Source organism: Necator americanus, chromosome I (assembly GCF_031761385.1).
Source record: "Necator americanus strain Aroian chromosome I, whole genome shotgun sequence".
Classification (NCBI taxonomy): Eukaryota; Metazoa; Nematoda; class Chromadorea; order Rhabditida; family Ancylostomatidae; genus Necator; species Necator americanus.
Window position 1 is genome coordinate 29,486,055 of NC_087371.1, and position 54,327 is coordinate 29,540,381.

The 54,327-nt window shown below is 38.4% G+C and overlaps 3 protein-coding genes across 4 annotated transcripts; 2 read left to right on the forward strand and 1 right to left on the reverse strand.

Moving 5' to 3' along the window:
• Nucleotides 1–2,981: 2,981 nt before the first annotated feature.
• RB195_007256 (uncharacterized protein) lies at nucleotides 2,982–35,399 on the forward strand (the record flags this gene model as incomplete). Of its 2 annotated transcripts, XM_064180792.1 has the most annotated exons (28): nucleotides 2,982–3,053; nucleotides 10,551–10,601; nucleotides 17,955–18,079; nucleotides 18,736–18,835; nucleotides 19,423–19,510; nucleotides 19,755–19,822; nucleotides 19,906–20,000; nucleotides 20,097–20,255; nucleotides 23,052–23,271; nucleotides 23,340–23,462; nucleotides 24,424–24,575; nucleotides 24,722–24,899; nucleotides 25,314–25,516; nucleotides 25,583–25,793; nucleotides 25,858–25,947; nucleotides 26,006–26,087; nucleotides 26,288–26,406; nucleotides 26,467–26,606; nucleotides 27,515–27,849; nucleotides 28,913–28,965; nucleotides 29,021–29,152; nucleotides 29,276–29,475; nucleotides 29,587–29,718; nucleotides 30,289–30,424; nucleotides 30,521–30,658; nucleotides 31,318–31,402; nucleotides 31,464–31,620; nucleotides 35,021–35,399. In XM_064180792.1, the coding sequence occupies 28 exons, from the start codon at nucleotides 2,982–2,984 to the stop codon at nucleotides 35,397–35,399; spliced, it is 4,023 nt and encodes a 1,340-aa protein (XP_064037633.1). The 2 variants fall into 2 exon arrangements, with proteins under 2 accessions (XP_064037633.1, XP_064037634.1); XM_064180791.1 differs by lacking the exon at nucleotides 35,021–35,399 and having other exon boundaries at nucleotides 27,515–27,582; nucleotides 31,464–31,651.
• Nucleotides 35,080–35,292, reverse strand: RB195_007257 (uncharacterized protein; the record flags this gene model as incomplete). The annotated part of the gene is made up of 1 exon (XM_064180793.1): nucleotides 35,080–35,292. The coding sequence occupies one exon, from the start codon at nucleotides 35,290–35,292 to the stop codon at nucleotides 35,080–35,082; it is 213 nt and encodes a 70-aa protein (XP_064037635.1).
• Nucleotides 35,400–35,707: 308 nt separating the features above from the next.
• On the forward strand, nucleotides 35,708–35,959 carry RB195_007258 (uncharacterized protein; the record flags this gene model as incomplete). The annotated part of the gene is made up of 1 exon (XM_064180794.1): nucleotides 35,708–35,959. One exon carries the CDS (start codon nucleotides 35,708–35,710, stop codon nucleotides 35,957–35,959), a length of 252 nt encoding a protein of 83 aa, XP_064037636.1.
• Between the last annotated feature and the right edge of the window lie 18,368 nt (nucleotides 35,960–54,327).

Here is a 54,327-nt window from a genome sequence, read left to right on the forward strand (position 1 = left end):
CAGTATATAGAATGGACACGTCAACGGATGAGTCAAGAACGTGGAAAAATCACTGCTTCTGCAGTTTTTGAGCTTTGGAGATCTGTTTCGCAACCGAAATGCTTCATTGAATGCTGGGAATCTGAGGAAATTAATGATCTGGAGAATAAGGTACCGGAAAATGTTGGTGAACCTTTGTGTGGTGTTTGAACCGGGTTCGCTTTCGTTTGCACCTGTGGCCAAGCGTAGAGATGAGATTGATTTTACAGAACGCTTTAAAAAATTAACAGGAAAGATCTCTGAAATTTTGACTTTTAATTTTGACTATCAATTTCATTTTTTTTTAAATAATAAGTTCGCTGGTGCTGTAAGGATAAAACTGCACTATCTCTATTCAATGCCTTCTTCTCGTCTTTGATTAACATAGCTCACAGCTAAAAAATAAACATAGCTTAACATACCTTTCAGCTAAAAAGTAAAGTGTAAATTACGTAAAGAATTGGGTGATACTCTGATATTGGTGTTTAAACGTACATACACCGTACGTACAATAAGCCAGCTTCAAATTCCGCTAGAATTAAAACAAAACCTTTAATATTTTTAACAAGACTTTTAGGTGTCGAGTTATTTCTTTCATTCTCGATGTCCGTATTCGAAAACCAGTCCCAAAAGAGTGAAACAAAATAAGTGAGAATAGCGAAGAGATTCTGATGATGAAACACGTTTAGAGTACTTCTATCGAAGCAGTTCTAGTAAAGGGAGGAGAGTTGACCAACTACAATGCGTAGAACAAAGATGTTGCAGTAACGAGTTATTGAGATATGGTATTTATCGATATTTATATAGTTCCTTTGAAGCAATGACCACCAAGTATTTTTTTTTTTAATTCTTCAATAACTCTCCAAAGTTCAAAGTAAAACTAGCGAGTAAACACGAAAAACGTATTCATGGATAAGCTAAGTAAGTTTTTGAGAATAGAGGTGATACTGTTTCATACTGACGTGGAAAAAAAAGACAGAACAATTCGACAGCTTGCAGTGAAGGATGAAATAATTTCGTATATTCTCTCCCAGTAACCATAAAGTGCTAGGATAAGTAGATAATGTTGCTTGCACTATAATTGCTGTAAAGTTTGTTCTTCAGTGGAATGATTATCTTTGAAACACAACTTAGGTTTGAGTTTTTGTCTTGTTGAGCACAAAACACACAACCCTGCCATATATAAATCTATTATTAACACTCTAAAAGCTCTTCTCAAATCAGAAAATCTTGTGATATGTAATTCATTTGAATTTCTGACTAGTCTACAAATTCACAAACATAACCCCTCTAGAAGTGCGAAAGCTCGACTTTCCTTGAATCTTGGCATAGAGATTGCAACTTGTTGATAGTCGAATTTAAGCAACAGCCAAGATTGTTAACAAAATTTATTACGGCTAACGTTTCGGCGTTGTCGCCTTCGGAGCGATAGCACCACGCGGATATCCGCTAACATCACGCCAACGCGGCTACTAAGGCTCTGGCGAAGGCGACAACGCCGAAACGTTAGCCGTAATAAATTTTGTTAACAATCTTGGCTGTTGCTTAAATTCGACTATCAACAAGTTGCAATCTCTATGCCAAGATTCAAGGAAAGTCGAACTTTCGCACTTCTGGAAGATGTACCAGCAAATTGTGTTCGACTTGTAAGAGAAGCCCTTTCTTCGTAACCCTTCTCTCCCCTATTTTGTTTGGATCATCCACTCATAAACATCAACTTTTTTGAGCAACATAGTATACGTTTTCTATCTGCACAATCAAATCCAGTTCCAATTTTTTTTTCATTTTGTATGGAGATAACTTATAATTTTATGAAGGAAACCTATAATTTCAGAGAATAACCACCAAAATGTTATCTCATAAAAGAGGAATTGACCAATTCAATCAATGTTGAGAAGTGCTTCTTTTTTCGAACTAATAATAGGTATTTCGAAGTAACCCTGCACCTTTCTTTTATCACAGTCTTCTTCATAGACTTCTATTCACCTTTTATTTACAAATACAAAAGAAGCCACAGTGAGCTAGTTCTTCTAAGAGGCAAAAATACGTCATAAATAAAATAAGTCTGTTTAAAAAAAAGTAGGAGAGACCAGGATTTTTGGCTGTTCATTTCCATGGAATCATAAAAAAATAACTTCAGGATTTATTGTGGTGACATTTTAGCCTGTCAAGTAATAGAAGAAAATTGTTTGCCATATTTTATAAATATAGTTTTTTTTTTTTCATTCGTATTTTTGCCGGGTATTTTTGCTTTGACGATCATTTCTTAAATGGGAGACATTTTTCTGATACATTTCACACGCCTTACACATATGTTCTATTGCACAGTACCGTATTTTCTCCAGATTATTGGAAAAAGGCGACCTCAGAACTTTGGTTTTTTTTTTCTCAGTCGGTTTCAAACTCGGCAATTTAGCACCTAACCAGCGCCTATCCGCGGCATAATTTTCACATTTCCGTGCAAACGTCGCAACTTCCGTGTGCTGCGCGGGAATCTCTTATGAGACTTCTAAATTCAATGGAAACCTTCCCCCAAACAGCGAATAATGCTGTTCCAGAGAAATTTTCTTCAATTCGCGTTTCTTTAAAGATGTTGAAGTAATCCAACCGCTTCGTGTTTGAATATGAGAGTAGAGTCATTTTTTGTGATTTTTCCATTATCCTCTTTTCGCGAGACTCGTTTTATGTCAATTGAATACTGTGAAGAGAAGTTGCACAGCGGTCACAAACAGTCAGTAGTGTGCTGTGCTGTACAAAACTCAACTGATATTCGTTATGGTATTTTCCTCTTCACTTTTATTTTTCCCTTATCTATTACTTTGCAAAAAGAAAGCTACCATTCCTTTCGTCATGTGCACTTCCCTTTCCCTTCGTGCAAACGTAGTTTTTGTCGAATTGCGATCATGTTGTTCGATCCAGCATTTTGATTTATGATGGGCGTGGCCTAACTGGCAGCTTTCCAGATGCATGGCTCACTGCCGCCATCGGCTCCCGATGAAGTATTGGTGGCGCCTGTTTCCGACGAGTTAGATGAAGTGAGTTGATTTTCATCTCTTTTCAGCTGACCGCCAGTGTATTCTATTAATTTCTATCATCTTTCCGCCAGAGCCCTCAGCCAAAATTTGCATAAACGTTTTGTTGTTTTCTATCTAATCTCTATTGCCTTTAGAGCAGCGAAAATTTTTCCGGAAGGACGTTAGCTTGAAATAGGGCTTCCCAAAAGTAGAAAGATATTATTATAGGTAGACTCAGTAGCAAGAAGAAGAGTAGGTGTTTGAAATTTAGATGTGTATATTACAGTAAAGGTAGAACAAAGAATTGTGTAGAAGTGGAAGAGAGAAAACGATAAGAACAGAACGTGCCAAACTTTTTTAAAATTGTTTTTTTCTTTTGCTGCGAGTTTTTTTTCCGTCTATTTCAAAGAATGAGTGGGAGTGGAATCATCAAAGATTTTTTTCCTGTCTCAAATCTTTTGTTTGGCTTCGCATTCATTTTTTTTTCGTTCTTTTCGTTGCACGCGTTTTTCTTTTGCGTTGATATCAGCATTTTTTAAATGACGTTTTCCACAAATCTGCTACTTGGTGTCGAAGATTTAATTACGATTTAAGAGAACCTTTCAGCTGTTATGTTTGAGGATTAAATCTTCCACTTTTGAGACGTTCGTTCACATATTAGCTGCCTCGGCGAACAACTGTCTAGCACACTCAGATTACACTGAGAAAGCGCTTTCGGTTTTTCAATATTTTCTCACCTTTCAATATTCGCTTTTTGCTATGTAAATATTTAATAAGAAAGGTACACACGAGCAAGTCGTTGAATAGATGAAAGCTTGACTGTGAGTTGGACATTCAGCTTTACGTTACTTCCTGTTTAAACTTTATTTTGCTTATTAAAATTAATTCATGATGAATAATGGTAGCTTGTTAGTTTGTTTTTCCCGAGTGATGTATGTGCTTCCAGTCATATGCTGTTATTGTGAAGCCGAGAAACGTTTTACTACGATTTTAGGGTTCTTAATATGCATATGCGCTAGTTTTTTCATGGAACCATCTGCAAAGAATTAAACAAACAATCAGTGGAAAGTTTTTGACGTAGAGAAGGAATTCGTGTTTAATTTGCTTAGTTTGGAAGAAAAATGTACGTGAAAAGTGTTTGAGAGTTAGATCAGAGGCACTGAGGGGTTCTTTACTGGGTTTTTGCATAATTCTCTGTCATTTTCTATGTTGAAAAATCCATCCAGAAATTCGTGTCTATTTCACTGATCAATTTGTAAGCTGTTTGACGGAGATCATGATGAGATTCAAGGAAAGTCGAACTTTCGCACTTCTGGATTTAAGAGATTTCCGTCAAAGTCAGAAGTTCTTCCAAAGTTTTTGGCCTTAAGGACTAGTCTCAATTTGGGCCAAAAAGGCTATGCAAAGCTAAGAAATCGACCCGTTTTTTTCCACAAAAGGCGCCCTGTGAAAAAATTTGCAATTATTTTTGGCGTGTCTGCTAATTTTACACATCGATAAAACATGGAGGCAAGAATATGTATGTCTGGAAACTTGAAAACTTTTTCTCACTTGGTTATCCCGTAATTTTTAGCTCCTAAGCCTTCTATCTATACTTTAATATCATAATATTTCAAAAAAATTTAGATTGAGAAAACTAAGAGTGATAAAATTTCACTTTGTGAAACTGCAAGAAAGTTTAAGAGCCATTTCTATCTAAACAAAACGAAAAAAAAGTGATCAGTAATCTATGTTCCTATTTTTGCTCGAAGATAATCATTGTTCTTTTCCGACGAACGTTTTCGGCTTCCTTCAGCTTTTTTTTTTGATGTTGTGTTCGAAAAGTGTGAGAAATTTTGCTGCTCTCTTCCGCGCTGTGGTACTTCGCTATACCTACAAGATGGAGTCGGAAAAGTATAGTGATAAAGAGTCGAGAAAATGACAACATCGCGAGTATCTTTTAGTTGTAGGAAAATCTCGAACCAGCTTATTTTCGGATCTTTTTGTTGAGGGATGTTGTTTGAAAACTGTGGAAATCTTAGATAAAATATCTTATATTGAGCAGTCCGTATGATTCTTGTCCATAAATTCTATCGTTATTAATTTCAGATTTCTTGGTGGCTATGAGTTGAAAAAATCAAGTTAGATTTTTAAAAATGTGTGTTGCTTCAATGAAACAGGCGAAACTAATTGCCTTCACGGAATTCTAATCCAATTTCCTTCTTTCATAAAAACTTGAGCGCAATGGAAACAAAAAAGAACAGGTGCACTCAAGGTGGTATTTGTTCTTGAATATCCGTCTTCATTTTTTCTTTGTTCTCCGATGAAGCAGCTTCCTTCTTTTGTTTAAGTAACAAAATAAATAATAAAATAATAATAGCTAACAGTAGTATGGTAAAATAGCAACTAGCATCATCTATCGTCCTATGCGTGTAAATTTCACATTTCGTATGGGGGATTGGAAATTTTGAGATGAAAATGTTAATTGAGAGAGAATAAACAGAGTTTTTTTTTCGGACTTGAAAAACGACTTGTAATTAATTGTCTACATTTACTTATTGGAAAAATTGTTGATTTCATTGCTTCACTATTGAAAGGTTGCGAGCGCTTTTTACAAAACGCTTTCAGCGAACAATAATAGCCTTTTTGAAAGGTGTTCGAATGGGGCTTAGCTGGAGATGGGTGAAGCTTCACGCCTCATTCATGCACGCAACTACACAGACATAGTGAGTGGTTCATTCGAAGGGCAACTAAAAATGTTCGACGATGGTTCGACTGACTTTGACTAATTGTATCGCTTTCTTTCCCGTTACCGTGCCATCGATTTTGTTCTGCTTTTTGCTTGAGATTTTTCTGTAATCTGGCTTCTTTTTCTACAGTATTCAGTTTCTACAGTAGTACATTCGTTGGAAATTTCTTCCGGTTATGATTCTTCTCATAGTAGTACTTTGCTGCTGCCACTGGTTCTGTCATCGAACCCACCATCTACAAAGCATTGCTAGGGAAAAATTTGCTTCGTCGCTGCTTTTCTTTCACTTAGCAATGATTGTTGCACTTCTTTCACTGGTGTGGATGTCGTATGACTTTTCTTTTTGTCGTCCCAGTCCTTTTTTCTGGAACGTGTTCCAATGAGCGGAAAGATTATAAAAAGTATTGGGATCGCGATCTTGGGAAATGTTCTTTTCTATTTCATTGGAAGAAGTTCCAGCTACGTGTTTCACCACCGTTTTTTTCGCAATTCCTCTGCAAATAACATGAAAAAGTGTTACGATCCATATTCTGAGTAGTTGTTTCGAATACGTCCTTCTTTTTTTCAAAAAAAAAACACTGATCAGAGAGAACTACCATTCCGTACTTTCGCTTTTGTTAGAATGAGAGTGTTGCTTTATGCAGAAACCGTGTTCTATGCTTAATTTCTGCAACAGTGCTGAACTATTTTAGAAATAATTTTAATGAAATTAAAGCATGATTTATGGCACTGGTAATTTTCCACGGATGGTCATTAAGGTGATAAATAGTAGTGTTTCGAGAAAATTTCGGCGTTGGGTTATTTCAAGCGATAAGTGCGATTCGGGACGTTGTTTCTAAGATGAACAGTGAAAATGCGAAATACATTTACATTTCCAGAAACCAGGGACCTCTGTTTATCTGATGAAACGACTCCTTACACCCCATAAATAGTGATGAAATGAAAAAAAAAACATGAGGTGGATTACTGATAAAATTCCCAACTCTTTAAACCAGTTCGAGTAATTAACTGATGACTTCTCTGATGTCCTTGTTCAATCTGATTTCTGGATTCGTGAAGGTCGTTTTGCGTTTTCGTTGCGTAACTTACTTGCAAATTACTTCCCTAATCGCATCAGCTACTGGAGATAAGCGAGTATTGAAAATTTCCCTGAACACACTGCCTTGGAGTATTGTCAGAATTTTTCTCCTGCTGTCATTACTTTTATCTTGGAAATATTTGGCTTTGTTTATGATGATCTCTCTTTCTAGGGTCCCATCCTTCTGTCTCGCTCGAATTTTCAAATGATAGATAAAGGAAATGGCGATTTCTTAATTGCTGATTTGAGGAGATTTTTTTGTTTCAGTATCGAAATCAATTATTCATTCGCCTTATTCGCTCCTTAACTTGGTTATCACTAAAGTGGTCCAAGTTTCACTTTTAAGGGGTGTCTTTCTCGCCAAATGAATCGCGCCACTCTCCCTCTCTGAGAACTTCTGAAAATAATAATTTCTAATCACGCCTCATTCATCCGAAACGAGCCTTAAACGAGCTTCAATTACCAGCAGTGTTTGCATAAATATAAAACACGAAATAAAAAGAGCAGAACACGTTGTAATAGACACTTGTGCGCATATCACTTATATCGATGCATTTCACATTTCGAGAAAATATCTAGTCATAACGACAATTTCTTTTTTCCCGTACATTGCGATAGATTACTTTTTATTTTCTGTTCTTTTTTTCAATTCCTAGATTTTCAAATTGAGGAAGAAATTCAAAGAGAATCAAGAAGTTTCGAATTATTTACTAAGTACGGTTTCGAGATTTCCCTCTGAATATCACTAAAACTTGACATGTATTTAGCGTTCCTCGATTTTTGTTGCATTTGTCGATAGGCACGTGATGAAATCACAGTTTTTCTACTACTTTCTTACTCTCTAATTATGTCCGTCCCTTTCTTTTCATTAAAGGCATCACCCCACGAATCTGAGGTGGTGCAGATTTCAGGTGGAGTATTCGTATACGGGATGGGAGACTACGGAGGTGGAGGTGATTCCGTCCATTTCTTGCTAATTGCCGTAAAAACGGCCCGGAAGATGCGGCGCCGCACAAGACTGGCGCGCTCCAATCGAACCTCTTGTACAAAATGGTGCGCCAAAACGAATGAAGCCGTATCTTCCGGGCCGTTTTTTACGGCAATTAGGAAGAAATGGACGGAATCACCTCCCTCTCCGTAGTCTCCCATCCCGTATACGAATACTCCACCTGAAATCTGCACCACCTCAGATTCGTGGGGTGATGCCTTTAATTGGAAAATTCCATTAGAAAATCGACAAACCAGTCTAGTGTCAGCAGAAAAGTACCAGGTAGAGCATGTTTTTTACTTATAGGTATGGCAATTAGGATTTTCAGGGGCACACCTTTAAATACCTGGTTACAGTCCGATCGAAAAATCTTGATTTATAGCTGAACGTCGATTAGCAAGCAGCTACGTACAAGAATGCGCGATTTTCATCCGTTGGCAGGAAACTGCAAGAATTGTGATGCAGCCATTGGTTGGTTTACAGCCTGAAAGGCATCACCCCACGAATCTGAGGTGGTACGGATTTCAGGTGGAACATTCGTATACGGGATCGTAGATTATGGAGAGGGGGGTGATTCCATCCATTTCTTTCCAATTGCCGTAAAATCGGCCCTGAAGATGCGACTTCGAGCGTTCCGGGGCGCTATCTTCCACAACGAGTTCGATTGGAGCGCACCAGCCTTGTGCACGCGCTGCATCTTCCGTGCCGTTTTTTACGGCAATTAGGAAAAAAATGGACGGATTCATCCACCTCTCCACAATCCATGACCCCGTTAGGCATAACACACCTGAAACCCCGTACCCACCCAGATTCGTGGGGTGATGCTTTTAAGTCAGGATTAGGTGACGGTCCCAATCACAATGAGATGTAGTACGGAAATCTCGAATTCTTGACTAGCCTGGCACGGCTTTCTGAAGGTTATTGGCGCTTCTGCATCACACATTTATATTTGTATATTTATGTTATCATATTATTATATTTGTATTTATTTATATGAGTATTACACGTTCCAATAAAACTATGTTTAACCTATGCTAGAAGTTGCTAGTGTTTAACCTATGCTAGAAATTCGCGATAATTTTCCTTCACTTCATACAGCAAAATTTTATCTAACATTCTTTTCAATCATTTTCGAAACATTTTTGTCGAAAGTGTGTTCCTACATCAATGGAAATAGAGTGAAGGAAAACATTTACTACGTTTTTGGAGAGGAGAACGCAGAGATTAACACAACTTCTTCTTTTCTGTTTGTGTTTGTCGTATTTTCATATTCCTTCCTTCTTTTTCTTTCCATAGTTTTCTTCCAAAAGATCTTGGATATAGGCTGAGGGGCGCTTCCTTGCTTCCATAGAATCTTGTCGATGGCTGAGAGGAATAATTGAGGAGTAAAAAAAGTTTTTGTCTTTTTTCAATTTTATCGACGAGGAAAGCCAGATTCGTTTTTATAATTAATAAAACATGTTATTTTGAGGTATTCTTCAGGGATTTTCCAAATATATACATATATTTGAAAAAATGCTTTTTGAATGTATAAAGTATTACCTTGGCTTGATAGATTTTTAAGGTTATTATTCGATAAGTAGGTCGACATAAGATAAAGCCATGATTTACACTGTGTACATATAAAGAAGAAACAATACCTGAGAAAACTCCACCTACCTTTTGTTTCCACCCTCTCCAAAAATGGGAATTTTGATCACTAAGACGGATCACGCACTGTCCGACCAATTGTCGCAGGTAGAGGGAGAATTTATTTTTCCAGATTTTTTTTGAAGCAAAAACCTCTTGGAAATTAATCAGTATACTCTCCGTTGATTGCTCCTCCTATCGTTCACAACTTCGTCCACTTACACGCAATTCAATAGGTGTTTCCATGCCTTGTATTGTTTTTCATCACAATTGTTCATTCTTTTGGGGGTTTTAAAAAATCTCGAGTTTAGCTTTTATTTTCGTTAATTTTTTTTTCCATTTCCACCACAAATCCCACGAACAGTTTCAGCGCCACCAATTCATATCAAATATAGAAGCAACTGTCGAAATTGCTTTGTTTTATCCCAAAAAAAAAACCATCTCAATGATCTGAAAGAACACGAATAAATAAAATTTGTCTTGTAGAGAGAAGAATTCTGTACCAAGTGATACATGCTTAGGAATTATGATTAGCTCGTTAGAAACTGAGCTTCACCTTGTTTCGCTCTTTTAAGGGAGAAGAACTGTCATAATTCCATACGTTTACGCTCTGGAAGATGTAGAAACCGCTGGCGTCTGAAATGTTCGAGAGAATTCAGATTAAGCGATGATGCCCTTGCGGACTGCCGTATAAGAAGTAACGGTTGCTTTGTTTATGAGTTTGTTATTTGAATTTTGTCAAATTTTGACGTCCCTTTGAAATTCGAATTTGAATTGGAATGAATTTCTTTTAAAGAGATTCTGAAATTTCATAGAATCCGCAATAATTTCTTTTCGAACCATGATTCCCCTGTGAACGCTCGAAACAGATATTATATTTTAACATGCCTTTCACGCTTTTTTTCGTGCTTTCTTGGTTTTGGTCATTCAAAAATAAGCGTGCAACAAATGAACAACAACAAAAAAGCAGGAAATAATATTAAGTCACCAAGTTATAAAGTCATCAGTGCAAATATGTTCATAATTTTCTTTTATTGCACGATTATCAAACTTTATGTATTTTTGGTGAAACTTACAATCATAGCCTGCTTTCAGATGTCGGTCGGTTGCACCAGTTGGCAGCTGCTGTCGGTCTCGTTACATCGGGTCAGTCGTTTCTTTTTTTCTTTTTTGCTCATTCATTACGCTTTAATTACACTAGCGTTGCCTATTACAACATTTATTAGTGCGATCTTTTGAATTAACATATTAATTACTGAGCCACTACTTTCCGTTGTCCGTAAATAATTCAATAATTTTCATTCGAAAAGGAAGCTCAGACTGTTCTCAATACAATTTACCACATTAGCAATCAATTCCGAGCAAATCAATTCTCTCGAAATCACTACTCGAAGGTCGGAGCTCCCTGAATAATTCCACGAAGTCTTCGGAATGCTACATTACATGGTCCTCAGTTCCCCTTGTCGGCTTCCTTTCATCTTCCTCGAGCTCTCCAATACCACCAATATTGTGATTCTAGGACGATCTTAAAGATATCAACAATAGCATTCGGAGGTTCAAATCACGTCGTTAACTCATCAACCTCGAAAGACCTCATTACCGTCGCCCCCGTTAGAAATTCACCATTTGTCTATGACAGCCGTGCGTTACGTGCGTCAAAAGTCTCGAACATGCTATTTTGTGGATCAGCTTTTACGGCGAACACTTAACGAACGCTACTACTACTCTCTAAATCTCGTAGCACTCGAAAATCACTGCTTCCTGGATAATTTGTCGAAATTCTTGGGCTCTTGAGTATCTCTGCTGTTCCACTTGAGATTCTCATTCTACGCGGATAGCGCTAACCATTTTCATCTGCGAGTGAATGTGTATTTTTTTTCACATTCAGATTTTTCCTCGGATTATTTGTCAAAATTTCCTCAATGGAATGACGGACAACATTTGTCTTTTGCAGGAATTCGTCCTGCAATTGTTTAATTAGGGTATTCCTGATGCTGAAAAGACGCTTATTCAACTTTTCCCTTTTATTGTTTGCATTTAATCGGGAGAAACTTCTGGAAATATCATGAGCTGACTGTTTCTTCAGTCATAGTGCAGATTGTTGTTTAAAATGGTACATGTTGAAGACAGTCATAACATTAAATGTTCCCGGAACAAATGGAACTTTGTAAAAATGAGAAGAAAGCAAATTCTTTGATTTTCTCGTCTCAGCTTTGCAATTTGCCTCACCTGTTTGAGAAAAAAAAGAACTCACCTGGCTTGTCGTTATCGAATAGGCCACGATTTCCTTATAAAGAAGATCTGCTAATTGTTACTGGAAAGGAAATGAATTGCACCGGGAACGACGGACTTCTCCTTTTCCGGGGGAGATGGGGAAAAAACGAATTTTTGTTTTGCTCCTGACACTTTCGACAAGCGAACAAAAAAAAAAGGAAAATCTTTCTTGCTATATCAAGTTTTTCATTAGTTTTGAATCTTCGGGAATATGAACACCACGTTTCCGGCCCATCATCATCTACGTTTTTTTTTTCGTGTTAGTCCTGTAGCGATCTAATTTAGTTATAAGTAATAATATCCAGTTAAAATTACCTTCAGGACAGCGTTGGGAATAATTCGAGACTCCGATCTCTCCACCAGTAAGTAGGCGCGGGACGTAGTTCTCTGGCACCACCTTGAAAACCTCCATAAATACCGGAATGTACTGTCCTCCACAGGTGTTTCAGTATCAAAGTTTAGTTCAGTTTCGACTGGCTGGTTTCTTGCGTTCCTTTCTGAATTGATACACTGAATGATTAAGTTGCGTTCGTCTACGAAGCACATGGCGATGAAGCTGTGCGATCGTGCCGCTACATACATACGCTATAAATAATGTGCGAGTGGGAGAATAGACGAGCCGAGAGAGACGTTCGGTCGGTCGGGCGGGCGGTTAGTCGAATCGAGATTTTGATAGATGTATTCGTGCTCGTCAGTTTCGACTTCCGCCAAAAGCCTTCGTTTTCAATCTTTACGAACATCTCTAGCTGTTCGAGAACATCCACCAGGGCGACTAGTGAAGGGATTGTGATGTACGAAGGACAACGATTTGCTAAAATCACCGAACTTTCACTTCTCCATCGATCCCCACCTCATTTCTGTGCGAAGAGATTCTTGTTAGAGGTATGGGGGAAGAGAGAGAGAGAAGCCGTACGTTTGCACTCTTCTTCACCGGGCAACAGTTGTTATGGAAAAGATGATAGTTGTTAAGTAATCTGTCATCCAGTGAGAATCGTGTGACGCTCTTAAGTGACTTTTTAATCGTCTTCTTTGTTCAGATTGCAAATCTAAGTCTTCAGTTGCACATATCACACAGTCTCTCTGCTCCCGTACTTCTAACGTCTATTTGTCTAGTTTTCTCCTACTATTTTCAAATCTCCAGACAACTCAATTTAAACTTAAAATTTTTAGTAACTAAACTATTATCTCAAATTTAAATAATAGTCTCAATTAATATATTAGCAGAATTTTTTAGATTAAATAATTCGAACAATTTTAAAACCAATTTCAATTCAGTTAGACGTTGGCAAGTATTGGCATGAATGAGTAATAATAAATGATAATTTATTATGTGTTTCCTTAGTCCCGTAGGTTTTTTTCCAAAAAATTAGTTTTCCAGAGTAGATCTCTCTGTCTCCTTTTTCAAAGTGAACTTTTTGCTTTAGTTTTTCCTTGTCTTTCTTTTATTTTATTATAATTATGAACAAAGTTTGAAAAAGATGCAGCGAAAGAGGGTCTTTAAAATCGAAATCCGGAAATTAGAGGAGTTTGCTATAAAGGTAGGAAGTGTGACGATTTTTTTTAATATCGTTTTATTCTTTCCATTTTCTATATTTCATGTTTTTTTCTCGGAGCGGAATTTCGTGGCATTTAAACTCTAGTTACCAATGTTCTTAGTGATGAGCACGAAAATGGAGTAATCTCCCATAACAGCTGTTACACATGTTCGTCCGTTAACTTCGTTGTTCCTGTGATTTTTTTTCCCACAGCAAATGAGGGGAAAAATGACCCCGATCTCCTCATGTCATCCAGCTCGTCAAATGTTTAAGATTGTCCCATGTTTTTCTCCTGGTATGACCACTCTTCTGTTTCTCTCCTTCCTCTGTTCTTCACGAAGGTTGAAATGGACGTACTCTGCACCGGAAAGTCGAGGTCTATCGGATGAGGTACAAATTAAATTCTTCGTTTTGAGTCGTTCACTTATGGGATGAGATGCACAGCGGATGCGGACGAGAGCTCTTTTTTGCAGTTCTGATGTTCTACTCAGATCGTAAAGGGTGCTATGGGAGAAGTTTTTTTTTTCTCTCGTTCAAGGATATTTTCGCACGATGAAAGTCATGATGAAAGTGCATTCGAGCTCGTATTCGTATATCAATCACTCAAAAGCTGTTCGCTTCTTCATAGCTTGTGCCCTTTCTGAACAATTACTCATAGCATACCTCAGAATCTCCAATGTCACCATGTGGGTGGAATTTTTTCGTTTTGATGAGGTGATATGGAATGATTCATGGCTGCTTGATGCGTGGCTAACATCGAAACCATGCAAGTTCAGGTTTTACGCATTCCTTGAGCAGCAAAGTACTGAGGAATTCGCAAATTTTGTTGTGTAGCGTGAAAATGAAGTTCAAGGATTGTTGACACGGTTCCTTAGCTCATTACATCACTTATAAAAACCTCATGTCTGCAACGGTTCGGATGGATTGCGTGTTTTAGCGTCGAACATGCTGTTTTTCATCACTTCTCAGCTGTCCGCTTATAGATTTGAGGATAAGAGAGGTAGTGATAGTTATTGATTGATGACCTCTAACATAGGAGCGGGAGCAGCAGTTGTCACCCATCTAGCACGGTGTGATATGCTCCTGCCTCTGCAAGCGGTCTTCGCCGTTTCGAATCCGCCTGACCAGCCCACGTAGCTCTTTACGCTTCGACCTTTGAATTTTTGAAAACATCTGAGATTGATGATATATTTGTTTACTTTTGCTTCGTCTACATTTCTTTAGTAGGTCGTGGTTGATTCATTTTGTGTTGATGACTGCAATTTTTTTTTGCTGGAATACGACCATAAAATATGTACTTAGGTCTCGCTTATGCGCTTATTTCCTCAGTTATTTATTCGTTTATTTTTTTATTACACTCAATGACGTGATGAGGGAATGTGACATGGACAAATACAAAACAACTGTAATAAATACATAGTGAAAAAAAAACAGAAAAGGAATACAACGGGTAGAGATGACTTCTGTATACGATTCTGACCTTGGTGACGTGTTGTCCTTATTTCGTAGTACCGTTGGAGGATTTCGATTTTAAACAGCTACGATAAAATCTTATGGATTGTACCTTCTCATCAGCAGAAGTTTTTGCCAGAATTAATACTATACTGAATTTTGCGAGTGCTACAACCACCACTTCTTTCCTGTAGCATTTCATTCGTCTTAGAAACTCCAAAGCTTAATATTTTTTCTTCTGCTCTGCACCGTTTCGATTAGACAGAAAAAAGAATTTTTCGAAAAAGCAGTTCTTTGAACTATTGATTTATGATTGATGGATGTATTGTCTCTTGACAAATCTCTCGACAGCATCCAAGCACTAAGCACTAAATGACGTTGGAAATAATGTCTCTCGACATTATTTCCAACGTAATTTAGTGCTTAGTGCTTGGATTTTTTAATGTAGCAGTGGATTCAGCTCTAGTATATTTTTTGTTTTCTTAGTTTGAACCAGTCAGAAAATTGTTATAATTTTTGTTTATTATTACCTCACATTTCAGCAGTTAGCCTTCTTCAGATCCTGAAGGAATGAAATCGAAGGTGATTTATCAGATCAAAATCCCTATCCTCCCAACAAAAAGATTCAAATAAATTAAGCTTAGGATTTTCTTTGTTGGATGTATCGGGCTTTTAATAGGATTTCCATTCGATTTCATCTTTTTAGCCTCTGAAGAAGAGGAACTCGCCGAAACGTTAGCCAAGAATAAAGAATTACAACAATCTCGAGTCCGGCTCAACTTAAAAAGTCAAGTATTGAATTATAGTCATGCGGAGGCTTAGTAAAAGTCGTACATGGAGGATTCAGCCTCACCCTTTGCAGCCATCCTTACGATATCAACTACTCATGTATTAGTTTAACATCTACCCCCAGCGTCACTTTTGTTTTCTTGTTCCACTTCTGAATCCTGAATTCTCAAACGTTGATCCGATGGCGATAACAAAATTAAACTTAGCAATTAACAAACAATAAAAACAAAAATCAAAATCTAACAAAATTCAAGAAAAGTTAATTTTTTGTGTACACTCATTGCTTCGCAATTTCCTCAAAAACTCCGCAGTTTCTAAGTATGCGAGGGAATCATATTACGAAGAAGTTGCGAAATTTCTCGTCCAATTTCTTGAGGATTACATAATTTCTACAGTTCACATTCGAAATATTATTGCAAATGACAGTTTCCGCCATTTCAAAACCGGTTCCGATACCGGATGTGGTTGAGGTAATAGGAGGTAATTTTGGTATCACAAAAAGCACACTGTGAAAACCTGTCAGTTGAGCCAAAAAAGTTTTGGTTGTTTTGGTTTAGTTTAGTTGATTTCAAGCTCTTTCTTGTGAAAGTTCAGAAGTTTATTTGATTATTTATTTATTTATTTATTTATTTACATGCATCACAGGCGCATCAGAAAAGAGAACTCTGAGGTCTGAGTGAGAGCATTAAAAAAAATCGGTTCATTGTCACAGGAGTGGATTTTCCTCTCTATAACTTTTATCTGCTACAATGACGTGTGTTTTTTTTTTGAATAATACAACATCAACTGATCCCTACAAACATTCATCTCGTTCCTTTATTACAATTGGTCCGTGCGGCTCGAGAATGACTGTGACAGGTTGCATATGTTTAAGATCCCAGAACTCTTGGATATGAAACGCTGAAGTTCTGACACTCAGGAAGCTCGAGGAGTACTGAGATACATTTACTGAGATCGCTCATGACTTCCAGAGAGGAACTAAACGGTTGAAATCAGCCGCCCACGGTGATTCATTCCATTCGTGGTTCTGAGCGTTTCATAAATCCTACCGCTACCCGCTTTTTTTTCTTTTTTTTTTTTGAAAGAACGATAAGAACCGATGTGTACAGGTAATAAATAAACAAACAAATAAATAAGTAAATAATAACCAGTTTCAAATTAGAACGCAACCAAAAGGGTCAGTCCATACTCTGTAACTGTAAGTTTGTGATCACAAATATGTGTGACACTGGAACATGCAAAGGAGCAAACAATAATTTCTCTTTGAAAATACCATTTGTTTCTCATGGCTCAGTTATTCAGTACTTTTGTCCATTTTTCTCTACCCATGATTGATTCCGAGCTTATTAATATAATATCTGGTTCTGTGCTTTCGGAATAAACGATGTTTTATTCTATTTAGCACATTAACTCCCGGATATGTTTAATTTAATCTCCGTCACTTTCGGCCGAAATTTCATTAAAGTCCATCTTTTCAACGAGACATCCTTCAAAAGAAGAGTCAATATTGCTTGTATTTATTGCGGGTGTGTTGTGAATATTTTTTTCCAGCTAAAGTGCGATCAAAGAGACTACAGTATTACAAGTAACCTTCTAGTTTATAAATAGTAACTAATATAATCCGGCAAGAAAGAAGTGAATCCTTCTATTTAATCAGGAATAGTCAAATTTGATACTCATCAATTTATCGTCATCCTAGGATAAGCTCAGAACTACAAACAAGCTTGGATCGAGCATGTATGTAGCAGCTGCTCACAAACTTGCAAAGGGAGACAGATAGACTTTGAAAAGAATTTTGTTGTAACGTTTTTGTTGTCGAAAATGTACTTATACAGTGTACAATGTGATTGTACTTAGCGCATATGTATTTCCAGCTTATTTCACTTTTTTTTTCTCGTCAGAGGACGTTTTCAATTATCCTCCATGCATAAAGGACAGTTTTTCCTCAATCTCAATCTGTTCAAACTATATACTAAATCGTGTTCACAATGTTGTGAATCATCGTTCGAGGTTGAATAATTCACGTTGAATTCTCGTCGACAATGTCTGACTGACGCACGGCCCGTTCATCCGGGACCCAATTCGACACCCGGCGAGGCGTTCCATTTCTTTTCATCCGGAGAACCCGGCAATATGTCGTTGAAATTGGCCTCATGGACCTCTTGTAGCGAGCCGCTACCTCACGTCCCGTCCACCAACCACACCCGTATCGCCTCTTGCCTATTTTGAACATCCAAGCACATAACCTATTATCATCATCATCATCATCATCATCACATCGGTTGCCTAGGCGAATGATGATCATGACCGCTGGCTATAGGTGTAACTTTTTCTGTTGCTAATGTGAAAGATTGTGGATCTGCCTTATCACTTTCACATTTCTTTCTTCTTCCTCGTTTTGGATAAAATTTTTTTGCCTCTTCATCTCATCGATACACTTTTCTTTCAGGCAGTCACACTAGGCTTCGGCATTGCTGTCTCTGGAGGTCGTGACAATCCACATTTCACCTCTGGTGATCCTGCGGTTGTGATTTCTGACGTAGTGCCAAACGGACCAGCCTGGGGACTGCTTCAGTAAGTTACTGAATCTAATTCGTTACGTCAATTTAAGGTTTAGAAGACGAGAAATTTCTTTTGTTTAGAATTTTTAATGATTGTGAGCCGTTATTGTTTTCTTGTAAGTAGATAACAATTAACAAATGCATCAAAAGGACAGAAATGGTTGCTCAGTCAGAGATACCAATTTTTCCCTGCTTTCTGAACTACAGAAATGAAGAAAATAACTCGTGCTTCCTTTTTGTCAGCCAAAGTAATGATCTCTGTAAAGATTTGTGAAATGCTCGCACTTTTTTTCCTACTACGATGATTTTAAGCAAATGGATTTTCATCTTTTTTTGCAGGGATATCGGGTTTCTTCGGATACGTTTTTTTTTAAGTGCAAGCATTCGGAGCAAGATATCTTAGTCTCATTCATTGATTTATACACTCTTCCAAACTACATTTTTTTTAACTAACAATTACTTAATATTTCTGTGGTTTTTTCTTCAAATTAAAAATCCAGGAATAACGATGCGTTGTCATTATGTTTGAGGTATACACGTCCGGCCAGCTAGCTCATAAATATTTCGAGAGAAAAAAAGCCACGCTAGTGTAATGGACAGCAGTTCCAAAATAAAAATATGAACAGTTGCGCCCATGAAGAAGAAGAGGTGGTATGTGTGAGTTTTCAGAGTGAACGACCGTATTCTATCAGCGAACGGCGTCTCATTTGAAAGCATCGACTATTCGACCGCTGTAGACATTATAAAGAACGCTGAGCACATAAATATGGTTAGTTTGAATTTTCCGTAATTTTTGGCTTTTTTTTAGGTGAATGTTAAATTTTTCTAAAATTTTATCCTCATTAAATCCAATAATTCATTGTTCTAGCATAAAAACTACAGAGTCAGTAGTTAGCATAATAACTAAATAAGTAAATTGATAAAAATAACTAATTATAGTAAGTAAAAAGATGAAAATGATGTGTTGTAGTATCTACACAATTTATTTTGCTATAATCACAACTACAGTAATCAAATTACAAATCAAGTACTCGTAAGCACTAATCTTGGGACATATTTTAATGGAATAACCAATAATTAATAAATAATGGGATTATTCAGCTTGTTACCTTTCTCTTCCTGAGAACTGACTGGGAATTCCTTTTTCCACTTCTTTTTCATCGTTTTCCTTTGGACTTTGAAAGGTTCTCGAGGATTTTTCTTTTCTTCAAGTATTTAGGTCGATAACAATCTTGGTTTTATTCAAGAAAAATTGTTTAAATATATTTAGATATGCTTTCCAATTTTCAATATTTTTTCTGCCCTTTTTTAGTTTTTTTTAAAATTAGAGCTGCATTTATGAATTTTATTTTGCAGATTGTTAAACGACGAGTCGCTGTTCCAATAATGGAGTTCGAACAGCGGACACTGAAATTTACGCTGTCTAAATCAAGAAAAAAAGATGGTTGGTGTTTCTTTTTTTATTATTCAAATCATGATAACAATCGATATTGAGTCAATCCATTGATATTAGCTCTAAGATTTTTTTATTTCAAATAATTCCGATGGTTTACTGCTCCAGAGGTTAGTGTGAAGAAATTGCTAATTGTTGAAATATTTTTCTTATATTATCATTTTGGTTTTTCTTCCTAAACATTAAATCGTACTTATTATGTGTTTACACTCATTTTTATTCTTATTTATTCCAGATTTTGGGATTGTATTAGGCTGCAAATTCTATATTAAAGAGATTCGAAATCCAAAATTAGCAGAAAAGGTGAGATCACTACTCGATTTTCAATTTTTCCCTGCTCCTTCTTTCTTACATTGCTTGATCTACCAAAGGAACGTCGAATTCAGGACCCAGGATTGAGAGAGGGTGACTCGGTGTTGCGAATAAATGGGCAAAGCGTAGAAGGATCAACACTTGAGGAAGTGAACAAGTGGTTGGAGAGGTGATTCGATTATTTATATTTATTTACATTACTTTGTATTATTTGAACATATGATCCTTTATAAATGTAGAGCACCGTAATGCCGACAATCTTCAGATCCAGAGAAAAGCTATGTCTCGTAATTCAACGAGATGTTCGACGTGGTAGTAGCAGATGGCCAAGCCAGAATACGGTATACGAACGGGTGGGATCCGTTTCGGCGACTCCACGTCATAGCCCTAGCCCCATGCTACAGCACCAACCGTTATCGCAAAGGTTTGTTTTCGTTGACTGAAGCGAACACACGATGAGAGTTCAGATGTAAAAACGCGTGCTGTAGTGGAAGTACAACAAGCATTGAACAGATGTCGGTGTTCTATGAAGTCTAGGCTGCTGTTCATAGAGTTAATTAATCAAGGATGCGTTGGCTAACGCTTATGTCTTGCCTGAAACATTTGCTGTATCTGCAAAAATTTGATTTCTATTCCTGAAGGGGATTTGAGGGGGTTCAGCGCAGTTGGTGAAGGGTTCGAAACCATCCTGCTGCCAACCGAGCCTTTAAACCCTCCATGGTCGATAAATTTGCACCAGACTTGTCCAGGAGGATAATTTGCTGACTGGACGCATCGACTATCCCTCGCAAGTCACTGTTTAGGCTAGATAACCCTTTGTAAACCCTAAGTTTGAACAGGGTCCTGAATTTTGAACACCGCCGAGCATCCCAAGCAGATTGATTAACGCCAGACGCTTTATCCTTTATTTTTAAATGGAATTCACTGGCAGAGATATTTTTAACTTGCTTTTTTTTGTAGTTCTGTTTAAGTGGAGGAAGTGTTCGATGATGAGACTGATGAGGCTTCAGACATAGTTTGCGGGAATCACGCAAACCTTCACCAGCTTTTTCCTCCTGCAGGAATCAGAAACCTCCAATGCACCTGGAGCATCTGCCAGTTTACTCAATGCCGATACTCGTTACACTAAGAAGATTTGCGGGGTTAAACCCCCATAAAGTGGATTTAATTACTCGTTAGGGTGTAAAGAGTTCCTTTACCAGGCAATTTCATAACTATCCTTTTTTTGAAGGGGGAGGGAGATTACCAGGCAATTTCATAACTATCCTTTTTTTTTGAAGGGGGAGGGAGAGGAGAAGGAAGGGAGGAAGTGAAGAGTTGGCTAAAATGATACCTCGGTTTTTGATGTCTCTGATAGTTTTGACTCTTGGATTTGTAGGCAGTGTTTTGAATTTCCGATGTGAATACATGAAAATCACATTTCGAACTCTACGTGCTAGTGGGAAGGACTGAGAATCGAAAAAGTCTCCGAACGCTCCTTCAAAGTGGTTTAAGGGAGTGATTTGATGTTTCCTTAACGAATGACACAGAATTATTTTAAGTTTGGTGTAAGTTTGTCGTGAGAAAGTCAGAAAAAGTGGGAAAAAAACTTTAAAACCGAAAAAACATAAACTTAAAGCTTTGAACTGTGATGCGAACCTCACACCTCATGCTCAATGCTCTCAATGCCCGCTTGGTCATTGTCACGGCATCGGCATGTAACACGATGGAAGCTTGCGCACAATTGTGATGGGCTTTTTTTTCTGATCCTCTTAGCAACACATGACAGAAATGCAATAATTGCATTGCAATGTTCGTTGCTAATGCTCTCCTCACTTGCAAAAACTTTTATGCTGTTCTGTCATTGCTTGCGAATAAAATCGGGCTGACCCAAGTTTGTCTTTGTGGAATCGCTGTCAATCACTATAAAAAACCTAAACAGTGCAATATATTCCTGCTCTTATAATTTTGCATCTTGAATTTTACTCTTTTTCTGAATTTCGCTTTGCAAAAAAAAAGCGAAAAGATGATTCCTTGTTTTTTTTTCAATATGTTTTAGAATTTTTGAAATGATTGAATGCTGATATGAATTGAAGATACATGCTTTTCATGAGTCTAGAATTAATTGCAACAATCTAACTGCTAGAATTTTTCCAACTCCTGCAAAGAGACAGGCATTTTAATTAAATTAGACAGATCACTATTTATGCAGCAAATTTTGTTCGATTAGCATAGCTATAAAGTTTTTTTTTTTGGATTTTGCCGGCAACCCTCCACAACTTTTTTTTGTAAGTATCTAAGTAAGTAAGTATTTTGCCGACAACAAGTGGATTGTATGGTCGTCGTTGTAGCGGACGCATCGTGTCAAGCCGGGCGAACGCGAACGTTGTCTATTATTGTCTTTATAGCGTCAGCAATATGTGCTGCCCATGAATTTTGTTTGGGTGCATAGCTACCATGTCAGACCATCCCGATCCTGGTCCTAATCAGAGGCCCATAAAGAAAAAGATCGATACCTTTCGATCACGCTGGAAGTCTCGTTTTATCCCAGACTAGATTTTTGATCGTGGTAGGATGGTAGGACATTCATGTTACACTCAGGGTTGCATCCACCATCTCCACTTCGAGGACTACCTGTCAGGTGCCCTATCCTTGCTAAACTGTTGTGGTTGAAATTGAAAACCTGGACTTAGAAACTTCTGTAAGAGCTAGTGCAAGCATTATGTTACCCCAGAAAACCATAAATCTCTCTCTCTCAAAAAAAAAATCAAATAGCTAGTTCGGAATCGAGACTTTCCATTTAATTGAAAGAGGTCATGCTTTTTCTTTTTTTTCGGGTTTCTGGGTTGGATCCACTATTGAATCCGTATCCAAAGATGATTGAATGAATTATTGAAAATTCCAAAAATGACTGAAAGAATGAAAAAATGATCCGTGATTCTTAAAGCCTTTGACGTTCACCGCGTATTACCGGTGGCCACTTTGTAGATTGAAAGAAGTACAATTCGGTTACCAATCTCTCTTGTGCTGAGACTTTGTTATGGTGTTTCTATATGTATATGTAATACCCCCCCCCCCCCCCCCGTGGTATTTCTTTTGTAGCGTTGTTTTTGCGTATTGATTCCGGCTAGAGGGAGGTGTAAACTCGTGATCCACTTTTTTTCTCCTTTTTTTGGGCGTTTTTTATGGATACATACGGAAAATTATTGTGTTATTCCATTTATCACTCTATTGTTTTCAGATCCTCACACGAATACATCAATTCCCCACGTTGGCGTGACGGTAACTTAATCGATGAACGAAGAGTGTCAAGCCCTGCAGTTTCCACTTTCCCAGCAAACACTCACGCAGCTCAAGCACAATCCACTCCATTTCCCGTGCCTATGGGCGAATACGAGTACTATAGTAGACAGAAACCGAAACCAGACCAAAATGGAGTGCGTACTGTAACGTTCAGAAAGGTTAGAAGATTCTAGTGTAATTAAATGAATTTTACGTCAGGATCTGAGTGAATTTTGATTTCGTACAGGTTGGCGGTAGTGTTGGTATACGGGTAATTGGTGGCAACGAAGTTGGTATTTTTGTCTCAGCGGTGGCGGCAGATTCGCCAGCGGCTTTACATGGCGTTTGTTGTGGAGATCGAATAGTTGAGGTAGGCACCGTTAATGGATTGTTATTCTCTTGACGATCAAAATCTTCAATAATCCTTAGAAATCCAATCTTCATAAAAATATGTAAGTCTGCGATTCAAGCTCGAAATCCCTACCTGTTATGTTTATTACCAAATACAACTTATTATATTAAATTAATTGAATTGACGAATTAATTTTAAAATTATAATTAATTGAATCAAATTTATTACTAAACATACCTGTTATGCTTATTTGAATTTTTAATTTTTCTATTCGTTAAATCTGCCTCCTTATCTCCCTACATTTGTTTATATATTAAAAATATCCTTGCTCATCTTCCAAAAAAAAACTCATCAAATGTAAGCAGTGATGGGCTCAGAGGAGTAATAGTTCTTTTATTTTCTTAATGTTTTTTTTTGGAAGTGTTAGCTTTGGTGCTATCCTTATTTTTCGTTGTGATTTCAGTCCCATATTTTTTCATGTTACTTTTTATATTTACATATTTTCCTATCCTTTGAGCATATCTTTTATTATTTTCCGCTTTGTTCTTTCTTTAAATATATCACTTGAAGGTTTTCTTCCTTCGTCCTCGAGATTTTATTTCGAAAATGAGACATCTGTTTCGCTGCCTCGCAAAAAAAGGAGGAATTTTTTTTTTTCGGAATTGCTTGGATAGTCATTTCTTCTTTATTTCTGCCGTAGCCTGCAACCTACCTTTTTAAATTTTTTTTCTTAGTTTTCGGGATCTGGTTATGGATTATTTCAAGAGTTTTCCTATTCAAAATAAAATACCGGAAGACATCTATTTCAAATATAGCGAACATTTTAGACGATTTTTCCCTTGAGAAATGAAATTCCACAATCTTTCAAATCATCGGCATCCTTTTTCTTTTCCATACCGCGTAGATATAGCTAAAGTTCACTTATAATTGTCCTCTCCTTACTTGTTTGGGCGCTAGAGGCTAACTGACTCCGGTTAAGGTCAACGGTCGACCTATGCGTGGAATTACTCGAGAGTCGGCCGTTCAACTTCTTCTTGCCCTTGATGATCATGTGTCTCTACGATTGGAACATGCTCGACAGGATTTCGAGCATGTCCGGAACAGTCAGCTTGGAGATAATTTCTACATAAGGTGATCCATTTTCTCTTTTTCCCCACAGTTGTTGAAAAGTACAAATGAATTTCTTTTTCGAGAAGTTTGCGCAGTAAAACACTGCAGTAGACTATTCTATTTGTTCTACTATTACTTTATTTTTTTTACTTATTCAACACTTTTAGGTCACATTTCACTAAAGAGAAAAAATCAAGTCCATTGGAATTATCAGTTAGCGATGGTGACATTTTCCACGTTACCGATACATTGTTTGGTGGAACAGTAGGTCTTTGGCAAGCTGCCAGAGTTTACTCAGCAAACGCAAACAAAGGAGAACCACCAAAAGGTGTGATTCCAAATCAGGTGAGTCGATTCGTTCTTCATTTATTCGTTCTTTTTCTTGGGTACAGAAGGAGGCTCATTGAGAAGGGACGTGTCGTTCTACTGTAATTCAATATTGTGCTGCTGCCTTCTTACTTATCCTAAGGGGATGACCGCCCGCAAAAAGGGCATCACATGTCTGGGCTGATGACGTACATTCCTTCCTAACAAGAAGTCAGGATATCAGCGGAACGGGTAGCGTTTACTGGCGTGGGAAAATGAGATTTGCGGTTATCTGTCAGATCCCGTAAACCTCAAGAAATCCTGTCAATACGATTTTACGCTACGCCTGAAAAGCTGGTTGGGGACCAGGAAGTGCAACCATGGTGCAGGGAAAATAATAGGGATTTAAAGTTAAGCACTGAGGGAATTTAAGGGACTTTTTCTAATTTCCAGTCAACCGCCGAGTCCATCGCTCGCGAACAGCGTCGACTAGGCGAATCGAAGGGGCGTGGTGGAACACTGCTGAGGCGTAAACTGGAATCTCGTCGGACGAAATCGCTACCAAAAAATGTGCTAGCTGATCCGGCAGAGCTCTCCTCTAGTATTCCACCACCTGCTTATGAAAGAGTCGCTCTGAACACACCCAGCTTCCACAGGTATCAACTTTTTTTAATGAGGAGTTAAGTAACAATAAAAAAAATAACAAAAAATATGTATCTTAGACCCGTGGTTCTCTTCGGACCATTGGCCGACGTGGCTCGATCGCATCTGCTTAGCCAATTCCCAAACCGATTCGCTGAACCATCGGCAAGTGATTACTGTGGTGGAGGTGGTGCAGGAGGCGGATCCGGAGGTGGAGTGATTCGACTCGCTGCACTGGACAGTGTTATCGCTGCCGGCAAGCACTGTGTGCTGGACATAAGTCTAGAATCGGTACGATAATACGAGCTTTCCATTTCTGTCCTCACCTTTCCCTACTTAAATCCACTCTTGATAGGTGGAACGATTGCAACTGGCTCAATATGCTCCGATTGTGGTTTTGATTGATGTGGACGGAAGATCACGGATTCGGGAGATACGGAAGAAGGTTTGATGGGAACTCTGGCACTTTCAGTGTATCATCATCCTAAAAGAATGGATTTCAGCTAAACGCTCCTCATCTTTCGTCGAGAAAACTGGCTGATCAAGCGGCGCAAATCAAAAAACATCATGCACACCTTTTGTCAGGTCTGTTGCTTTGTCATTTTTTTTTGTAAATGACTATTCTAGAACTTTTAATGAAACACCATTTTCCAAGAGTTAATTAAAGCACCTAAGGCGTTTGCAAGGAAATTTACATTTTCGTGTTTTTAGAAGAATCTGGACAAATAATCATACTGGAATCGTACAAAAAAAAGACTTTTTCTTCTCATATTTCCTGTTTCTAGCTACGGTAGATGCGACGAATGAGGAGGCATGGTTCGATGCACTTCGTGATCTAGTCATCCATCTACAGCAACGACGGCTGTGGATGCCGGAATTCCCGCCTAATTTGCCACTTGAGGATGTAAGTTGGGATCATTTTCACAAGCGTACTGTATTTTAAAGGATCGAGTGATTGTTGCAGGTGCTTTTATTCCCGTTGTCCTCAAAAGGCATCAATTATGACTCCGACATGGAGTCCTCGAAAGGAGACTACGGGGACTACTGTATGCGCAGAGAAGATAGTACTACTAGGGGAGGTCCACCTGCGGCTACGATGACCAGGTGAGCGCAAAGTTTAGACATTGGTTTGTTTTTTAAAGGATAATGTTCTGTATTATCAAGTCCAAAGCTTTGAGGAAAAACAAACAAAGCCGTCTCTCCACTTACAACAGTTAATAGGGTTATTCAAAAAAGTCAAAAATGAACAAAATGAAGGCTAAAATTGAAAGATGAGTCGTTTCGCCTCAACCTAGACGATCCATTTTTGGATTAGCCTTCCTTGAGGCTCCTCAGGAGAGAAGAAAGGCTAATCCTAATAAAACAATACCAAAATCAAATCAAATAACTAAAACGTTGAAAAACAAACAAAAATTGAAAAACCAAGCAAGATGGTGAATGTTTGAGTCCAAATCGTATTTTGCTGTTTATGATACTCAGTTACGTAGCCGAAACGAGGTCTTTAAAAGTTGTTAATATCGTCCTGTTCTTACAGTTCCATATTTACTTTTTTTTAGAAGCTTATTTAGTTATCTTTAATCTCATAATATTTTTTTTGCTCATTTATCCTTGATTTTCCTGTTTAATAATTCATAATTCATAATGAAATTACAATCCTCTAGACATCGAATTTTTTTTCCCAAGAGGTTCATTTATATACAGATTGAACAAATGTCCAGGTCCATCTCTGTCTAGATCCTCCAAATTTTACAGCTTCATATTTATCTATTTTTGTTTTTATTTTATTCATTTATCTCTAATTTAATAGTTTAATAATTCGTAAGTCATAATAAAACCGCAATCCTCTTTTCTTTGAGTTTTTTTTCTCCAAAGAAGGTTTTATTTTTATTTTATTCATTTATCTCTAATTTAATAGGTTAATAATTCGTAAGTCATAATAAAACCGCAATCCTCTTTTCTTTGAGTTTTTTTTCTCCAAAGACTTGTTTTTATATTGAACAGAACATGTTCAGATCCATCTACGACTGGGACAATAGTCAATCGATGGGAGCATCGTCGATCATCGATTCTCCGCATTCAAGTGAGCTCACACGTACAGGTCCCATTGGTTGGGTGACTTTGCCTCGACGTGGTGCCGCTGAGTCGAGCGTTGACGCACCGGCGAAGCCGCATCGTGGCATGACAAACGTGGATGTCCGACCTACTAACACTGAAAAACGTGGCTCGTTACCGGCTAACAACGGTGGACCGTCGACGCATACATCCAGTAGCGCGTCTCGTGACGAAACCCCTCATTCACCGGTCAAGGAGCCGTCATCGTCGTCGTCGCAACTCACAAACGGGCATGGTGTGTGTGCAGTGTTTTGTTTGTCACTTTTTTTTCAAAAAAAAAAAAAAAAACTTCTTCTTTCGTCTCACTAATTTGTTGTCCTACATAGTGGATGTTTGGTAGTTCGGAGTTAACTTACACTTTTTGTTTTTATGGCTAAAGAAGCAAAAAAAAACAACAAATTTGGTGAAAGTGTGGTGTTTAACATAAGTGTCATCTATGCTGCCAGAAAGAACTTGCTTTGAACTAAAATTTAAAGAATCGTGAAATATGTCTGTCCTAAGTAATCTAACGAAAATGTCTTTATTTTTCTTTATTTGAGAAAACAAAGGACTATTTTTGTGCGCATTCAAATAGAAAAACCATGCCTCGTTTTTTTTTCTTCAATTTTAACTTTGAACCAGTTCATTCCTTAAAAAATCGGAAAGAAAGGGAACGGGTTTTTACAATCTGGCAGCTTACATAATTACATAATTTTGCAGACTCTTTGTCCCATTTTGAGCTATTTTTTCCTACAACTTCAGGATTAATTTAGAACACAGTATTCAGTTCAGTTCTTAGAACTTTTCAGGATATTAAAAAGACTAATATTGATACAAGAAAAGACAGATAACTGCACTGAGTGCATCGCACGCTTTTTTTGCTGTTTTTCTTTTTCTCAGTTCTTATAAACCATGTTGTTACCTTCTTTTGACGAGACTGTACGTTCTATTCAGTAAGAGGAGAAAAGAATTTATATAAATCATTATATAAATTACAACTGGTTCGAAAGCTCTAAATCGACTAGTTTCACTGCATAGTTTTTCTAATTAACATTGAACACACAAGAAATCACTACTTAAAATCTTTTGCTCCGAACTTCTTTTGAAGACTTTCATTTCTATTTCCTTTATTTTTCATTTTTTTTTTCTTTGCAATGTGTCAATACCAACTTCGAGAAACCGTACACGGTTCCGCCGAAGTATTTGGAGGAAAATTCGTAGAGTTTTGTGCGAATGTTTTGATTATCTGTTGTGTTACTAATATCTGACACGAATTTCTTCTCCTTATTTTATTCAGATGTTCGAAGTGCTTATTTTAGAACTACCTAACGGTCGACAGCCCAATTCTCCAGGATACTATCATGTGAAGCAGGTAGATTTCCGTTATAGGGGAAAAATAATTCTTTAATAAATCTAAGAGCTTTCAGTTGTTAAATGACGATTCACTCTATCACGATGCTCGACTGGCGAATGAAATTGCGAATGTTCGACTACGTGAAGAGGCAAGATTACGAGATGATAGAGTTCGAGGTGAACAAAGACTTCACGATAGGCCACAGGTACTCTTCCTACTTTTTGTTTGTTTTTTTTTGTTTCTTTTCTTTCCTTTTCTTGAGAAAAATAGATCTCCTTGCTTTATAATTTCTCGTGTTTGAAACGAAAATGTCTCAGGATAGGTTCAGGTCCCACTACAACCGCCAAATCCTGACATGTATTCACCTCGTGAGGAGAAACCACAACCACAAACGGTTTCGTTCGGTAATCATCAATCATTAGCCGACAGTGGTGCACCACCGAATCGATTCCCTCGAGGATCCTCTCAACCTGTTAGTCGTCCCACAATTGCTCCCAAACCTCATGTGTACACAGAAGGTGTTGTACGGTAGGTGCTTTTCTTCCTCTGTTACTGTATTCTGTAGTGATTTTGGTTGTGCTTTTTAAAAATATTTATCTCTATGCATTTTTTTAAAAGATAACCTAAAAATATTTTCAGAAATCGGTGGCAAGATAGTGCTACTCCAGAGCCGATCTCTCGTATGGACTCACCAAGCATAGCTTCTAATGGCCTATCAGTAGCGCAGTCGCCGAGACCACAGGAGCAACCACGATCTAATGGCTCCAATGGGTAAGCAGTGGCCTTTTTTCACTCAAACACCTGATAAGAACCCTTCTTTTTTCCCTATTTTTGTTCCTTTTTCTTCTTCATTCTTTGAGTGCTTAGTGAAAGGCATCACTCCACGAATCTGACGTGGTATGGGATTTCCGATGGACAAACTCTATACGGAATCGTTGATTGTGGGATCAGGGATGGTTTGGCTCAACTCTCCCCAATCGTTGAAAAAACGACGGGGTCCCGACGATTTCAGCTGCAACGCTCCACTTTTGTACACGCAACGCATCCAGCTGCGCAGCGGTCGAAAGCCAATGAGTTTTCCTTGCTTGCCTATTTAAGTGAAACCTATGAATAGGTCACTGAAGGGACCAGAACGTATATATAGAGGAGCGTTCTAACGTTCCTCGTAGGAACTAAAGCGGTTCCCACGCCACTTTTTTTTAGGACGATTAGGGGGGGGGGGGAGCGGAACCACTCCTGAACCCGCAATCTAGGACTACATCTCTAACTTTTGCTGTGGATTCCCTCACCACCTGAGATTTGTGGCATGCAGCCTTTAATTTAATTGAGAGCTTTGTTTAGATATACTAATGGCAATTCATCCACAAGTACTAATGGAAATGGGCAAACGTCTTTGATTGAAAGAAATGGAAGTCCACGAAAAGGAGACGTAAATATTCATCATGAAAACCAATCTACTGATGTCGCGAATGTTGAGGTGGATTTAACATTTCACTTCTCATTCCTTTTTTTTCTAGGAAATTAAGTTTTTCTCCCACATAGTTGTGATAGTGATAATTGTGTTACTTTATAGGAACCAACAATAGTAGAGGAAACAAATGCGGTGATAGGGAATGATGGTGGCGTGTTGAACTGTCCAGCATCTGGTGTTGAACTTCGAATCCCAAAAGGAGCTATTCCTCCGGGAGAAACGCATGAAATCTATGTGAAGGTGAGCTTCGTTATTTGATCTCGTAGGGGTAAGATGAGGGTTTTAGCGATTTCCATCGATTAACATTCACCAACTCGTAGAAGAAAATCATTTCCCAGCAAAAATTTCTCCCATGATTTTATCCGGTAACCTATCTGTTAAAAATTCTGGAAGTATCAGCCTTCTTCTTGAAAAAGAGAAGTGGGACTAAAGCTACTACATAACAGTAAACTTAAAATAGCAATAACACGGAATCAATTAAAATCGCGTGATGTACTGGGCCAATGCTTTGACTTAGAGGCAGCGTTCACGAAACTGACGTAGCTGGGAAACCGGATGGAAAATAGAGAATTTGGAATGTAGATTATAACTATTAGCATGGCCTCACTCAGTTTCCTTTACTCGTCCTAAAAACGGCGTGGGAACGGCGTCTGTTCTTACGAAGCACGTGGAAATGTCCCAGCCTTGCTTTCTAAAGTACCTCTTAAGGAAACCAGGCGGTTCCAATGCCGTTTTTCTAAGGATACGATTAAGGAAAATTGAACGGGCCCGTACTCGTATCTTTGATCTACACCCCAAACTCTTTTCACACTACGTCTGTCACTAATTTCTTGATACGGCACCTTTAATTACGAAACAGCCACCTAGTACGTAGTTATATTAACCTTTCAATGCTTCAGGTATGTCGTGACGGCGAATCCCCACCGATAGATAAGTCGAAAGGAGAAACGCTGCTGTCCCCGCTAGTAATGTGCGGCCCTCAGGGTTAGTTTTTATGCTCGCTCGTTCATGCTCCGGACCACCTTACTCACTTTTTTCTCTTCAGGTCTAACATTCCTTACCCCATGCGAGCTCCGACTACCACATTCCGGGCCTGTGGACGGTGACGGTCAATGGTCGTTCTCGTTAAAAGCTGGTGAAGGCGGTGAATGGCAACAAATGGACGTACAACCGCAGAAAACCGCCGGTTCTTCCGACAAACAGTTCCTCTCCGTTCTCATCACGCACTTCTAATCGATAACCTCGCTTCTGCCACCTCACATCATCGTGTTAATTGCCCAACTTTTCTTTTTTTTCATCTCATCTACTTGTCCATAGATGCGGGTTACCAGTGCTATTTCTCGTAAACAGTATTTTTGTTTACTTTCTTCGAAAAGGATTCTAGATTTTCTTCCCCCCTACGAGTTTGTAGCATGCTGTAATTGTGCCGCCTGTGTGTGCTGCCTTTCTAGGTTCTAGTCGTCCGGTACCACTACATAATTAATCGCCTTCTTCTTTTTTTTTTGTTATTGTTTTTAGACTATGCCGATCGATTGGCTAATCGTTGATTGTTATGTCGTACGCATTGTTTTACTGCTTTGCTTGAGTATTCTGCCTATTTTCATTGCGCTTTACATTAAATTGTTATATTCTATGTATTGAATGTATTGAATTATATGAATTCTATGTACTCTATTGGTTATCGATCGATTTAAAATCACGATATATTTTGTCTATGAAATCTCTCAGTTTATTTTTATGCCAAATATTGTAGTAGTAATAATTTAATTGATTTGATTAATTATTAATAGTCGATTTATTAAGTGTTTTGCGAGAGGCCTTATGCTTCGCTCAACTATTATTATACCCCGAATTGGTGCTGTGATTTCACGCTCTGAAGTTCTTATTGAAATCTGAACCGATACCTGTTGTTTTGATACGTAAGAATTGGGGTTGCCATGATGGCTTGCCAGCGCGTCTTCGCCGTTTCGTTGCAAATGTATTGCTGTTGATCTTCACCGATATTGTCGTACATAATATATATTGTCAGCGTAATTTGACAGCTTTGTAAATTTATCAAGAGAAAATGAAAGTCTATTGCTCAATTGTCTTGTTTTAATCAGAAACACCAAAGGAGAAGTTAAGGACATACCAACAGATTAGGATGGTGATTGCACCAGGTATTCGTGGCCTTTTCGCAAGCAGGAAGAAGATGCTGTGAGCGTGATTGAACGTTCAATCGAAAGTGTGATGCTAGGAGTATCCCACTTGACGCAAGTGAGGGACAGGATTTGGAGTTCCCTCCTACGTCAGCGATCGAGAATCAGAGACGTACCCACATTTGCAATACAGCAAAATAAGGTGGACTGGAAACGTGATGCGCTTCAACGACAAAAATTGTACCAAGGCCGTGAGCGACTGGGTCCCAAGCGATATTAAGCGGATCGCCGGAACGATGGTCAGACTTCTTCACCACGTCCTTGAAAGAAGAATTCGATGCTCTTCGTGTCTCACGCGAAAGGGAAAATCATTGGACGACTCTTGCACGCGATCGGGATAAATGGAAGGATTACTGAAGCTCGCTCGACCAGTTCGAAGACAACGGAAGTCAAGGTGATCAAGGTGGCTCGTGGTGAAAAAAAGTTCATGAAGTGAAGATGTCCAGGTCCCACAGCTGTGTCATCCTTATGAAAATTTTTGCTGAAAAGCGGGAGAAGCGTTTCGAATACGAAGTCGTTAACGAGTTCAATGATGTGATTTATTTCTAAGCTACACAAACTGTGATTTGAGGCTACAGATTAAATGATTTTCTAGTTAATTCTTAAATGCTTAACGATGCTATTTGTGTCAACCGAACGAGGGGGCAGGTGTGGCACTGTTGGTAAGTGGCTCTACAGTGACTGTGCAGTCGATGGTTCGACAGCATCCTGGTGCTATCCAAGCTCTTCATCCCTCCATGAATTGGTACTTGTTTGGGAGGATGAAAACACTGACTTGACACATCGGCTAGCCACCGCAAGTCTTTTATAGTTCGTTAACCTCAAACAATTCTGAATTGAAGTGAACGTGGGGCCGCATTCTAAGCGGATTGATTAACGCCAGACACTTTATCCTTTATATTTACAATGAGTCAAATCTTTCAAAACAACGAAAAGGTTGAACTGTCAATTTCTCCATCGCAACCCCATCAGTAAACCAACATAAACTTTCACATCCAATGAATTGTGAAGTTGAACTGTGAAGACCACATAAGTTTAGATTCGTGCGCTCACTGATCTATGTACACCACGTTCTTCATGAAGTAGACACATTTCACCAATCAGGACATTCTTTAATTTAATGTGAGGCCTGAGATTTTTTTAACTTCATAATTGAGTGAAACAAATAATTTGCAGTGAACGGGAGTAGCACAGTTTGGAAGAGATCCGGCTGTGACTGCACGATCGATCTATGGTTCGAAACCGCTCTTGTACCAACAAGGACGTTCATCCTTCCGAGCTCGATAAATTGGTGTCAGACTTGTTTAGGTGAGGGGACCAGAACGTATATATAGAGGAGCGTTCTAACGTTCCTCGTTGGAACTAAAGCGGTTTCCACGCCTTTTTTTTAGGAAGATTAGAGAGAGGTGAGCGGAACCACCCCTGATGGCGCAATCTACAACTCCATCTCTAATTTTTCCCATGGATTCCCTCACCAAGTCAAATTTGTGTTATGCTGTCTTTAATTGAGAGCTTTGTTTAGATATACTAATGGCAATTCATCCACAAGTACTTATGGAAATGGGCAAACGTCTTTGATTTAAAGAAATGGAAGTTCACGAAAAGGAGACGTAACTATTCATAATGAAAACCAATCTGCTGATGTCGCGAATCTTGAGGTGGATTTAGCATTTCACTTCTTATCCTTTTTTTTTCTTTGGAACTAAGTTCCTCCCCCCCCCACATAATTGTGATACTGATAATTGTGTTACTTTATAGGAACCAACAATAGTAGAGGAAACAAATGCGGTGATAGGGAATGATGGTGGCCTGTTGAACTGTCTAGCAGCTGGTGTTGAACTTCGAATATAGGTGAGCTTCGTTATTAGATCTTTTTTTAGAGATAAGATGAGGGTTTTGGCGACTTCTATCGATTGACATCCACCAACTTGCAAAAATCACTTCCCAACAAAAAATCTCTCCCATGATTTTATCCGGTAACCTATCTGTTAAAAATTCTGGAAGTATTAGCTTTCTTCTTGAAAAAGAGAAGTGGGACTACAGCTACAGAAATACTTCGAATACCTTACTACATGTACCTGAGTGAGTGTAGTGTAGTGGTTAGAGGTTCCGCTGCCTGCACGATTGATCGGAGACTCGAAACCGCCCTAGTGCCAACCAAGACCTTTCATCGTTCCGGACTCGATAAATTGGTACCAGACTTGTTGTTCTGGCAGTTCCCGTTTTAAATATATTATAAATGGACACTACCGCTTGCATACACATAGTATATCTGGCTTCCTCTTCCCTGCCTTTACAAGTAGTACGTGAGTACGGAGTACGTGTCGAGTATGGGTGGGATCCTTTAAACTCCTCACTCCTTTGAATCTGGCCACCCCGCTGCTGAAGTCCATCGAAACTTAAGTCACGTATTCGGCACTGAAGCCCCTTCTGAGCTATCTGTGCGCGCCTGGTTCCAGCGCTTCAAAGCCGGAAACCAGAAGCTCGAAGATGAGCCTCGCTCTGGTCGACCGACTGCAATATCGCTCGACGAACTGAAGAATCTGGTGGAGCAGCATCCATATGAAGGTGTGCGGTATTTTGCTGCCAGTCTTGGCCGTTCGCTGTCCACCGTGAGCAATGGACTGCGATATCTCGGAATGGTGAAAAAACTCGGTCAGTGGCTCCCACATGCATTCAGCGACGGCAACCGCCAGGGACGCCCGGACATCTGCACTCAGCTGCTCTCCAGAAGCCGCCGATTCGGCTGGCTGGACACCATTGTCACTGGAGATGAAAAATAGGTCTTCTACGTCAACCAAACCCACAAACGTGCGTGGCGCACTGGCGATGAAATGCCGGATCCTTTCGTGAAAGGTGAAATCCATGAGAAGAAGGTCATGCTGAGCGTCTTTTGAGGAATTCATGGAATCTGTTTCGAACTGCTGCCGGACAACACGACAATTACTGCCGAGATCTACTGCGCTCAACTGCAAAGACTGGCCGACAAGATCCGCAAGGAGCACCCGAAGCTCGGCAACGTTCGCCTGCTGCGCGATAACGCGCGCCCTCACATTTCTGGGAAGACTTCCCAGAAAATTCTGGAGCTCGGATGGGAAGTTCTACCGCACCCACCTTACCCACCGTACTTGGCCCGGACCTAGCCCCGACCGACTACCACCTCTTCCGATCGCTTCAGCATCACCTGGAAGAGAAGCGCTACGATGATCGTGACCACCTCGAAAATGACCTTTATGCTTTCTTCGCCTCCATGTCGCCGGAGCTCTACGCCAAAGGAATCCGCGATCTTGTGAGACGTTGGCAGAAGGTTGTCGATGTTGATCGAGATTATTTCGTCGAATAATAAAATGTTGTTAAAAAGTTGTGTTGCTTTGAAATTTTGCCGTGTTCCGGCAGATACTTTCCGAACACCCTAATACATCGGCTAGCGTCGTAATTCATCGTATAGATTAGAAACGAGTTCGTAAACTTCAAACGACTCCTAAGTGAAGTGAAGGCGGGTCCCAAGCGGAATGATACTCCAGAGACCTTATCCTTTTTTCTTCAAATAATTTGCAATGTCTTACAGTGTTACCATCAATCATTGTCGTATGGACTGATGGATTGCTTTCCAGAAGCTTTACAGACGCTTCCACCACCGCACCAACGCGTTTTCCAATGAGTTCAGATGGTTCTTCATGCAAGGCGACTGAAACTTTGTAACATGACGTTGGAGACAATTGAAGCAAATATGTATTAGCATCGTCTTATTTAGTTTGAGTAAAATTCTAGAAAAAAAAGAAAATCGAGACTAAAAAAAATTCGACTTTGGCTTAGAAGTTTGAGTTCAAATTCCGTCCACTTTCTTTTGAAAAATGTCGGATCCGATATGAAAGTATTGTGATTGATCATGAGAAGAGCTCTGACGAGTTTGAGCGATATCCATTTCAATTTCGTTGTTGGTGCATGACACTCTGAATCCTTAGAGGAGCGGTTTTCCATCAAATATTTGTAGAAGCTTTACACATTTGTAGGTAGATTTTGTCCAACGCTCCAGTTCATTCGCTGTGTCCCTCGAGCCTAAAATTTCATTTTCTCGCTTGCTAATTCTACTGTTCAACTGGGTATCTGCGAAAACGAGAGGATCTTCAAACAAAGGATTTTTAACCGATACGGCTCATGGATAGCTCGTGTGCATTCAGGTGTTTGGAACAATGCGTAATTACTCAGGAAATCTCATTCGAAAAAAAAGATGGATAAAAAAGTAGTAGGAGCAGGAAGGGGAGAGTCAATACAAAAATAATGGCACTGCAGAGCAATAAGATCCACGAATGATCACAAACAAATAAGCTTCTAACAAATTAAATAAATTAAAGCTTCTAATAAATGAAATGTATAAAAAATGCCAATATGTCAATCAAATAAAAGTAGTTCTCGTCCCATATATATAAATATTGAAGTATTTTATTAATTAAATTAAATTGTTGTTATTTTGAATATTAAAGAGCGCGCTGTCCTCAATGCATTAATAACGTAAGTAGATAGTACCAACTAATATTATTTAAAAAAAAAAAACCTTCTTTATGTGTTTCAGAACATTGTCTCTGAAATAACAGTAGAAATTGGAAAGTCGTACATACTGTCGATCCCATATACATCCAGCCGTGTTAATATCACGCTTGGGCGGCAGACGTAGGCATAGGTACACCAAGAAGTCTAAAAAGCTACAGAAACAGAACTGAGAACTGCAGAACTGCGCCGCCGCCTAACGGTTTCATCAGAAGGGTAGTGCACTGGTAGTACCCAGCTATAGATGCAGTTTGACGGGAAATAAAGGATAACGGATAAAGTTTCTGGCGTTAATCAATCCGTATCCCCACGTTCACTTCAATTCAGAATCGTTTGAGGTTTACGAACGTGTAACTGGCCCATACAATGAGTTGCGATGGCTAGCCGATGAGTCAAGTCAGTGTTTCTATCCTCCCAGACAAGTCTGGTACCAATTTATCGACCCCGGAGGAATGAAAGGCTTGGTGAGCACTGGGGCGGATTCGAACCTACGATCGATCGTGCAGGCAGCGGAACTTCTAACCGCTACAGTACACCCGCCCCGGAAATAAAGGATGACAGATAAAGTGTCCGGGTGTGAGATAAGAATGGATGGTGATAAAGATGAGATTAAGATGATGATGAAAATAGACAAAGTCTTTAGTCCATACAATGACTTACGATGGCTAGCCAATGTATCAAGTTAGTGTTTTTTTTTCCTCTCAGATAAGTCTGATACCAATTTGTCGACACCGGAAAGATGAAATGCTTGGCAGTAAAGCGGAATCGAACGGGAATACGTTTGCGATTCCAAAATGACGGATCCACTTTCGACAGAATGAAATAAATAATCTCATTCCTCCTCCAGTACGAGAAAGATAATAGAAGTTTCAAAAAGTTGCAGGTTTTTTAGTAGGGAAAATTTGCATTGACGTGGTCGATATTCCCGTATTTATTAATTCTGATTATTTTGAATATTCCACTGCGATGTTACAGCATGTAGTTACAAATATTGAACTACGGCAATTCTTGAAGATGCGAAGGAAATTCAGTCAACTATCTCCTACAAAAAAAAAGGAAAAGACTCACGTCATGCAGTCATCACGGATCAACCTTATAAGTCCACCTAATCCACATTCAAATGCTCTTGCTAAAGTTTTATTTTATTCTTCTCCACTTCAACATGTGAGCCAATTTACCTCCCATTACACTTATCCACAAACGTTCGCTGATCGCGTCAAAATGTTACTGGATGACAGACAGAACGTTTGCTGTCAGCCGACCGACGACAAATGACAGGAGAACTTGTCATGAGTCGTCGACGAATTGTTGAAAAAGCGATGCAAACGAGGCTGTTCGTCGCGTAATCTGATTGATGTGCTAGTGTGTGTTGGTGAGAGCCCATCCGTGCGTGCCCTCACTATTATCCTCTTCTTAGTCCATTTTTGTTGCCATTTTTCGCTTCGCTTCTGCGCTTCTTTCCGTCACGTGTCTAGTCACGTGTCCGGATTCAGTCAGAGTTGTGAATACGAAGACGTAATTGTCGCATTCGGTCTGCATGATTTATATTTGTATTTGTTATTTATATTTATTATTTATATTTATTTATATTTGCTGTAGTCTTAATTATTATTTTTGAATAGTACTTCCCTCGTAATGGAGAGGCATTTTTGAATAATAGTTTTTGAATAGTAATAATAATACCTACCTATGCGTATCAGATAAATTAGGAGAGAGAAAAAAAAGAAAGAAACGAAAGAGGAATGAGTAGAAGCGTAGTTCTACGCTTTTGCCCCTGACAAAATCCTACTGATATAATTGTTTTCTTCAGTGGAGCCGTACATGAGGTTGTTATAGTCCTTTATTCGTGGCTAACGTTTCGGCAATATCTTCGCCTTCTTCAGAGCCTGAAAGGGGTGAAATTGAACGTGACTAATCCGATCAAACGCCTTATCCGCCCAACAAAGAAAGTCCTACGTTAACCGTTGAACCTCATAGCTACCAGTGGAAGAAAACATCGTACCTTAGGATCAGCTGAAGGCGCGAGTTCCCGCGTAATGGAGAGGCATTTCTCCTTGCGATTCATATTTGGACTCTTGGAGTGGATCCAAAAAGCCTCCAGAGCCTTGCGCGCCGCAATGCTAGGTTCGCGCGCCAAATCAAGCACTAACATGCCGAGGTTTATCGAAAGTCGCACATGGAGCCTACTGATATAATTTTGCACATGCAGCGCCTACCTAAATTGTCTCAAATCAATGGTTTGCGTCCACTCTGCCGCATTCCGTTGTTTTTCTGTTTTTATTTTTTTTTTGAGCAGCCTACGCATTGCCTTTACATGAATAGAGCCTACACATTGTCTTTACATGCTGAAGAGACCTGATCGATTTTCGACCGCTCGCTTGTGGATGCGGCGCGTGCGCAACCGTAGCGCGTTTTTACATGCCTCCTAGGAAGAAACTTTGTTTTCCACGTCGCTTTTCAGGGGAACTGAGCAGTGCTACGCTCATACTCGTACTCTCCATACATTCCCACACGTTTTTCTCCAAGCGCATCAGTTTCGTTATACGCTGCCTCGAAAGAACGATTGAAGTTTTCCTAAACGCGTTTGGTTCAGGGCAAATGAGGCGCTTCGAGGAGAACGGCTATTACCCCACCGCTCCTCTCTTCCCTTATTTTATCCGTATTAGGTCTGTACTGTGTGTTGTGTATGTTTGTAATCGTTTTTTTTTTCAATCAGAATAAAAAGTGTTTTTTTTTTGTCAATTATTCTAATATAGACAAAAGGGAACAGCAGAATATTCCAAATTACCAAGAGCTAGTGGAATATTCTGTTTCACCACTTGTATGCTCTCCAGGGAATTTACCAATCCATAAGGGATTTATTTTTTTAGGTTAATATTCTATTTTCTATTTTTTCTCCATTTCTCTATTTTTCTATTTTCTCTATTTTTTTAGGTTAATATTTCAATACGCAGACAATACTCGATAATCCAATATGTTCATATTTCTCCCCTTAAGATTTTGGATATTATTCCCTCATAAATTGGACATGAATTTAGGTTGCACAGCGATTTTTATCAGAAATTTGCTCAATTTTTTCTAATTAGTTTCATTTACGTTAAATTTTCTGATTTTATTTCTTTTTATTCTATTATTTTTATCCTATTATTGTGCTGTGTTGTATAAGAAAACAAAATGTGAACATATAAAACACGTTTTTCTCCAACGCTGCGCTTCTGTTGTGAGATGTTTTTATCGCTTTAAATTAATTTGGGTTGACATTTTTGTTACTTATGGGACGTATCTATCATTTTGCTGTAAACATTCTAAAATTAGCAGACTTTTATGTTAGATGGTTGTTTTACACAGCGCCACACAACATTTTATCCTTTATCTCTACGGAAAATTTTCGTAGAGTGAGAGCGACGTTGAATATTTTACGTGACTAAAAGGCTCATCAATCCAATACCAATAATTTTGCGCCAATTATTTCATGACTAATAATGGCTAGAATAATAAATGTAATAATAAACAAAATAGCATGACAATAATAAATATAATGTAGTAAATAAAATATATAAATATAATACAATAAGTGTAGTACAATAGATCTAATAACGTAATAACATAACAATAATAAATATATTCAAATAAATAAAATATGTAAACATAATATCATATGATAGATATAATGTAATAAAAAATAATAATTAAATGTAAGCATAGCAGTGAGGCGAGACTGGCGCAGTTGGTTAGAGGTCCGCTGTGGCGACATGGTCGATGGTTTGAAACCCCTCTGGTTCCAACGGAGACTTTCGATCTCTCCGAGATCAATAAATTGGTACCAAATCTGTCTGGAAGGAGAAAAACACTTACTTGAACCCCCGCGAGTCATTGTAAAAGTCAACAAGCGTTCCAAATCCTCAACGATTACGAATTCCAGTAAAACCCTTTGGCGCATCCCGAGTGGATTGATACGCCAGCGACTTCTTCCTTTTTTAATATATCAGTAGTAAATATAGTAGAACTACGTATTGTACCTGTCGTAAGAAGAAGAAGAAGTGCGCGGCAGTCTGGAGCTTCGAATCTTAAAGACATCACCCCACGAATCTGAGGTGGTGCAGATTTCAGGTGGAGTATTCGTATACGGGATGGGAGACTACGGAGAGGGAGGTGATTCCGTCCATTTCTTCCTAACTGCCACAAAAAACGGCCCGGAAGATGCGGCGCCGCACAAGGCTGGCGCGCTCCAGTCGAACTCCCTGTACAGAATAGTGCGCCAAAACGCCTGAAGCTGTATCTTCCGGGCCGTTTTTCACAGCAATTAGGAAGAAATGAACGGAATCACCCCCCTCTCCGTAGTCTCCCATCCCGTATACGAATACTCCACCCGAAATCTGCCCCACCTCAGATTCGTGGGGTGATGCCTTTAATGGACGTATGAAAGCAACAAGAGAGTAGGTAGATCGTTGCAAAACTACGATTCTTGGAGACACCCTTGATTGAGAAGTCAAATTTTCTTTTTCTTTTCATTTTTTATCTAAATTCTAATCACCTGATGTTGAAGACCTTTAATCTGCTTCATCGTCATGCGTCATTCTTTCTGGATTCATGGAGAAGGGTTGACACAAACGTAAAAAGTGCAACGCTGTATCTGTCTCTATCAATGCTTCGACTCACTGTTTAGGCCAAACCAATCGTATCACCATTTCACCTATCGATGAGGTGGTAACATATTTACCTCGGAGGATAAGGAACTCGATTGATTGATAAGGTTGACTTATCGATTACTCCTTGCAAATCACATTGTATAAGTCCTCCTTCATTTATCTCCGCGATTCTGACTGGATGAAGGATACGTCCGGCATATGAATTGTTTATTTGTTCTATTTTTTACTCTTTATTCTTTATTTTATTTATTATTATTTTCGTTATTTTTGTTTTTTCTTCCTTATTCTTTTTTCATTTTCTATACTCGATTGTAATTTATTTATTTTCGTTTTTTATTACCACAAAACATTTCTTCCTTTATTTTTTTCTATGTTAAGTTCTGTAATTTATTTTATACTTTTATTTTAGTTCTACAATAAATTAACATAGTGAAGCTGAGTGATCTACGAAAATGATTTTTTTATGTTGAACGAGTTTTTATATCCTTTAAATTTTTTAAAAATTTCTGTTGTATATGCATTTTGTTGTGAATCCTACATCTCTTCATCTTTAGTTTCTTTCGAAAACGTTCCTAAAATCAATCAATATTTCTATCTCGATGTGCTCGATCCACTAACCGACCAAAGATTTATCTATTTGCCAATGGACTAATATTGTATCGGCGCCCCTCAGTGTTCCGCTTTGTGATCGCTGGCTTTTTTTCTTACTCTCGTGATTCGATCATTCGAATGAATGATTGGCATAAAAAGATACAATTGGGCGGATAGTCAGTGGATTGCCTTTTCAAATCCAGTCGATTCAATTGTTGGAAAATTTGCGTGCACATGCCCTTTTCTCCGAGTCGACAGCAAAAAGACTCGGGCTCCGTATTGAAAGTCGGTAATGCGCTCGTCACGAATGTGTTTGGCATTCATCACGCCTGATTCAGGCGCCACCTGGCAGCATTGTCCTATAAGAGTGCAATAATAGCTTTATCCATGGGTCTAAGCCGATCATTGGGATCCACGCTTATTGTTACTCCGTAACAGGATTGAGGGGTACGCTTCGTTAGTAAATAGAGTGACTTTGTAAAGATTTGCATGGATTCTGGATATTCATTTAGAGAATTCAAATAAAAAATTGAACAAAAATAAATAAATAAAAATAAAATAATATAGAACAAATAAGGTAAATGAATGGAAAATAAAATTATACAACTAACGGCATATGATAATACCCGTAACGGTCACCTTACATATCGAAAAGCATCCAGGAGAAACCATTTGTGCGTAATCTGATAAAGGATAAAGTGTCTGGCGTTAATCGATCCGCATGGGATCCGCCACCGCGTTCACCTCAAAACTCAGAATCGTTTGAGGTTCACCAAAGCGTGATCGGCCTGTAGAATGTGAATGACTTGACTTACAAATGACTTACGAGGGCGAACTTATCCATCGATATATTGTAATGATATAATTGTAACATATATTGTATCAGTAGAGTTATGTTACCATTCACCGTTTAACTCTCGACTAAATTATATAAAAACCGACCTAGATTTGACCGAGAAAGATTCGGTCACATCCCTATCAAACGATTGTGCTACCAGGAGAGATTGGGATGTGGTGACAGCCATTCTTGCTGAGGTTCAGCGTATAAGTTCCGATTTTGCGCTGAAAACACCACGAGAGGATTTCGAAGAGTCGAACATAGAAAAACATACTGTTGTTATTAGTAAAAAAGAATACGGTAAAGAAAGTGGAGCTGGTACTGGAATTGCATCTGTAGATTTTAGCCTTACCAGAATGTTTCCATCGTTCTTCGGATGTTCAGCCACTACGTTACCCTCTGCATCGTCAATTATACTGTATCAGCGTTTTTATTCTCTCAGAGAAGTCTGGTACCAACTTATCGACTCCGGAGGAATGAAATACTTGGTTGCCATTTAAGCAGAATCGAACCTCCGATCGATCGGGCAGTCACCGCGAAACCTCTTACCGACTGCGCTATACCGTCCCTGCATTCTGATACGTTAAGCATAAATGAAGCATGTTAATTTGTTAGATTTGCGATTCAAAAATGAGTTCAAAATGAGATTATGCCGAACATGGGAACTCACAACGAGCTGCGGCCTCTGCTTCCACTGCTACACGCACCTAAAGACAAATGTATACGACGAAATTCGGAGCCGTGGAACGTTTGGAGGATCCTAAAACACGACATGAAAAAAAAAAACAAAAAAAAACGTAAAACATGACACGCACAGAAACGTTTACGTATAACATTTGAGCTGGATTTCATTGCAGAATACTTCATTATAAACTTGCGCGCTGGCCTGGACAATGAATGGGACCCAGCTGGAGGTTTGGCGATCAACCAGTACATTTCACGTAATTGTGGTTTCATAAAGATGAATAGAACATTCATGCACATTACGATGTTATTATAATAAAAATATGCACTTTCAAAAAAAAATTGAATATATGGATATGCCATAATGAAAAATCTATGCCAAAATTTTTAATTCCGTGGTGTACCGTGGGTAGGTTCCAACATTTATTATTTACTACTATTATTCATGTTATATTTATTGTGTTTTTTGTTAGTATTGTGTTTTTATTTAGCGTTATTACTATATTATTTTAATTATTTATATTTGTAGTCATTTGTACAAGTATATTCCACAGATACTAAATTTTTGTGAATACAAAACTTCAGTTAGAAAAAAAGGAAATTTGAAAAAAAGACTTATAACAATCATTCGCAAGGGAACGATTTTCTTTACAATAATTTGTATTCGACTCACCTTAAGCTATCCATACGGGGATGAGAATGATAAAGGGTTGTCTGTTGCTTATTTTTATTCGTTACCTCTCTCTCTGGGACAAAGCACTATTCTCCTCTCATGCGCAATTTTTTCTTTTCATAAAAAAAAAATTCTTAGTTCATCTTAATGAGTTCCAGGGATGTAGCGAAGTCGGCGAGAGGTTCCGATGTGGCTGCAACATAATCGGCCGGAGGTTCAACTCCGCCCCAGTGCTCACCAAGCCTTTCATCCCTCCAGGGTTGATAGATTGGCACCAGACTTGTCTGGGAGGATAAAAACACTGATCTGACACATCGGCTAGCCCCCGCAAGTCGTTGCTTGGGCCAGTTACACGTTCCTGAACCTCAAACGATTCTGAATTGAAGTGAATGTGGGGATGCGGATTGATTAACGCCAGAAACTTTATCCGTTATCCTTTGGGGGCGGATCCTAAACGGACTGATTAACGCTGGACAGTTTTAGTCACTTCATACAGGAAAGTATTAGTTGAAAAACAATTGGTGACGTGTCAAATCTCGATGGTTTCCTGAAAATGTTCTGAGATCTAGAGGATTACCACATTTCTATTCTTTCGGTGAATTCTTTGAGATCCATTCAAAGTCTCCAGGAATAAAATTCTCTAAAGGATTTTCATGATTCTAGTAGAAATTTCTACTTTATAATAGGAAATTATTCCATTTCCATATGAAGTGATGAAGGAAACATTTAACGAGACGAGATCGTCATCTATTTTTCTTTTCCGAGAATATGTATCCATGAGGATTCTGGATCTATCAAATTTTCACGCAAATCCAATCCTTTTATTTTTTCACATAACATCAATAGATAGATAGATTCTTTTCGCGTGCAAATGATTCTTTTCGCGAGCAAATAATTCAATTAGTAGAATTCCTGTATTCCTCCGTGGAATTTTCACGGAGAATTCATCAAAAGAATGTAGAATTGAATTAATGAACGGTTCTTCAGCTGCATTCGTCTTGTATGTCTGCATTGCATTGAATTTCTGTTCACAGCTGCGCGGAATCTTCTAGAATTCATAGAACTTTCCAGAAAAAAGGATAAAGGACAGTGTTAATTTGGAAATTCCTTTCGGATACGCTTCTTCTTGTTAATTGAGAATTCTTTGATCTAGTTTACGGTCAGAACTTAGACGGTATCTAGTGGTCGCCTTCGAACCTCTGACTTTCGTTCTGGATTAATGAAGATATTCTTGGGAAATGCTTTCGCTTTAGGGCGTCTCCTTGCGGTCCACGAATTTCATCTCTCGCGCTGGGATACGATTACTATTAAGGGCATCATCCCACGAATCTGAGGTGGTACGCATTTCAGGAGAAATTACGGAGAGGGGTGATTCTGTCCATTTCTTCCTAATTACGTAAAAAACGGGCCGCAAGATACGGCTTCGGGCGTTCTGGCGTACTATTTTCTACAAGGAGTTTGACTGGAGCCTTTTGCAGCGCCGCATCTTCCGCGCCGTTTTTTACGGCAATTAGGAAGAAATGGACGGAATCACCCTCCTCTCCATAATCTAACATCCCGTACACGAATACTCCACCTGAAAATCTGTACCACTTCAGATTAGATTCGTGGGGTGATGCCTTTAACCATTATTTCAGTTCCTGAACCAACAAATAGAACTGAACCGAACCATAAAATTCTTTGATCCTTCGAGGTGTTCCGTTACAGGAAGGCAGGCAGGCACGCAGATCACCGGTCGCCGAGATCATCGACGAACCCCGTGTGGTGTTCGCGACGCCCGCCTGCCCGCTCGCCCCCGTCCCGTTCTACTCTCCTATGACGTGGTCATTTTCTGCTGCGACGATCGTGTTTCCTGTGTTTTCCGCCGCGTTGATCGTTGTGCAGTTATCCATCCCCCCGTGCAGTTGTCTCAAGCTTAGTAGGATTGCTTTACATGTGTGTGTGTGTTGGTTAAGCCAGGTAATCGGCGTCGTCTCGACTCGCGCCCGGCGCCTTTTTGTTAACAGCCGTGTCGTAGTTAACAGAAATTTTTTTCATAGCTTTTCGAGCTTGTGCTGGTTGGACAACCTCCATGACCTCTCTTCTTAAAGGCAGGAGATTCCGTCCAATTCTTCCTAATTGCCGTAAAAAACGGCCCGGAAAAAACGGTTTCGAGCGTTCCGGCGCGCTATTTTCTACAAGGAGTTTGATTGGAGCGCGCCAGCCTTGTGCACGCGCCGCATCTTCCGAACCGTTTTTTAAGCCAATTAGCAAGAAATGGACGGAATCACCCCCTCTTCATAACCTACTATAAGAATACTCCACCTGAAATCCGTACCACCTCAGATTCCTGGGGTGATGCCTTTAAAACATCACCACTGAGAAGTGTATTTATGTTTTCTTGTCAGGCCAATAATAAAGTTTCACCTAGACCTCGTTGGCATAACAAGTAAACATAAATACGGGCTGGTTCGATTCTGCGTAATGTGTTCACTTCGCATTTCATAGCTAATGTTTCTTTTATGTTAATTTTATGTTCTTGTTTGTTTGTTGGTTTAGTTGTTTGTTTTATGTTATGTTTGTTTTTATGTTGTGTTTTAGGCTTTATATATTTTATATATATATATATATATATATGCACTCATATCTTTATTATTATTATCATTATTATTATTATTATTATTATTATTATTATTATTATTATTATTATTATTATTGTTATTATTATTATTATTATTATTATTATTATTATTATTATTACTTCGCATGCGTAAGGCGGTCAATTCCGCTATTTTTAGTTTTAGTATTTTTATTTTTTGGTCTATCAACAAATTTAGGATTCAAAAGAATTTCAGAAAATTTAGTTCGTTTTATGCTGTTCAAAAAACGGGACGCAACTTTCTTAGATAAATATTTCGAAGCTGAATGTTTTTTTTAATATTTCTTACATTAATATGTTTATATTATTTATTTTATTTGTACATTTTAGTTTTTACAACAACATTTTTTTGAAATTCTTTGAAAGTATTTTGTTACTTCTTAGTGATATTCCGACATTTTTTGCAGTTTTTATCATCCTCTACTTAAATATTGAACAAAGATACCTTTAAGCTACGGTATCTGCCTAAGATCTATCTTCGAACGCATTCCAACGCGTTCTAACGCATTTTCAAGCATAGGCGTGCTTTACTGTGTACCGTATTTTCGCGGGGATTCATTTGTGCCATTAGATCAATGAATTTCTGGCCTGCTATTGAGCCTTTGCATATCTTCTTTCCACATTTGTTATTTAATTTTTATTCCAGTTATTTTCGAGGAATTTTAGGAACGCTTCAAATACAGCAAACAAATAAATATTCATATAATACAAATATATAATATGTCGTAGAATGTTCTCAAAGCATTTTATTGATTTTCTGAGCTGTAGCCAAGATTAGTTTTAATCTTTATTAACAGTAACAGCTATTAGTTCTTAAAGCATTTTTTTTTCAAAAATATGCAAAAAGGAAACGAGGGGGCATGTAAGAAAATTTTCTCGTCATAATGAACCGTCTTCAAATTCGAACCCTTATCCTCTACTATTCAAAAAAAAAAGATTCTGGAAAAACATTCCTGCGAAAGTGAAAAAAAAATATGCAAAGACCCATATTAAACCTCACCTGGATAAGATAGCACCTAGAAGTATCTTGCAATGCTGAGATTCTCAGAAAAATGTATCTGTTCTTGAGAAAACCGGAGCAACTCCGAATCAGATACAAAAGAATGCTGCGAAACGCTCAGTTTGTCTGTTCAAGTTGAATTTTTCGAATTTTTGATTCCTCTCAGCGAATTCCAGACATTTTGTCGAGGTTAAGGATAGGTCTTTGGAGACTTTTTTCTTTTGAATTCTAGACGCTACCCTTGGGTGTACTTCATTTGTTTCGTGCTTATCTCTGCTCCTTCCAACGTATGTAAACCACCGGTTGGCAAACCTCTGGGATTTTGGAAGTCAAACGTAGGCGTATCTTGAACTTAGTGGATTTATCGTTCCTAGGGACGTAATTTTTCTGGAATTTAGAAGTGACAGAGTACGAAATTTTCGTACGAATGATTAACACGAACTTTTTGCGATTACCCAACGGTATACGGACTCCACTGTTCCATTTCATTCACTGTTGTTGTTCCAGTTGTGTATACCAACTTCCTCACATCAGTTTTCAATTTTTCTAGTTTCCTTGCCTCCTTTCAAGGTTTTCCTGTCTTCATCGTCTTTTAAAAATTCTTTTCACCTCTTTTCCTGAATTTTTCTTTTTTTTGTAGTTATATTCTATGTAGTAATTGTTATATTCTATGATTTTTTACTCTTTTTTTTCTGAATTTTTTCCCTTTGGTAGTTATATTCTATGTTATATTTGTTGTATTCTATGTGAACAACAGAAATCTCACAAACAGCTTCAACGGGCTTATCATTTCGGATTAATTGCGAAAAATTGAATGTGTCATTGCTGTTCCGGAGGTTGTCATCTTGACACTCCGTTATAATAATCGAAAAAAAAATACAAGGATCAGTAAAATTCAAAAATCCCAGTGAGGTTATCTTGTGGGTTGAAAATTTCTCCTCCGAGCCATATGTAACATATTCAAAAAATTTTGTATTTATTATATATTTGTATATATCCGTTATATTATGTTTATTTATATTTATATTTGATTTAGTTATATTTATTTTCATTTACTTATACTTTATATTTATATTTATTTATTATTATACTTATTTATATTATATTATTACTTGTATTATATTATTTATTATATTCTTGGAAAAAAACGCGCCTACATCTTTACTCATTATCATTTATTTTCTATTTATTTATTCCTTAACATCCTGCATAACGGAATCAAACAAGGATTAAAAATAGAGAAAAAGCAGTTTGGATAAAGTACTGTTTTCCTAGATGCGGTCATCTTTTTTGTTACTACAACCGCCCGGTCTCCAGCCACGAAAACAACGATTTCCAGGAACTTAAATACGTGGTTCAGCTCTAAGACCACGTAGAATCGTGGAATGTCCGGTGAATGTGTAATTTGTTCACCGGAAAAGATTTTGTTCAGCCGCTTCCAGCGCAGCGGTTCGAATGGCGATGTCCAGGGCTTTCATTCCACAACGAACGAACGACGAACGTCAACAATCGACTTTGTCACCTCAGCTTTTCAATGGGCGGCGGACAAAAATTGTTTACGACTTTTGCTGAACCTACACATTAAACGTTATTGATTTCTGTTGTTGTATATTTTTAAAAATAATTCCCTCTTCTAGAGTCTATGTATTTTAAAGTTTCCATAAAATTCACAAACCCCACGAAAATCCTCTACGTCATCGTGTTTTCCAGAAAATCACTACCAACACGTCATTAGATTGCAGTAGATTTTGCTCCAACAAGAAAAACTAAGAGGTTCTTCCACTCGCATCCAAACTTTTCCACGAAATCTCCATAATTTTCCGCCAATACGAATTGGTAACGAATTTCTTCACACAAAAACTAAAGCCACAAAAACTTTTCTACAATAAGCATTCAATCAAACATTTTGCGTCAACATACATAAATACATTCATTTCAGAAGCACTTCCTAAACTGAATTGACAAACTCAATAACGTCAGCAAGAACTCGTCCGAATTGGACGAGATTTCCAGAAAAATGCTGAAAAATCGGCGATATAACGCACAACTTTTATCATTCAGCTATTTCATTTTCATCAGAGAAACGAGATTGGACGATGATGAGACTAGCTTATTCTGTAATTTCTGGAATGCATATGGTTACGTCCAGAAGAGGAAGTAAAGCCTTTTAACCTATGCTTTCTTTTTTTTTAAATTTCATGTTTATATAGTTTGTTTTATGTTCTATGTTTCATAATTTATGTTTTATTTGGTTCAAGTGCACTGGAAAAAGTAAACACACTTTGCTCGAGTCAGAACAAAAAAAGCAAAACTTACAGAAAAAAAAACGGCACGAAATTTACGTATTTTTCAATTTTAAAGAAGAATTTCTAGAGAAAAGTTTTGAAGGAAATGCAAAAGAATTTAATTATTATTAGTGCTATTATTTTATTTATTTATTATTAGTGCTAAATTATTATTATTTCGATAGGAAATAGTTAAGAATTCGACGACAAAAATTTTCAATTTTGAGTTGACGCGACGTTTTACTTCATGGCTCCTAAAAGTGGAAGAGATGAACACCCTTTCTTGTCGCTGATGTTTCTGTGACAAATATCTTATGAACAAATGTGATTTTAGCTCAAAATAAATTAATTTTATTAAAGTGTGGTTAAAAGTTTAAGTATGTAAAGTGTCTGGCATTAATCAATCCGCTTGGGAGGTTTACGGACGTGTAACTGGCCCACACAATCACTTCAGGGGCCCCCAGCAGGCCTGACAAGCCAGTGTTTTCACCCTCCCAGACAATTCTGGTACCAATTTATGGATTCCGGAGGGATGAGGGGCTCGGTGAGCACTAGGGCGGATTTGAACCTTCGATCGATCGTGCAGGAAGCGGAACCTCTAACCGACTGCGCTACAACCGCCCTAAATTAATTAATTATTAGAATAAATAAATTCAAGCCCTAATATCCATCACGTAGTGTTCAGGGAACAAAGAAATCACAGTAAAGCCCCAAGAATATTTTTTTGGTGTTGTAAATTTTCCGAATTTTTTTTTTGTTGTGCTTATAGATTTCCTGCTTTTTTTATGTTGTTAATTTTCTATAGTATTTTCTACTGTTGTAGACTTTCTATATGTATTTTTTTTTCTGTTTTCGTCCACAAACCTACTAATTTCGTATTCTGTTTTCAAGGAACAATCTACACCACTGCGATCCATATGTCACTATGTGTTGTTTTGTTGCGCGGGAAACGTTGGTCTATACATATATCCGCGTGTGAAAAGCACTCATTCATGCGTCCCTGGAAATCCATTCACATGCGGATGCAGACGAGTTGTCGTTTCTGTACAAAACACATGGTACTGTAAACATTGCCACTGTGATTTTCCATCTGGTTTTGATTTTTTTTTTCGGAGTTCTCAAACAAAATAATAAATAGGTGATAAGTAGTTCTTGTTATGATCCAACTAATCCATGTATTTTTTTTGCATGGAATTCCTTTCGCTCTATTTTAATGCATTGTTATTTTGTTTATTTGTATTATTTTATTTTATTTTATTTTTTTTTAACACAATGTTCATAAATTTGCGTACGAGTATAGCGCAACAGCAAGAGGTCCTCACTATGTCTGCACTATCGATGGTTCGAAACCTCCCCTCACCCACTAACCGGGCCAGGCAAGTTTTTCTAAATTACATTGTTAGAATAGAAAAAGGATGGAAGCACTGACACATCGATAGACTCCTGCAAGTCATTGTTTAGGCAACCTAAGGGTTCCTGAACTTTCGATTCTGGATTAAATTCAAATTTATAAATGGGTCCCAAATGGATGGGTCAACACTGACCTTCTTATTCTTTAAACTTTTTAAAGGACACGTTTCGGCTACGTAACTGAGTATCAAAAATAGTAAAATACGATTTGGACTCGAAAATTCACCATTTTGTTTGATTTTTCAATTTTGTTTGTTTTTTCAATCTACTTACTTATTACTTTATTGCCTTATTTTTTTCAATTTTAATTATTTGATTTTATTTTAATATTGTTTTGTTAGGATCAGCCTTCATTACCTACTGAGGAGCATCAAGGAAGGCTAATTCAAAAATAGATCGTCTAGGTGGAGCCGAAACGATCCATCTTTCAATTTCAGCTTCTACTTTGTTTATTTTTGACTCTTTTTTTTTGATAAAAATGGTGTTCACCGGTGATCCGAGCACCCCTCAACGAAAATTTGTCTGGATTTCCTTTTTTTAACTTTTTTAAAAGCTTTTCTTTTGTAATTAATGAGTTCATTATTTTTGAAGAATATTGCACGCAATATGAACCAAGGGGATTTTTTTTATTTTTGAAAAAATCCTTTTTTTACTGGTTATGCCGTGCTCCGAAGCAACGCATTAACCGTTATTGATTTCTTCTACCGTACCTTACGTAACGTTCTTATTTTGGCAAGAAAAAAAGCGTCGTTGGCGTCAAGAGGTCATTTGATGATAGTGTCTTGAGTGTTTTCCGACAGAGGTTCGTGCTTTTCATCGATGATTCTTTCGTTGAAGGGATGTGACGTAGTTGGGTGTGTGTGGGTCGGCGAGCGACGAATTCGATTAGAACATGATTGCCTTTCCATAAGCTGCAACAACAAGGGGCAGCACACCATCTACTATGTCTTTTTATAGCGTCAAAGCTCGTCGGCTCTTCATTTTCCTTTCTTTTCTCGTTTTTCCTCTCCTTTTCTATGTGCTTCTCCTTTTTTTTCTTCTTTGCCAAACGTTATCTCTACTTACTTTGCTCTTTTACTCTCTTCTACTTTAATCTACTATGTACTCGGCTGTCAATCACATTCTACTACACTTTAGTGATTTCGCCTCAGGGATTTATTTAGCTGACCTGTTGACCCTCATGTCCTATCACTAGCGTTCTTCCTTGATGGTTGCTTCTGCCCTTCCTATCGATCGTGAAGGCAGTCCCAAATCCTCGATCGAAGTCCATGAAGATGATGTTGTGTTCCTTTTCCTGGTGGAACGTCAAGGGAGTTCCAGAAGTGCGAAAGTTCGACTTTCCTTGAATCTTGGCATAGAGATTGCAACTTGTTGACAGTCGAATTTGAGCAACAGCCAAGATTGTTAACAAACTTTATTAACGGCTAGCGTAAACAACGTCAAGGGAGTTGTTTATTGGGAGCTTCTGCCATATGGTTCTACTATCAAGGTCGATAAGTACGCGAGCAGTTGGACTCGATGGCTGTAGCACTTAGAGGAGGATACAGAAGAAGGTCTTCTTCTTCCACGACAACGCGCTTGTCGCGAAGTTGACTTCGATTAAAGGCATCACCAAACGAATCTGGGATGATACGGATTTCAGGTGGAGTATTCGTATACGGGATCGTAGATTAAGGAGAAGGGGTGATTCCGTCCATTTCCTCCTAATTGCAGTAAAAAACGGTCCGGAAGATGCGGCACCGCACAGGGCTGGTGCGCTCAAATCGAACTCCTTGTAGAAAATAGTGCGCCGGAACGCTCGAATCCGTATCGTCCGGGCCGTTTTTTACGGCAATTAGGAAGAATTGGACGGAATCACCCCCTCTCCATAATCTACGACCCCGTATACGAATACTCCACCTGAAATCCGTACCACCTCTGATTCGTGGGGTGACGCCTTTGAGCTGTGCAATCTCGACTGCAACATCCTTCCCCATCCCTTGTACATTCTGGATATTGTTCCTTCCGACGACCACTTGTTCCGATCTCTGACTCATCTCCTAGAAGGACGCCACTTCCTTGATGAGGATGAGCTCAAAATGGGCGTTCATTCATTCTTTGTTCGCATGTTCTCGGAATTCTGCATGGAGGGAATCCATAAACGGCCTGGACGTCGGCAACATGTCGTCGATATCGATGTAGGATACGTCAATGATTGAAAACTATTAAATATGTGAGCATAAACAAATTGCAAATAAAATGCTGCAAAGTGCAGCGGAATCTACATAGTTGCCAGCCTAATACTTGCGAATTTCGCAAAATTTTGGGCCTTGTTCGAATTGCGAATGAAGAAGACAAACACAAACTCCTATTTGTTGGTCCGATTGTCCCTTGCCTGTCATCTACAAATTTCCAA